A 72,089-nucleotide genomic window follows, 5' to 3' on the forward strand; every position below is an offset into this window, starting at 1 on the left:
GGTAATTCATTAAAATTACAGCAACCAGCAATACCTGGTTTTAATGTCCTCCTTCTCGAAATTATTACATGAACATCTTGTACAGCAGGGGTGTCAAACTCGTTTTCTCTGAGGGCCACATCAGCATTATGGTTGCCCTCAAAGGGCCAGTTGTAAATGTAATGTAATGTAAATAAAATGTAATTACTCCTTAACATGCTGCTAAATAACTGTATTTACTACTACATAGTTAATTAAATTATAAATATTACATATGCAATTGCATAGTTCTAAAATATATATTGATACCTTACTGCTGTAAAAATTTACGGATTATAAATCAGTTACAAATACACATCAACTCTGATTCACTTTTACTTTTCAGCATTTTACAAAAACAAATGTCTGCACAAAGCTCTTGCGGGCCAAAAAAATGACGTGGCGGGCCACATTGGCCCCCGGGCCTTGAGTTTGACACATATGTTGTACAGTGTATTTTTAACTCATTGCACATTGCCACATGGACAACCTAATAACTAAATTATTATTTTTATCTTGTCTTTTTTCTGTGACTGTGGGTTTGGAGTTTGGTTCTGGTATTTACGTTCCTGTTTCCCTTGACTTTCTGTAGGCTGTTATATTATTGGACGTCCAGCCCGTCCCCCCATCCCCCGCTTGTAATCCAATGAATGACGACACTTAAATGCAACAAAGGGAGACATTTGAGATTTTACTTTTGTCTCTGAGAAAATGTCCATTACAGAGCTGCGGTATGAAAACTGAGTGAGGCGATAGAGATGAAACGCTCCCGTCATATAGCACAGCATTTTCTCATGAATATGCAGTTTTATTTAAGTATTTATTCATATAAATTGTTGATAAGGAATGCCAACTAACAAACCAACCAACCAACCAAAGAGAATCAATCATTTTTAAATGCCCATTTGCTTGTAAATAACACACACACACACACCCACCCACACACAAACACATTATCTAGCACTATTTTAATAATTGTTGTGACCTATTGATTGTCTGTATTTTTGTTTGAAATTTCTATCCTGGTTAATGATAGGGAAAAGACTGAAACAATTATTTTTCATACCCTCTAACCATACCTATATAATATAAAATACAGACAAAGAAACCCATAGTCCCCCGTCTTATTTTTTTTTGAGAATACCATGAATTTGACTGACTTGACATCAGTTTCCCCCATTGGGTCGCACTTCTGCATAATTCTTCACAAGCTGGGATATTCTGACGACTTTAATGTCTGCTGGTACAGCGTCATAGTCAGACCAAAGGTATTCTGGAGACAGCACCTTGGTTGGTTTGTTGTACAGCAGGTACCTGCAATACGGAGACACAGTTACTGCATGTGGCTAGAAGACAGACAATACAACTTGGCACTGAAAATATAAAGACTTAAAACTAAACCTGAACTGTAAAGCCCATCCTGTTCACATCAAAACAGTAACAGAGGGTTGAAAATGAAACCCTGACACTGATATGTAAAGTACAAAGACTCTAATTAAAAAAAAAAAAGACAGACATGGAGAATTGGGGAAAAATAAAATGACATTATTTTTAATAGCTGTTTTTATTTTGAAATGAGCTTTTTTTTTTCAAAACCAATTTTTTGTTTCAGTGGCAGCATAACCTTTTCAAATGCAAATAGTTTAATAAAAATGTTTCCTTTATAGTTGACATTTTATTTTCAATATACATTTTATTCATATAATAAAAGAGGGATTGAATTATAGTGAGTGTACTTGTTGAGATGACTTTCCTCCTGCCACACAGCTTCAATTTTATTATTGGCATCTTCCTCCGATTGCATGTAACAGTATCTGATTAAAAAAAAGAAAAAGAAGCAGAAATTTGAGCTATTGTTTGAAGAATAACATTTATTTTAGGATTTAATAATGAAAAAACCTTAGTAAATTAGTGCCATAACCCCTCAAAACCCAATAAGGTGCTTGAATAACAGCATTCTGTAAACCGTATATATATATATATATATATATATATATAAAATTAAAGACTCTAAATTTTTTTTTTTTTTTTAAGCCAAGGGATTTGCTTGTTTTCTAAATTCAAAATTCTACTACATTATTATATTCTACAATATGCTGTCCTTCCCATGCAAATAATGTGAAGATTTGGTTACTTGACTAGCGTGTACATGTCTTCTAGGTATCCACCCCAGACTGCAGCAGTGTAATAGTAGTCTCCTTCATCCAGAGGAATGTAGGCCTTTGACATGGGCCGACGTTCATATGGAAAATCTTCTCGTTTTGTACTCTGTTTAAAATAAAATAGAAAATGAGGCACAAATCTGCATAACACATGACTTACTTGGGCATCAAAAGTAGGAACAGCAAAAAAAAGGAAACAAAAATTGAAAATGCAGGGCATTATGTAAAATAAGGAATAGAGTGTCTTACTGTATCTGAAAATTAAAAAAAAGTGTTAAACCTTATAGTAGCCTCGATGAAGCACGGCAGACAGCTGACTTAGAGACTCTACTCCAAAACGGTTGTAGAAGATGCTGTCGATGTCCATCATGAAAAGATAGTCTGCCTCATCACGGATCTGAAAGCATGTGAGTTGTGAGTCTAAAGGTGTCAGGGCCAGAATATAACAGATATCCTATTTTATTACTATGCCCCTCACTGAGCATTGTTGTTACCTCCGCCGAGACTTCATGGATTTTATGGATTGGTTTGACAGTTTCGGTAACATTGCAGTTAATGTAGCTTCAAAATCTGGTCCTCAGTATCTCGGTTGATTATTGACCAATGTTTATGGAATCTAACACATTCCTGTAGGGTGGGGATCTCCATTTCACCACCAAATATCATCCGGATCGGATCCAGTATGGAGTCAGTAAAAAATATTTAATTTTAACATTGAAAACTCAATTTACGGATTTAAATCCCTCCCTGCAGTCAGACAGAATCTCCAGAAATCTCAGGCTCATGCAAATTGTGAAAAGATTCATAGTTATGGAACTGAAATTTTCATTTTAATGCATTGATATACATTTTCCAGGAGCTGTGACAGTATAACGAAAGGTTAAATGTAGTTTTCACTGGCACACACACTACAAGGAAAAGTATGCCACGACGAACACTCCCAACGTTCACATTTTTACCATTCCAGGATTTTTTTTTTTTGCCAGTGCTGGCTTCATCCTGTATTAAACACAAATACATGGTTTTTCTGAAATCTTCCCTCCCTCACTAGAAAAAGTTAGCAAATTTGTGTCAAATTATTTGAAACTGTCAAAACTTACTTTCAGAGAATATATGTCTATTTTAAAGGAGAAAGCAGCACTTTTGGCCATTATTTAGCCAGTGGTTATGTTTTTGATGGCGTTTGTCTGTCTGACTGTTAGCAGGATTATGGAAAAACTGCTGGATGGATCTTGGAGGGGAAACATTTCTTAAAATGGGTCTTGGTCTAACTTAGATCCCATTAAATTTTGAGAGTGGTCCACCTGGATACAAAATAAATGATTTTCTTATTTACTTAAAATGGAGGCTTCTTCAAAAAAATCCTACCTTGTAATATATGCATTCAATTCACTCACCAAAAATCACAGTCATAAAGGGGTCCGCTATGCACTATCATGCAAAATCTCTTCTGGATCTGATCCAGAATGACATCAGGAAAACATTGAAAACCCGACTCTGATTCACTTTTACTTTTCATGGTTGGTGCATAAAGATAACAAGAACAATTTAGAACCGGATCACCATGTTGATGGTTTAAATCCAATTAGGAGGGAAATGAGCTGCTTGGTGGAGGTCTGCGCTCTGAGTGCTTTTCTAGTTATTTTCTGTGACAACGCTATGTTGACTAAAAACAGAGCTATTCCTTTTGTTAAGCACCGACTATTGCAATCAACTGAATAAACTAATTACATTTTTTGAGCGGCTGATTATGTGTGTTACCTACCTGTTTGTCAATAGCGATGGTAGCCCATTTCATCCTGCCAAGCACTACGTCCTGCCAGCGGACGGCACTGGGGACATTTAACACTAAAACTTTTCGGCCCTTACCTAGTTTAATCTGACCAAAAAGAAAAGTTAAAATTAAACACATAAATTGCATTTTACATCTCCTTCAACATTAATGGGATGCGTTTGGTGTTTAATAGTTCTGTGTGATTCTATGTGCACTAAAAAACAGAAAACTCACATGTGGCACCTCTTGTTCATGGTCCGTGAAGATGTAGTAAGTGACCCTGAAGTCAACGAGAAAATACTTTTCACCAGACTCCAGGAAGCCTTTCAGGAAACGTGTGTATCTGTTATGATAGCATGACATCAGGCGCATAACCAGTTAGCAGACAAGAAAATACTACACTTAAGACAAATTATACAATACTGATGATAAGTAGCATTCAAGTGAAGCCATTGTCCATTTTGAGCTTTATAAGGTTTTAGCAGGAGACCAGGCCAATTGAGTCTGTGCCTACTTTCCAACAGCAAACACCACCACAGCAATTCTTGGGTCCATATTCTTATAGATTGCATCCAGAACCACTGGGTCAAAGGTTCCCTCCCAAACCAGAGGAACATTCCAGTTCGTCACTGCGTTCACATCAGGGCGTCTGTGCGAGATTAAGAAATTGTGGATTCAGACATAAAGTTCTTAAAATATTTAAACATTTATAGCTTTTTTTTGTCCTTTTAATTCTCTTAGTCAATAAGTCAAACTACGAAGAGCAGTTTAGCTTTCAATATTAACTATTTCACATTCATCATCATCGTTACATTAAAGCAATTCATTTTATGATGCAGCAAGCAAGCAAAAAAACTAAAATGTTTACAGTATTAATTCATTTAAAGATGATTTTTGATCTTGAGTATGATTTTCATTATTGTACATTTAGCATCTGCCTGCCAGAAGTAACAGCAATAAAGTTGTACCCTGTCATGATATTGATTTCAATCTTAGATAGGTAACTCTATAAACAACAAGCCTCCTCTGCTTTAGCTCATCTGCTGTTAAAAAGAAAGAAAGAATAGTAATAGTAATAATTAGACAAGTGGTCATCTAGCATCTATTCAGACTGCATTTATTTTGAACCTGCATTTATTTTGCATTTATTTTATTTTTATTTTTTTATTTTGCATTTATTTTGAACCTTGTCCCCCCCCCACACACAAACAAATTAAAAAAAGGTATGAAAACTAAATATGTCTAAGATCAAAGTAACACCAAAAACACTAAATTGTGGTTGGATCCATCTGGAAATAAATATTCTATCCATTTTCTTTTCATTCCAGAGAACATAAATGTGTTGATTGCTTTGCTTGTATAATTTGTTTTCATGAATGGATGAATCAGATTATAAATCAGATGAGACACTGAGACATGGATTATTTTTATTGCTTTGTACCATTTTGCTATTTTTGCTATGTGTGCTGCTATGGTTTCATTGATGGCACAGTGTGCAGGGACACAGTCAACAAAATATACAATATCTGTTTTACTAGCTTACCCATTCTGTGTGCTTGGCTGAGCATACTTCAGTCTGGAATATAAGAGTACATTTCAAGATATTCATCAAAATTCACAAAATAGTAAATGGGGGACTCAAAAATATTCACATATTTAAAAAATAAACAATTAAAGAATTGAATTTCATCATGTCGTTGCCTTATGCTAATATGATGACAATAAAACTTCTTTATTATTGATTCTAAAGCATTATATATAATAAACACAACAATGAAGACCCATTTAACAAAAACAAACCAGAGTGCCAGATGCCACAGGAATTGCAGCATGTGGTCAGTGATGGGATAAACTGCACACGATCTTGTATGTCCTCAGTTTTAGAGACTCTCTGGAACTCCTCCTGACGAGTCTTATTGTCTTGGTGGTTGCAGTTCTTTGTTTTATTGTCTTGGTGGTTTCGGTCCTTTGTTTGTTTTTTGCTCCAACCCAGGAGAATAAGTACCTGGACTCTCTACCAGTCATTTAACAATGGAGAAGCCTCTTTAATGAGAGGTGAAACGTCTTCAACCAAAGTCCATCTGATTTTTTATTTCTTTATTTTTTTATGCTCATCTTGATTTACTGTATTGGCCCGAATATAACACAATGTTTTTTGCATTGAAATTAGGCTGAAAAAGTCGGGTCGTGTTATATTCGGGCCAATACGGTACATGGAACTTGGTGACTGAGAACCTACACAGAAGTCTCCTTTACTTGCTTTACTATTTCTACTTTTATGACTTAATAACAGTTATTCATTAATAACAGGGCAGGGTGTAAACAAGAGTGTCAGGAAGTTCAGATGGAAATTGTGTTCGGGTCAATGTTCATTTATGTGAGTCAAAAATTAGGTGTATTCTCACCCAGGTTGCATTCCATGGAGTCTCACCCTCCAGTTGCCATTTTCTGGGCAATCGGCTGTCAGGACTTCCCTCCCTGTTTCCGACACTTGAGTCGCCTCTGGCTCAGAATTAACATCCAGCAGTTGGCAAAAACTTCAAACAAGCACATGCTGATGTCAGTAATACAACAGGATTGATTTGATGAAATGGACAATGAAAAAACACAAATAATTTGATCGGGAATGAACTAGTGAGCAATTCATCAAATATAATGTAAAGATAATGCCCTATTTGGCGCCTTCTCTGATTGAAGTTAGAGATTACATATACACATTTTTTTCTTCTCTTGCTGACTGTACTTTGTGTGCTGCTACGCTTTAGCGAGTGATGTTGCTGTTCATGTTCTGTTATGGAGTCTTTACCTGGAAATGTCCAATCTTGTGTAGACGACTCTGTGAAGACACACAGCAACAAGTTTAACCCTTGTGTGGTTTTCATATTGTTGTTACTCAGCCAGTGTTCGTGGGTCTGATGGACCCGTTGCATTTTGTGGCTTTTAATGCCTCACAATCACAATTTTATATTAAAATACTGAACATATGTTTACCTTATCCCAATTACAAGCAGTATAAACAATATATATGGTTAGTATTTGCCCTTTACCTTTGTTAGGTCACATTTATAAAAATCTTTTTGTTTAAAACATAATAAAGAAAATCAATTAAAATCAAGATATGAGTGGCAACACATTTACAAGTGAAGCAAGGTTTTTCAAAACTACTGACTTTTATTTCTTTGAACTTGAAATTTAACCCATTCAGGTGCACAACACAAGCTGAACTCAGAGTAAACATATCAGTCAAGACAACACATCAGCCCCATTGAACACATGGCCTTTAGCCGCTAGCCTATACAACACATGAGGGGCAGAGCTTCACTGTGTGTGTTGCAGATATATTTTTTGCACTTGATGCATGTATATTGTGTTTTCCTGTCCATCTTGGGTCGGACACTTCGCACCGCTTCTTGTTGTTGCTGGTGTTCATAACCTAGAATAATGAAAAGATCAGACATTTTACTAACACCTCTCTCTCTCACAAGACATGAGTGCCAGACATGCACTGCAGCAGCATCACACACTTACTTCAGGCTCTGCAGACTGTGGTTCTGTAGGTTGGGTGGACAGGGCACCAGCATTCTCCTCCTGAATCCTCCTCACCATGGCTGCAGAGGCTGGGGTTCTGGGGATATGTTTTCTTCTCTTCATTTGTGGCCTCACCAATGCCTTTCCCAGATCCTCAAGAAAGAGCCGTCTTTTCTGCAGCTTCACTCGTTTCCACTCTGGGTTCGTGCCATCCAAATGACAAAGGCATTGTACGCTGAGAGAATATCACCAGTGGCCAGCGTAGAGTCCTCCGTTTGCAGCTGTAGGCCGTCACCAGCTTTCCCATGTTGTCTACCCCTCCTTTTGTGGCATTATAATCCATGATGATCTTGGTTTGTGATGTTCCTGGTCACAGATTCTTCCATCCCCGTGCATTGTACTCATGAGTACCACATTCTTGCCTTTCTTTGGCACATAGGATACCAGGGATGTGTCAGCCGTTTATACAAACTTGGAAGACTTGACAGGCCTGTTCTTTGAAGTCAGCAGTTGAGGTGGGAGCTCTGAGCATCACAGGCAGCCCAGATCTCGCACATTTGACCCACTGATTTTCTGTGTACCTACATTCTGTCATCCTCCTGTCTAGGCCTGCTGTGTGTGTAGGTGTGTGTAGGTGTGTGTGTGTGTGTAGGTGTGTAGGTGGGTTTGTAGTACACACAACATCAATTTCCACACTTCTATTAGCCCCGGGTCCAGTGGACCCGAACATCTTATATGTAATAGAAATGTGTAGGGGGGGGTGTGTTGTTATTAAATATGTATTCTGATATATGTTCTTCACATAAAATGAGCCAAAGCCAGTGAGTCTCAGTTTGAAAAAATAATTACCGTATTTTCCGGATTATAAGTCGCGGTTTTTTTCATAGTTTGGTCGGGGGTGCGACTTATAAATCGGAGCGACTTATATATGCTTTTTTTTTACAAAATCTGTGAGCGCAGAGACAGTAGCCTACACATTTCTATAACAGGTGTTACAGGGAACTCTGTGACCCGTCAGAATCTGTCGCGGTTTCTGGAGGTTCAGAGTTATCTGTCACACCTGTTATCTAAAAACACAAATTAGAAGGGCTGATTGAAAATGGCGCCGAAAAGAAAGTCATATTCCGCGGCTTACAAGCTTCAGATAGTGAAATATGGAGCCGAAAACGGCAATCGAGAAGCAGAAAGAAAGTTTGGAGTGAGCGAAAAACTTGTAAGGGACTGGCGAAAAGCGGAGGTTACGCTTACTGAAATGAAGAAAACAAAGAAAGCTAATCGCGGGCGACAAGCTAGGTGGCCGCAGTTGGAGGAACGAGTTCACGCATGGGTGCTTGAACAACGTGCTGCTGGGAGAGGTTTGTCAACGGTGCAGTTGCGTCTCCACGCCCAGGTGGTTGCCAGGGCGGTGAATATAAACGGCTTTGCGGGAGGACCTTCTTGGTGTTACCGCTTCATGCAACGCAAACGCCTCTCTATCAGAGCTAGGACGACACTGTCCCAAAAACTGCCAGCGGACTTCCAAGCCAAGGTTGACAGTTTCCGCGCGTTCATTGAAAAGCATGTAAGTGATCACAACGTGACACCGGATCATATTATTAACATGGACGAGGTCCCCCTCACTTTTGACATCCCCATGGGCCGAAGTGTTGCAGAGAAAGGGCAAAAAAGTGTGAATATCGTTACAACTGGTCATGAGAGATCACACTTCACAGTGGTGCTGGCATGTTGTGGAGACGGATCAAAACTGCCACCGATGGTCATTTTCAAACGAAAAACCATGCCAAAAATCCAATCCTCCTCAGTTGAAGTCGCCGTGAACGCGAAAGGGTGGATTGATCAAGAAATGATGAACTTGTGGCTTACAAAGTGCTACAATAAGCGACCGGATGGCTTCTTTAAAGCACGCAAAGCTCTGCTTGTGATGGATAGCATGAGAGCGCACATCACACCACAGTTAAAAAATAAATTAAAAGTTTTCAACTCCATACCTGCCATCATCCCTGGAGGCTTAACCAAAATACTCCAGCCACTTGATATCTCCGTGAATAGGAGCTTTAAGTCAATTTTGCGTAACCTGTGGGAGCAGTGGATGACGGATGGAGAGCACAGCTTCACGGCAACCGGGAGAATGCGCCATGCAACTTTCCTGGAAGTCATTGAATGGATCGACAAAGCATGGGCTTCAGTGACAACCGCAACCATCCTGTCGGGATTCAGAAAGGCTGGAATAATTGGAACTGCAACTGACGACGAGTCTGATGTAAGCGACGTAGAAGAGGAAGCGGCGTCTTGTCTACCTGCCGAGTTGGGGGAGTTGTTCAAAAGTGACACCGAGGATGAAGATTTCCTTGGATTTCGTGATTCGGAGTAAAACCTGATATTTTGGTAAACGTGTTAGCATGTTCTTTGTGCTATATGTTGTTTGGTGTTGGATTTTATCAAATAAATTTTCCCCAAAAATGCGATTATCCTCCAGTGCGACCTATATATGGTTTTTTCTTCTTAATTATGCATTTTTTGGCTGGTGCGACCTACAATCCGGAGCGACGTATAATCCAAAAAATACGGTAATTGTATCCTTTTTCTTTTAATGAAAAATGAAAACGGGTCCCACAGACCCGAACACCACACAAGGGTTAATAAATTGTGAGTGTTCAGTGTGATGAAGTCCGTGTGATCAGTGGAGTGTTTGAGCAGAAAATGAATGCAGGAGGGGGGATATCTATCAGACACCTGAAGATGACTCCATGCATGCAATGAGCAGGGAACAAATGCAACAGCACTAGTGAAGACAAAAGGAACCATAAGGCCTGAAACCATGAAGGCAAACAGTCGGAAAGAGACCCACAGCAACAAGACACCGAGACATGGACAGCTTTTATTGAATGCGATTTGCTTTTCACAATGTACATTTTTTTATAGTTAATGCCTGAAGTGTCAGACCTCAGGGACAAAGTGGTCCAGGCAGGGACATTTGTTTTACTGTTTCACAAGAACCTCTTTTATCGCCACACTAAGTTGTTATCAGATGTCTGCTCCAACAGGCTTTCTTAGCAAGGAGGACTAATGACAGCAACCCCCAATAACTGACATGACATGTGAGTAGTTAGCTGGCCATGGGTGTACGCAAACTAAAACTGATTCAGACATGGAAAAGTAATACCTGAAGATAGATGTGAACTAATTTAACTGTGGCAATATTATACTTGTGTAATATTAATTCATTGTTGCATGAAAACAGTTCTGTTTCTATTCATTTCTATTTAATTGCATTTTGGTTGGATACATGCATATACATGTAAAATCAGAGGGATTTATGCTGCAGGCTGGCTACATAGCCGACAGCTGATTTTCAAGACTGCTTTGCAGACCAAACACAGCCGGAGAAAACATGAACTGACATGATTGGCACTGATAATCCTGTGGTGACTGAGGGTTAAGGAATATATTTTGCCTGTAAATGTCAGTGCACAAACATGTAGGATGATTTCAAGCATGTTTGATTTCATATCTTAAATTATGTTAGCAATTCTGGATGGATGGATGAATGGATAATTAAATAAAGATTGTATTGTAGAAAGGAAAAAATCTTAACAATCGGAAGGGTGAAAATGGAATTCATCATCACTCAACAATCTTATAAATGGACTAAATGCGTCCTCCATTCATCTAAATTAGTCCATTTCCTAATTACCACATTATTTAAAGAAAAAAAAACTATCTTAAATGCTTCTTGCAGAAAAATAATAACGCCTTCATCATATTGCATGATGATAAATTACACAGAGATGTTTTCATTACCAGTCAATTGTAAGATAGAAAATGATTCTGCTTAATGACTATTTATCTGAAAAATTATATTTTAATGTAATAAACAATGCCTCGATAAGGTTTATGATTTTCTTTAGCAGCTGGATATTTACCAGAACAGAAGCTTCAATTGATTTTTCTGGGGCCGGCAAAAGTGAAAACCACTTACTCTTTTCTAAGCTAAGTGTATGAAGAGTCAGCTAAAACAAAAAAGTGAGTCATTATGTGGTCATTATGAATGTAAGGTGTCACTACAGGAGCTAACATAAATACAACAGGCTATGAGCAAACTCCCAGCTCTGATCACACTGACAAATTGCATATAAATGCTATGCAGTTGGTCTAATTTAATTTCCTCTGGCAGTGAGGTGAAACTGCCATAGAGGGAAACAATATTATTTCTTCACCCAGACAGAGGGATGAAAAGATACCAATACTAATGGCACCAAAAAATGTATAAAACTCAATGAGCCTGTTATTCTGCCTGAATAGTTTAAAGCTCAAACTCACAGAATCGTATCAGTGTTCGTATCACTCACTAGAAAAGCACTCGGAGAGCCCAACCCTCTGACAAGCGGCTCATTCCCCTCGTAATTGGCTTTACACCAAAAACGACAGTCTTATTTTTCTGTTATTTAGATTTTTATATTCAACGACCATAAAACCTATTTTTAGCAGTTCATTAAACATTGACATCATTAGTCCAGTAGAATCATGGTAATATGTAAAAATAAATTAAAAAAAATTGGATTTGCAGAACACCAAAAATTGATTTTTGGTGTTTTGTGATTTGGTGTTGTCACAGCCATACTTACAGGAAATTGAGGAAAATCTCAGAACACAGCCATTCTGTTTGGCCTGGTGCCACACCGTTTCCTCAATAAGGCGCAGCCATTTATTTGATTGCACACCGGTGCGGAACCTTCCCACCACCCCCAAAAGCAGGTCAATCAAAAACAAAAGGTTCAACACTTGGACAGGCAGTCCACATCTAGTACTTAGACTTCTAGTTCAGATCAAAGTACCAAGTGGACTGGTGTGTAGAAAACTGTGCAGGTCATAAAGGAAAGTGGTCAAAATACAAACCCTGTAAATATAGAACAATGTTGAAGCTAACAGGATAATCTACGCTAAATTCATGAGCTGTATTTTGGAATTTTAAAATCCCCAAATTATTCTAATTGCAGATCAAAGTTTTTTTTTTTTTTTGCTACCTTTAACTTCTATTTTATTATTCTTGTTTTGGTTGTACGTTTGTTCCATTTATATTGCACTGTGGAGTTGTAGAGAAGAGAGAATGGGTACTTACATAAGGAAGAGAAGAGAGGCACCAATTGACAAGATGAAAGTACTGGAAATGTTGCGCACCATATTAGATCTTTGGCGTTTTCAGGCTATTGTCCAGCCAAACAGTGCCTGTATCGCAAATACTGTGAAATATTATTAAAATTATGTAACAGAGACTGAGCTAAACTAAGTAGATTAGCTTTTCCACTGTATTCTAACAGACTATGTATGAAGAATATCCAGAACCTAAGCAGATGAAAAACATACTGCGCATGAAGTAAAAGGTGTGTGTGTGTGTGTGTGAGAGAGAGAGAGAGAGAGAGAGAGAGCGAGCGAGAGAGAGAGAAAATGGGAAAGTTTTTTGTTGGCCTGACCCATCACAATCAGTAATGAACCAGTTCAACACAGAACATCAGCACCTTTTGTGAGTTTGTTTTTAGGAAACAACTCTGAATGTTTAGCAAAACAGAATACCTTTCAAGCGAAAGGGAGGAATGCAAAGACACCTGTAGACAGTGAGAAGCGAAAGAGAGGAATGCAAAGACACCTATAGACAGTGAGAAGCGAAAGGGAGGAATGCAAAGACACCTATAGACAGTGAGAAGCGAAAGGGAGGAATGCAAAGACACCTGTAGACAGTGAGAAGCGAAAGGGAGGAATGCAAAGACACCTATAGACAGTGAGAAGCGAAAGGGAGGAATGCAAAGACACCTATAGACAGTGAGAAGCAAAAGAGAGGAATGCAAAGACACCTATAGACAGTGAGAAGCGAAAGGGAGGAATGCAAAGACACCTATAGACAGTGAGAAGCGAAAGGGAGGAATGCAAAGACACCTATAGACAGTGAGAAGTGAAAGGGAGGAATGCAACGACACCTGTAGAAAGCTTGGCTTCAAGAGTCAACAAACCGGAAAGCAGCAGCAGCAGCATCATTCACGTCTGCAACAAAGGCCCCTTTGATTGCAGACACCTGGTAACTGGCCCCTATATATGATTGTATATACCGGTACTCTTATCTTATTTTATCTCCTGTGGATGTATGAGTGAATGTTTGCTAGCAGGGATTGTATGCCATTTTAATCTCGTTGTACAACAGACAATGACAATAAAAGATTTATATTTTTTCTATTCTTCTTAAGTGACCCTGGAACATCGAGTAACTTAAACTCAGCATATAATATAAAGCAAAAACAAAACATCTCTCTGCTTATGTCCCCCCCACTACCCCTTCAGCCCCCCTCGGCAAAAAATATCAATATAAAGATACAAGAACAATTTATAATCTTTTGATCACCAGATCACCATGTGGACGGTGTAATGGGGGAATGAGCTGCTTGGCGGAGGTCTGCGCTCTCTGAGTGCTGTTCTCGTTGCAATAGGTAAAGTTAATACCTCGACATATACAAGCACTTTGACATATGAATGTTCTGAAATACGAGCAAGCCTGCGAGCAATATTTTATGATGTTTAAGTTTATGTAAGGTACAATTACGGTATAAAGTGTCTACGTAACGTCCAACTCTCTCTCTGCCTTGCTCCTCATGAGCGCTGCACAACGCCATGAGCGCTATCGTCCGTCTCGAAGGTTAAACTCATAATAACATCACATTCACTAATAAGGTGTATCATTTATTATATCATTTTGTGTGTGTATCTATATAGCAATTAAAAACATTTTCTTCATTGTTATTACCGTTGATTTGAGTGTTTTTAGACGGCTGGAATGGATACATTTTTATTCAATTATTTTATATGGGAAAACTTGATTTGACATACAAGCGATTTGAGTTACAAATTCGGTCCAGGAACGAATTACACTTGTGTATCAAGGTATTACTGTATTGGAAAATTCAAGAAGTATTTACATTTTATTAAATTATTGAAGTCCCACATTGCTAAACTACATTTGTGTCAAACCTTTAAAATGCTAATCTACAGTACTGAACAAAAAGTCCAGAAACCAAATGTACATTCTCTCCACCCTATCTTCTGATAGTAAAACACTGGTGATGGTGTCACGCTATTGGTAGTCACATGGCTGATGTTAAAGTTAATTGTTAGCTCCTTTTCGCTGAAGACATCCGTTAGGTTGTTTGAAAAGAGGTCATAAAATGGCTTCAGACAGTCCTTGCATTCTCTTTAGCAATCCTATTTATTAAGCTTAAACAAACAAACCCTCAAGAGGAATGTTAGATACACTGGGGTGATTAAAAACTCACGAGTGACAGGAAAGGTTTCAATTTACCATTTGTGATTATCCCCTTTGTGGTTTCACAGGTGTTCCTGGAGCCTATCCCAGCTGACTACGGCCCCGGATCTTGCTGTTATTCTCACATTTAAGTTCCGTGTAAATATGACCACATGTAATGACTCAGAGAACGAGCACACCAAATCGGATGAAGAAAAGAGATCCAGATTAAAGCCTCACATCGCATTCACCCACTCGGAAGGTCGGCAAAGATCAAAAATCAGGACAACACAGGCACACTTATTCAGTAGCCTCTGTTGCCAAAGTGCTTGCTCTTATGGGGCGAGCTGAGTTATATCTTTCCCTGCAGCTCGTCTCCTGTTCTACCTGGAAAGTGCCTTGTCCCAACTTTCTGTTTTTAAATAATTTAATTCAATAGGATTATTCATACAAATGTAGGTTCATGTCATTTCGTTGAAAACACTCCAATTATCGGAATACGTTTTGCTTATCACTGTAATTCTTACAATAGTTAATAATAGTTAATAATTCATTACAAATATTATGACGCAAGAATCGCACAGTCTTTATCCCAACAGTTCTGATCGAGAGACGGAGCGCTCTTGCGGGCAGCGCCCGTCTACCCTCCTCTATTTCTATGCGTGGCCCGCGAACACGCGCCGTCGCGCAAATGTGCGCGTTCCTTTTAATCCGCGAGCCCGTTCGGCCTGCGCGTCTACTTTCGAGGGGTTCCATCAGGGGCGCGAAATGCCGTCAAAAATCACATTTGAAACCGACATTCGTGAGATGGAAGACGCCGGAGACGCCGCCGCGGAGGTCAAACCTCTGAAGGTCAGCGGAGTCGGTCGCGTTGCCGGGACTGAGCTCAATAATCCGCGTCGCTCGTTCGACGTCAGGCCCGGCTGCTCCGTGTTTGACAACATGCTAACGTGCTAACCCGGACGCGAGGCTAACTAGCTAGCTAGCTAACTGTTGATTTACCAGCTATAAACACGGTTAATGTAGTCACGGTAATGGCAGTGTATTACTATAATGTGACCAGTAATGATATATTGTCAAGTATGGATACAGTCCGCGAATAAGATGCCGTTAATGGACATTTACGTGTGTAGCCGTTTAGCCTTGCATGCTATGTTTTGAGAACACGTGGATTAGCGGACCGGACACGTGGAGATCGAGAGCGGACTGCGTTGCAGTTACAACGGGAAAAACGAGATGGTTAACACCGTGACAGAAAAATAATTATAGCATGCATTAGTCATTGTCTCTGGTTTTCACAATAACGAACTGTCACATAAGCGTGGCGTTCAAAATGTTTTTTTTTTTTGCCAGTGTTGAATGTAAATCCTTAATTTACTATAATTAACTAAAAGTCAGTGGAACACTTGATTAAGCGATTATCAAACTAGTGTTGCTTAGTCTTGTTGATCAAGAGAAATGCACTTAACAACTACACAAAACACACAAAGCAAGACCAAATGTCCCTCAGGATCAGTGAAAGTACGACTATCCGACTGTGTACCCATCTGTCCTCACAGACACGGGCCATGTGTATCTGAGTTGACTTCCTTTACCGGGAGACGGGCCTCTGTGATGCCAGATGTGCAAAATGAAGCTTTTCAAAAGAAACATTTGTGTAGCATAACTTACATTTCACCCTCCCCTTTTTTATCCTGTTAAAAATGGAATTAAAGAAAAAGATCAAGGAGGGTAAGAAAATGAAGAAGAAAGTGCAGCTGCAGGACCAGGAGGACACAGACTGTGAACCTCCAGCACCAAAGAAGAAAAAGACAAAAAAAGACAAGCTGGCAGCGGACGAGTTGAACGGACACATGGTTGAGGCCGCAGAGATGAACGGCAACTGTGATGGTGTCGAAATACCAAAGCAGAAGACCAAGAAGGGCGCTGAAGTAGACGCAGAGGTAAGAACGTGGTACTTTCAACGTGTATTCTTACTGATATATGCAGTTTACTGGCTCTAAATAGGCAAAATATTACATTGATGAGCCCATGAGACATCCTGCCCCAAACCCATAAACTATTACAGAAGTGTGTGTGAGCGGATGCTGTAAAGTATGGCCTCTGGTAGAAGGAACAATGGCATCATCTTGTGGGCAGTTAAAAGCATTACATCTTGGGAGTAGCGCACCAAGGTGTCTCCGGATTCTCCTGTGAAGATGCAACGGCTTCTGTCGTCACCAAATAATGACTTCACTTTTATCTTGGTGTAGAAAACCAACAAACGAAAGAAGATGATGGCAGATCAAGACATTAACAAGGCGATGAACGGACATTCCACTCCGAACACGCCTCTGCAGACTCCTCTCCAGACACCATCCCCATCGAGTGGAGAATCGGACAGCGAAAAAGAAACGGTGCGACTCGTTTGTTCGGTTTTAGTGATCGTTGCGATGGAGGACTTCACTCACTCGCTTTTTGAGTTGTCGCCCAGATCTTTGAGTTCCGTTGCATAGTTTTTATTTGAGAGAATATTATATTCCAGTTTTTGTTGATTAGTCAAACGCAACGATACTTGGTGAATTACGGGAAAACAAGTCGTTTGCTTTTATTTAACGTGCTGATATTTCTCGTGCTTTGCTTTGACCTTGACTCTTTTGAAGTTGACGCTTCTGGGCTGTGCAGGGACGATAACGTGAAAGATCACAGTGACTGACTGTCGTTACCTGTTTTAGGAGGAGACTCCGGAGCAGAGGGAAGGCGCCTTCTCCAACTTCAGCATCTCTGAAGTCACCATCAGTAAACTAAAAGGTAGGCGTCATGTTTACATTTGTAAACTTGTATGTATCTTAACCTGGAATACGCCATTCTCTGCATAGGGACCTGTGGGTGTGTGTGTTAATATGCCTTTCTCTCCCCCCCCCCCCCCCCCCGTCACATCTGTCTCCATCACTCAGCTCGGGGAGTCTCTTACCTGTTTGACATTCAGGTGCAAACCTTCGATCATGTGTACAATGGGGAGGATGTAATCGCTCAAGCCCGAACAGGAACAGGAAAGACCTTCTCCTTTGCCATCCCTTTGATAGAGAAGCTCCAGAAGGATGCAGAGTTCACCAGAGGCCGGGCTCCAAAGGTGTGCACATTCTCACTTCTTCCCTTTGGTCCTACCCCTCCTTTTGTGCGTTCTTCTATAGAGTAGTGTGTGGATTGATGGCTGGTTGCCTCCAGGCAGCCTTCGTAATACACGGATTTCAGATGCAGACTAAAAATGAAGGGGTGTTAGAAAATCCCAGGAGTGCATAACGGTCAGGCTTGTCACTAGTTGATGATGCTGGCAGTGTGTATATTGCCTTCGTGTTTCTAAGGGGTGCCTGAGCAAACCGGGCACCTCATCTAAGAACTCTGCTGCTCAACTACTGAGAGTGACTGACGCGATTGCTCTCATTGCTTTTTGGTTGATTTTAATAAATAAAGGTTCTGACAGTAATCTCAATCATTCCATCTTTTATCCTCTGACTTAACGATTGGCATCCTATTTGACAGTTGCATATTTCAAACACTCCAACACCTCTGCAAGGGGTTAGGGTTAACGAGAGGAACTAGAATTTAGCCAACGACTTTCATACCACTGGCTGAACTCCCAATATTCCAAGATGAATGTGAGCAGCTCTCAATTTGTGTTATAACGGAGTCTCTGCTCCGGCTTTAGGTCCTGGTTTTGACTCCAACCAGAGAATTGGCTATCCAGGTCGCCAAGGACTTCAAAGACATCATAAAGAGACTTTCGATCTCTTGTTTTTATGGTGGGAGCCCATACAACCCACAGCGTAAGTCACAAACCTCTCTAATTTTAATGTTATCGAGTTACTCTTTGGGTTAACCCACCTGCTCATTGCTGTGTTGAACTTCCTCTTGTCCAGTTGATGCCATCCGGAATGGTATCGATATCTTGGTTGGGACGCCTGGTCGAATCAAAGATCACCTCCAGAACCATAAACTTGACCTCTCCAAACTGAAGCATGTTGTTCTGGATGAAGTGGACCAAATGTTGGACATGGGCTTTACCGAACAGGTCGAAGAAATTCTGTCCACATCGTATAAAAATGGTAAGTTAAAAAATATAACTATGAAAGTGTTCATATTAGGCGTGATGGGATTTAGCTGTGCGTGATGTTTGTATGTGAAACTAGGAACCATTCGTGTATTCTCTCCTTGCCAGGCTCCGACTCCAACCCACAGACTCTTCTGTTTTCTGCCACCTGCCCCCCCTGGGTTTATGACGTGGCCAAGAAATACATGAGACCGGGGTGCAAGCATATCGACTTGATTGGCAAGAAAACCCAGAAAGCGGCAACGACTGTTGAAGTGAGTTTGTGCGTATTAGAGTGTGTGATTTGTTGAGGTTCAGTGTTTCTTGGGTTCCATACAGCAAGCATCACAGCAGGCTTATTTCTAATGCCTGGGTCTCTAAAAGTTGCCTGTAATAGGGGGCTGTTAGTCATCGAGACCGTTAAATACCGTCACCTACCTCTATCAGGAAAGCCAAGTCGATTTGCAGTAAAAGTTATTTATCATCATCAACAACGGTGGAATAATAATGAAGTAAAAGCTGCTGCCAACTGATTTAATGAAAATGTCTGTCCCCCCTCCCTGGTTGTTCTTTCTCTCTCCTCTGTCTGTCCTTGTCCTTCGTAGCATCTGGCCATAGAGTGCCACTGGTCGCAGCGCGTAGCCGTTCTAGGCGACGTGATCCAGGTCTACAGCGGCAGCCACGGCAGAACCATCGTGTTCTGCGAAACAAAGAAAAATGCCAATGAACTCGCGATGAATGCGTCCCTCAAACAGGTATACGTTTGGAATAAGTTCTTGCGTTAAGGTCTACGGCAATAACATGAGAATTAAAAAGAACCACCTGTCGAATGCAATCAACCTAAATGGGGTTTTGTGTGTTTGTTTTCAGAGTACCCAGACCCTCCACGGTGACATTCCTCAGAAACAGCGAGAGATGACGCTGAAGGGCTTCAGGAACGGGACCTTTGAGGTTCTGGTTGCCACAAACGTTGCTTCCCGTGGTTTAGACATCCCCGAGGTCGACCTGGTGATCCAGTGTTCTCCACCTAAGGTGTGCTGTGTTACCAGCAGTCAACAATAATTGAATGACATGAGAATGTCTTTGCATTTTTCTAATGTGCCTTTTATGATGTATGTTTTTGATTGATGCTATTTTAAAGTGTAGAACCTACTATCAAAAGACAATACATTGAAAGGTCAACATTTGCATACTGCGACTTGCCACGGCATTCGTTTGACCTGGTGGAGCAATGATTCATTCATTGTAGTTCATGAAGGCGTGCTCTTGTTCTGAGAGCGTTTCTGTCACCGTTTCCTTCAGGATGTGGAATCGTACATCCACCGATCGGGACGTACCGGCCGAGCAGGCAGGACCGGAGTCTGCATCTGTTTCTACCAGAGGCGAGAGGAGGACCAGCTGCGCTACGTAGAAGACAAAGCAGTACGTCGCTTTAGATTCTGTTGTAGTGAAGAGGAGCAACCAATAAAGTTTAAGTACTTTTGCAAAAACAAAAAAACTCACCTTGCGCATAATAATATTGGCGTTTTATGGTCTGAATGATTCTGCTTCGGATGTTTTTACGGTTGAGAATCAAAGTTTTATTTTGTGCTCTTCCAGTGCATCTCATTCAGACGAGTTGGCGTTCCCACTGCCAGCGAAATCATCAAGTCATCAAGCAAGGATGCTGTCAGGTAGGAAACCTGAGAGTGAGATCCAAATGTATATTTTGTTTTGCTAATGTCGTTGATAGGAGATTTAGAGAGCCAGTCTCCCCCAGAAGCCTCGGCCCTTCCTTTCCTTGATTTGGATGCAGCCCAACGAGAGAAACAAAGTGTCAGATTATGACTTGTTTCTTTTTGTTTAGGTTCCTGGACTCCGTTCCAGTCACAGCGGTCGGCTACTTCAGAGCATCAGCTGAGAAACTGATTGAGGAAAGAGGAGCCGTGGAAGCACTAGCAGCCGCCCTGGCCCATATTTCTGGAGCCACAAGTTTAGAACAGAGGTCGCTGCTCAACTCTGATGCCGTAAGTTGGGTTTCATTCTTACCATAAATGATCCATTGCTTCCTTCTGGTTTTGTTTTTCCTTTGTCAAATGAAAGAAGGAAGCAGCCAGAGTTTATGATGCTTCCGCCTCTAGTTATATTCAACCTAATTCCTATTGTTGCAGGGTTACAACACGATGCAGCTGGCTTGTTCTCAGGAGATGCATAATATGGGTTACGCTTGGAGAACAATCAGAGAACAACTTGGTGAAGATATCGAGAATCACATCCACCGAATGACCTTCCTCAAAGACAAAACCGTACGTGCATACACGACTCCCTGAAGAGACCGCACGTCATTTGCGGGAGCAGAATATTTGACGTGGCGTTGCCGTTAAGAAGTTCAGATTGACTGCAAATTGGTCCTGCTAACTGCTGAATGTTAGATCCCTCATGGACTTAGTAGCGTCTTGGCAACCAGTAGCAAATAAAAGATCAAAGTGAAAGAAGAATGCATATATTTGTCTTGAAATAAACAGTTTTATTACTGTCGAGCTGTCACAGCAATAAGACGTCTGAGGCTCTCCTGAGGGTGCTGATCTCACAGGCAACTGCAGTCAGAAACATTCACCTTCAGTCGTTTTGTGTTTATTACAGGGAGTTTGCTTCGATGTCCCAGCTGACAAAGTCAAGGAGATTCAGGTGAGAACAACTATGATCTCGTAGCACAAGGTGTTTACAGACAGAAGATTCAACATGTGGAAAATGTACAAGTTATGCCTCGGTTAGTGTGCGTGTGCGAAAGCGCAACCAGCAGACAAGATTTATTCAGTCTCAAATGTGCTGTCGATGCTAACGGATTGCTGTATTTCACCCTTTTCACCGTCAACAGGAAAGCTGGACCGATGGTCGCCGTTGGCAGCTGACTATAGCCGCCGAGCTCCCAGAGCTAGAAGAGAAGCAATTCCCTAAACGTTCTGACCGAGGAGGAGGAGGAGGAGGAGGAAGATGGGGAGGAAGAGGAGGAGGCGGAGGAAGAGGAGGCGGAGGCGGAAGGTTCAGGGGTGGAAGGGGGAGAAATTCTGGTGGCTCCCGAAGTGGCGGGGATGGCAACAGAGGACAAAAGCGTAGCTTCAGTAAAGCCTTCTGATCATTGATTTCCAGCCTGTGGACTGATAACTGATCTGGATTGTGATCCGGATTTGGTTTTCCGTTTTTATTGGCAGTAAACGAGAGCAACTTTCTTATTACAGGTGGGCCTCGCCATCATGAGATTCAATTGAAAGCTTTAAATATTAAGTTTAAATGCACAATATGCTAAATATAAGTTAAACCCTGCAATATCTGGTGACTTCGGTCTGTCCATCTCTGGGTTTTAAAATGGGGTATAGTATCCAACGAGGATGAGTGTTACTCCTTTCATTCTGGATGTTTGGGGAACTGGGACGCTGGTCAGACCCGAGCCGCAGTCCGCTGTAAGAAGACTCACTATTCTGACCGTGCAGTGTGAAAACTTGCCAATTGTGATATGGCTCCGAGACATAAGTTGGCAAGGTTGTCATTCCATTAAGGTGCACTTGTAGTGCAACCTCATCGTAATGTGGGGGGGTACTGTGTTTGTGCTCTCGGCACACAGGACAGTGATGATATGGGTGTTAACCTTTACAGTCGTGCTTGATGAGAGATTTCTGCTGAAAACTCTCCCCAAAATATATATCGGATGATTGCTTTGCAATTGGCTTTATTTAATAACTGTCTACTTCTTCCATTCATTTGAATGAAATGACTTTTCCATTAAAAAAAGGTCAACTCTGACTGTTTTCTCTTTTGAATGTGGTGTGCAATAAGAATTAATTGTTTGAGAATCTAATTTTTGGGAACCTGACACTGAAATTGGGCTGGTCTGAAAGAAGCTAAGATTATAAGTACCGGTACGTGATTGTATAACCAACACCTAAATATAATTTGATGTAGTAAAATTGGGATTGCCAGACTGAGGACTGGAGGAGAAACTTGACCCTTAATTTGAATCTCTGAATCTCCTTCAGGGCCTGAATGCAAAATTGTGATGCGCAGGCAAGCATCACCTTCGACTAATATAAACTACCTTTAGCGTTGGCTCGATATCCCTGCGTCACGTAGAAAAGCCAATACACTCGTTAAAGTCTGGCGTAACCGGATCAGATAGTTTGAAGTTATTTTAAAATAAAGTCCAATTAAAAAAGAATCTTAATTGCAGAGCAAGGGTGTGGCATGAATGGCAGTACTTGATCATTTGCAACAATCAGGCAGCAGCTGCTGGCAATGCTCTAACCCTTGGTGCTCTAATGTGGTCCATTATATTTTTCATAGTCTGAATACTATGAATTGTATGTTCTTCAGTAGCCCTGTTCATTTAGTTCCTTTGTTTCCACCATAGTAAAGATCAAACGGTTCGAAGGGCTCCGTGATTCTCCTGCAACATCGTTTCCTCTCATTGTTGCATTACTTCCTGCTTCGATCCTAAAGATGGATCTTCCTTCAGACCGGCTTGTCTCCATCTTCAGATCTTAAATGGAACATCTGCTCCGGAAGGCTGGCTCTGTAGGTCATGAATCAGTCCCAGCTTCGTCGGTGTTCATCAGTGTGTTCAGTTATTTGGTATTATTTCATTGGTGCCATGATAGTTTAAAAGTCTGACAAGAAATGATCTTTGACCCTTTAAAGCTGAGTCTATCGTATTTATTAAACTTGGCCTTTCAGGATTTTGAAACTTCTGCATCATCAGTTTTTATATTTTTTTCTTTTCAAGACATTAATTCTAATAAATAATTCTAAAGTTTTGCTCAATGGTGGTGCTAGAGCACAGGTCAATGTTTTTATTTCTGTATTCAACAAACAAATTCCCTGACACAAAACCTTTGTCAACAATTTTCTGTAGATGATTTTCTGGAGGCAAATAGAATGTTAATATTTAAGGATAACAGGAGGGTTAAAAAAAAAAAGTAATGGGTAGATTAGCATAATATTAGCAACATAAGGTGAATTGTATCGGTAAAGATAATCTCAAATGTAAAATATTTTCCGTTGACATGACAGCTAGTATTGATTAACATTTTAAAACATTCTATTTTCATCCATTTATTCTGGAAACAGGTCGAGTAAAAATAAAAATAAATTCACCAAAATGCATAGATTTATACATGATATTAAAATGCTGCTGCAGACTTAAGGCGTAATGATTATCTACTAAGTACGGTTGACAGGCTACCTTCGGCTCTTTGATCAGTAAAGTGTCTTATTTATGCATTGTAAAAGTTGAAAGAGTAGAAAGTATTTCAATATGAGTCCTAAAATATTAAGAGAAATGCAGGATTGTCGCCACTGGTGACGTGTGCATGCACTTTGCCGGTTCTTTCCAATGGCGGAGTTGTTTTTGCTCGGCTACATGTCATCACTGGTGAAGACAAGTGTTTTGGCATTGGGATTCTCCAGAGTCAAGCCATCGTCGTCGTCGTCCTTGGTGACAAGAAGGCAAAAACACAAACGGAGACGCACAATGTCATGAGATGTTCAAGCTGATGTTGTTTAGACTTCCTTACCCGGAAATTTGACTGAATTTTGCACCGTTTAGGTTGTAATGGAATCTTTGTTACTTTTATTTAAATCTTCACCATTGCACAAGAAAAAATAATTAGATGAAAATCTTTCACCAATATTGAAAAATGAGTGGTAATGTAAGCTAATTGTCTCAAAACTGCTATTTGTGCTATTAAAATAACATGTGTATTTATATTCATCTTGAACATCTTAAAGATCTGTCATTACTTTAATGACTGTTTATTTTTTGTATTTTAAAATGAAAGTCAATCACTTTCTTTTCTGAATGACCATTAATGAAATGACAGAAAATAGAATGTCTTTATTTTCATCGAAAGTTGGAAGTTGCCACATCAATAAATTCGAGAGAGAAAAAAGAATTGTAATCAAGGACCCAAGTAGTTTTGCATATAGATATTGCAATCTTTTTACATTGCAATGATATTACTTTTTTCCCGTTGGTCAATAAATTGACTCCCTTTCCAGCACAAAGCTCTGATCGTGGGCCCAAGTTTCATAGTACGGTACATTATAATTTAGACAGGCAAGAATTCCAGTTAATTCTCTGCAGGTATTACTTACATTCAGTATGTAGTCTTTCTCCGTTGACCGATAAGACACAACATGGATCAGAGTGTAGACCCTGCAACCGGAGAGACGAAAAGATCAATCACAAAAGTAGGAATATCTGTGCAACCACACAAGAAATACAGCAAGTACGATTTCAAATCAATTTCATGTCACAATTTGCCTTGATCATCCTCACTGAAAAGCAAAATTTGCCCCTACAACAAACATTACACATATAAAAAAAACCACACACAATTTCTGAATCATTGAATTAATCTGCCAGCACCAGAAAGTCTGGAGTTTTCTGTATATTTATGTACCTGTGATATAACATGGCCAGAAACTGGATAAGGAGAAGTATAGCAAAAGACAACAGGAACATCAAACTAACAGGCTCCACCTGTCAACACAACAGGATGACAATTATTACTTTCGGCATGAGTTACAGCATTACTCTTATACATATATATATATATATGCATTTAGGACTGTGTGTTGTCCAACCAGGAGGGGTTCTTCAGCTAAAGTCCCATTTGGAAAGTACTTCGGAATCTTAATACTGATGACATCATTCCCAATGGCCTGCAGGAAGAAGGTAGCCACTACCCACAGCACGTTGACGATGAAATATAGGAAGACTGCCTGTCGGGAGGAAGGACACGGTTTTCTTGCATTCCCAGTATATTGAAAAGTTTGATTATTCAAAATAGCCATACTATAAAGATAAAAAAACATTTAAAATGTTACAGAGGCTTTTCTTAGCTGCTACACTTAAACATTAGTTTGTGTTTAAAACACGCGCAGTTTAACACATTATTTTGACATCAACAATAAATTCAGTTTCAGAAAACTTTATTTATCCCAGAAGGGCAATCCAGTTCAAACAATCCACCCAGAGTCTATGTCTTCACAAGCATCATGCAAACATTGCCAGTCAGTGCATTCAAAACCTTGTTGACCTTGTTGCGCAGTGACTTCAGTTCTGCGGTCACTTCATCCAGATGTTCTTTAGTATCGACGATCGGCTGTAAGTAGCGCTGGATTAACTTATCCCAGAAGTCGTACTCGGCCTATAAAAGTGGGGCCATCATCACAGACACAATCACGAAACTCATTTATATATTGTTTTAATGATGTGCCTTTAGTCCTACTAATATTTCAGATAATCTTAATCTATTACACCATTTTACACTATTTTCTGCTTGCAGATCCATTCAGAGGAATCAGCTTCTTACCTCATCTAACCTTTGGACTTGAGGGGCAGCCAGCGTTTTAGCGATGGCTCTCTTTGCTCTCTTCAAGAATTTTAACAGCCCACTGGTCTTAAGGGTATGACGAGCCTGGCAGATAGAGGAAGACATTTACTCACCGATCGGATCGGATCTCAGTTACGCGAGAGTCAAAAGCCTCTGAAGTACACACAACAAAAATGTAAATACATGTTTTCCTGCCCATTTTTCACAAGGCAAAGAAAGGATTTAAGTTGTTTTTTTCCTCCCATACACACAAAACACTTATTTCTCAGATTTTATGATTTAATAATTTTTAAAGATTTGTGTCAGTAACACGTTTGCGAGGATTCATCCACCTTACATGTTACATTTCAAACACTGATAAGCAGGCCTGCTGTTGTATGAACTCGATAAAAGCTCCTTCATGCCACAGATGTCGTGACTTTTAGAAACTGCCTCATGCTTGGTTTCCCTTGACCTGACGGCAAGCAGCATGTTACCAATGGTGGCAATGGACGCAGACACTTTATTAAACCTGTGGCCTATTTATCGGTTGCCATCATCTCAAGTTGAAGCATGACAATGCACGACTTATGCTGCAAGGTTGATTCCCAAGTCAACCTTTGAGCCATTTTGGGATCCTTTGATGGGTAGCTTTTTCCAACTTCTATGCTAATACTGTATCTACCAACTTCACACAGCCAATGAAAAGGTGCAGCCCTGCAATGTGGTGATCACACCAGTTTATGACTGGCTGCTTGATCCTATAACCCTCAGACCAACCAAATCATTTCATCACGGACACGTCACGCATCCTGTACTTTGACCACTTATGTGCACCCATGGTGATAATCATGCATTTTGCTCCACATGCCACACCTTTGAAGGGAAGGGATGGTCTTTGTGAAGGATAAATGCCTATTAACGGGATTTTCTTTTAACAAACTTGTGATTAAAATAAGAGATAAAAACATCTTTAAATCAACAGGTCAGAATATATTCACGTCAGTATTGTAGCAATGTCGTGGCTACTGCTGCCAAACATATTATAAGACGCGTTACAACACACTATTGCTTGACAGATCAAGTGAACGAATAATATTATTCTTTATTATTATCTCTACCTGCTGCTCCAGCGCTGATTGTAACACCTCCAGCTGGCTTTCTGATAGAACATCTTCAGGCCCAACTTCACTCAGTTCTCTGTTTACGGTGTCTGCCAACATTAAGACCAGGTCCTCACACACATCATCCTCATGAGTGTTACGGAAAGCGTATCTAAAGGCAAGAACAGCACGACCGGCACACGTTACCATGCAGAAAAATATTTCAACGGACAAAAGTATACATTTTTTATTCTGAAAAAAATATTTGTATTTTAAATTATAACATTTTGTCTCGTACTACTACGAGACAACAATACACTTCTGGGCCGATCCCTTTTGAAACAGGTTTGGCAATCTATCATAATGAATGAAATCATAATGAATTCCATCTGTAACAGGTTCAACAACTATTTTTGTCGCACATGTCTGTATTCCTGGCCCTCTCTTCCTCTCTCTCTACCTATCCTCCTCATCTTCGGCTCTCCTTTCCCATATCCACCCCCCCCCCCCCCTCTCTCTCTCTGTCCCAATCTGTCTCACGTTTTCTCTCACTCTTTCTCGTCCACTCTTTCAAACCGGTCAAAGCAGAAGGGCGTCTGCTGTGAGTCTTAGCAATCTGCTCGAGGTTCTCCTCTCCACTGTCTCCCTGCTCTTGCTAACAGGGGATTGTCGGGTCTTTGTAAAGTAAGAGTGGGTCCAAACGCTTGTAAAATGCCTTCATATAACCCGTGTCGTCATTTGTGATCTGAGGCTGATTCTCACCGTATCTGTTCTTGCAGATTTCTCTTCATGTTGGCGTAGGTCAGCTTCTTCAAAAACTCTCCTTTCACTGGCAGCACCCAGTCTACACGGAAAATAAACACACACCGCCATTATTCAATGGTCTGCATTCTCGGTTGAACCTCATTGTACAGTGTGAAAAAGCTTCTCACCTTTGACAGGGATCTCCTCTGTTTCTTCAAATCCATCAACACTGAAATCCTTATTGGAGTAATCCTTGTCTATGCTGTCGTCACTGCACACAGAAAAACATATTTTTGTGTATGGAAATCACCAATGGAATTGATGGATGGATATAGATTTAAAAAATCTTGCATACTGTTGTCCTTAAGGTCTGATAACTGGAATCTCAGCCTGCTGTTCTCAGATTGAGGTTCTACAAGTGTCCTTAGTTAAGATTTTGTTTATTTAAGGTCAATTATAATTTCTTCAATGGTCAAAGCCTTTAGTACCATCTTTGTCACATCAGAAAAACTTTAATCTGATCTATCCCAGACAGTCTTTAACGCCAATTTATAAGCATGAAAGGTCACAAAAATGCAAAAATGTATTTTTTAAGTTCAGCCGATCTGTTTTACAAAACAGAATTTGTGGCACATAAACAAGATGTCACCTTGAGCCATTGGACAACGCTAACCACAATAAAGCCTAATGGTTTATTTCTCATGATTTTTAATATTTTTTGAATATACAGTATATATATATCCCCCTTGGCATTATTTTTGACAAAAACCTTTTAAAAGGTTATTTTTATTAAAGACTACATCTTGTGTAATAACATAATATGCAGTATTTAAGGATAAATCGACATTTGATAAGAAGGTGCTTCTATCACCTGCCTCTATTACCTGCAGAAAAACCCTGCAAAGACAGGGTGAAGGGAGAAAAGTACCTGTAAATGGAATCGGTGTCATATTCGTTTGCCACCTTCATATTGGGTGTGTCAGTCAGCAGTTTTGTTTTCTCCACTTCATCCAATTTTCCTTCTGTGGTTGTGTCTACATTGGTTTCAGCCTCCACATTTCCGGATGCCTTTAGATTGGTTTTCTGGGTGGCAGCAGGAATTGGAGGGGCTGGAAGTGCAGTTTGACCTGTGATTTGTTGAATCAGTTGATTCTCTGTTTCCTGAGTTATCTGTAAAGCAACATGATGAAAAGGATTAATCTGTCCATCTACTTAGACAGAGGAAGGTAACTATAGTAACCAGTCACCATACCTGGAGCTTCATGTCCCAGCAGCAGAGTCTGCAGTTTTTGTCACACAGAAGACTGTTGTTCTTCTTTACTTCATCTCCTCCTCTGGAAGGGAGACAGACAATTGGATACTCAGTTTATCTATTACAAATATTCTATTTGGATTTGTCATATTCTTCTTCTTTTTTTTTTTTTTGTTCTGACGGCATTATCATTAATATTTTACTGCACAATAGTCAGGAGTTTTCCAAGCACAACATAGATTAGAACCGGGATATCTTTAGAAGAATGAGCGAAGGAAAGACAAACAGAGAGAGGTGAACGAGCAGGAAATCAAAGCAGAACAAAGAAACAGATTTAATCTGGCTTGTTGTTCTCCGTTACAGCTGTCACATGCACATGCACAAGCACACACACGCACGCACACCAGTCCTCGTGACACTTACCTTTTGTTTCAAGAAACATTACTGTTGAAATTAACTGGGTTAATCAGCTGATAGACATGAGATTAATGAACAATCAGTGGTGTTTGCTGCTACTATTTCCTTACTCTAAATATACGAAAATTAAAGGAAGATTAATTTAAAAAAAGAAAATAATCAATTATGGTGCCAAACAAACTTTAATCAGAATCACTGCATTACTTGTTGGACTCTCTCGTGCCCCAGGTAACAATGTGCATGTTAACCAGAGAGTAGATGGTCAGAAGGAGGTAGCCACTGGGGATACAGATGAAATACATCAGACCATAGACAATCATTCCTGGGGGGAGAAGAGAAATCGGCTTACAAACAAATAGTATACAACGTAAACATAATCATAATGCATTAATATAACCTTACCAAACTCCTCTGGGTGTAGTAGTGCTGTTATCGAGTACATAATTGTCATAGAAACCAAAAACAACCCAGTGGGGGTCAGGAAGGTGCCCTGAACCACCATTTCTCCTGAAGTAGGGAATATGATGTTTGTAAATAGATCCGGAAGTTTTCAATATATTAATAACAATACGCAATATTTGGGTCGAACACAGTCAAAATGCTTTTACTCACCAATGATAGAGAAGAAGGATGCAGTCATCAGGAATGCATAGAGAACACTCATAATAGCGCCAATGGTTAGTTGGGTATTAGGCTTTGCTACAAAGCAGACAATAACGTAGAACACAGGGGGAACGCTTGCAACGATGATGGCGAGCATTCCAGTGAGTTGGAAGACAAATTGGAAAGCTCCTGCATAAGAGGAGATTGAATTAGTGGGGGACATTGAAAAACTGATGCTGGAAGGTAAACTTAAATTATTATAGATGAGCATGGATCATAGAGCTTTTAGCTTTTAGCTACATAATAAAAAAGACCTATGATTTTACATAAAATAGACACACTCGTACAAGCATCACCTCCATGGTCGAGGTGTAAATACAGTACAGAAAATGCTTTGATTCATGTATTCAGTCAACCTTCATAGACAAACTCATGATGAAGGGAAACAGATGTGAAGAAAAAAGGAAAATCAAAACGTTAAAGAAGGAAGGGCTTGTAGAGTAATAAACAGACGTGAACCTACCTGCTATCATGAGAGTCACAGAGGCTGGACCAAGGATAGAGGAACCAACAGCAAACATCTGGTAGAAGATGTAAAGCCAGGAGATGGAAGAGTTTCTCTTCACTGTCTCTGGACCACTGCGATTTAATTCACAACCACAAGAGGTTAATATTTATACACTGCGATGACAAGCAGCACATTGAGGTTAATAATCTGTAAACATGTAATCAGATCAGATCAGAGCAGTCAAATCTGAACTTGGATCTCCTTCTTTAGAGGGGAGATACTTTACTTCAGATGGTATCTTAATTTTGATTCATATTAAACAAGAGTAACCTGACAGGAAGTGAAGAATGGTGTGCAGGCAGGTTGGGACGGGTGGAGGAAAGTATCAGGTGTGCTATGTGATAGCGTGTCAGCGAGGATGAAAGGAAAAGTGTACAAAACAGTGGTGAGGACAGCCATGATGGACGGCTCAGAGACAGAGAGGCCAGACTTTAATGGTTTGGTTTGTCCAGAGGAGAGACAGGGACTATATCGGTAGAAGGATGCTGAGGATGGAACTGCCAGGGATCAGGGCTCGAGGTCGACCCAGGAGAAGATACATGGACGTAGTGAGGGAGGACATGAGAGTGGCTGGTGTTGGGGAGGACAATGCAAAGGACAGGGTGAAGTGGAGAAGGTTGGTTTGCTGCGGCGACCCCGGATGGGACAAGACAAAGAAGAAAGAAGAACCTGTGCAATAGATCCAGTGTATTCGCCAGTGTAGATGGTCCCCATCGTCTTCTCTGGTTATAGAACTCCTTGAACTCTTGTGGTGAGTTGGTATAAGCATCAGATGCTGCATTGTACTCAACACGCCAGCCTTGTTGCAGCAACAGAGTACACAGCCATCGATCCTCCCCTGGAAACACGAGGACGGTTAAAGAAAAAAACAAAGAACTAAATTCGGTGAGGCACAAATGATGAGACGGACTTGTGCAACTGGACCAACCTTGGTCGTATTGCACATATTGAGATGCTTTGTTTGCAGTGGTTGTGTATCTCTTCAAAACGTTGTCATCCATTAGGGCTGACCCTCGAAACAGACTAAAACATCCCGGACTACACAGCACGGAGCCAAACACATGTTCTGCCGTCTTCTGGAGCCAATGTCCTACTGCATATTCAAACTTCTGGTACCAGACCATGGGACCTGGTATGGCAAGAAGACAGGAGTAATGAATAAAGAGTCCTATAAAGTGCCAACTTTGGACAAGAGTCCACAATCCACAGTCTGGACTGATCACCATTTTCAAATCGAGTAAATTCTTTGCAAGTGTTAACGCAAACACTTTAACTTCATGTGCCGAATGCACAGGGCAAGCCACTTGAGGCCAAATTAAATAAAGGTCCAAACCCAACTGTGCTAAGAAATTATACTAAAGGAGAAAAAGCACAAGTAGATAATAGTTTGTGCACTTACCCATACCAGTGGGATGGATTCGACCACAGGCTGCACCAACATTGTCATACATCCTCAATCTGTTATAGAAATAAACATTTCACCACTTTAAGAAATGTTTTGTTTGCACAATTGAAAACCAATGATCCAAACTAGCTGAATTACCAACCAAGTGTCAAAAGTTGCCATTATTGGGATGCATATTAAATATCAAACGGATACATTGATCAATATGAAATAGCTAACATAGGAAATACACAGGAATAAAGTTTTGGTATGAACCTTGAAGAAGACAACAAAGAATAAGATGAACAAAAATGTTTTTTTAAGAAAGAAGGGCGAGACAACAGAACCAAACAATTTGTTGGTCTTCACATGTTCCACTTTGAGGGGAAGACATTATCCAGATAAGAGGTAATTCTACAAATCTGAGCACTATTGAAGATGAGTAATAAATCAAGTCCTGTCTTGATCTTGTCTTAAAGGATAAAACCATGCCGCTGTGTGTTGAGCTTCAGAAGCAGGCGTCCCTCCTTGCTGCTAACCTGTCTACCAGCAGAATCACAGCTTTAGGATGGAAGTCAGTGTCTCCGTCCAGAGCCAGGATGTAAATGTTGTCATCTGAAATGTTCCTCCTCTTGTTGTCATTGTCATACTGCGGCAGCAAGAAAGTCTCGCCATCCAGAGAGATCATACTCTCTCTGCACGGATTATTCTGCCGCTGGACGGGAAAAAATACAATAAAATAATTGATGTTAACACATTTAAATAGTCTATATTCATTCTAAGTTGATAATATGTGCACATTTTATAAAAAAAAAAAACAGGTCTCACTGTGATCTTCTGAGGGTTCTTGACGATGTAGCCTTTCCAGCCGAGTAAATAATACATATACATAATCTGAAAATCATGAGCAATAATGTAGGGTGTGAAAATCCACGACCAAGCATAAAAGACAGGCGGGAAATTCTACAAAATTGTGTTCTGTCATTTACTTATCCTGTCTCTACAGATGTAATAGCACGCTACTATCACATACCTGCGACCATCTTTTCTTATTCCTGATGAGACTTTTGTCTTTTAGGTGAATGTACAGCATGTTGTCTTCTGGCATGACAAACATCAACCTGCCACCGTAAGGCATCTCAATGATGGACAAGTCATCTGGTTCTTTGTTGGTAAACACACTGAAGGGATGGATGGATGGATGATGGAGGATTGTTAGATGCACATAGATGCGCAGCTGGAAAGATGGATAGACAGATAATCTCACCGATAAACTTCGATGACTACGTGAATCAGGTCGTTAACGTAAGAATTAACAATCCTCTTTCCTGTGTGCTTTTCATTCATGAAGGCGTCGTCTACAAAAATGTGGCACTCAAAGCAAAAGCGGTCTTTATGCTCCTGTTTTGGATCCCCTCGATACCGGTCCAACCTGGAACGGCAAAACGGACGAATGTAGCAATGCTGCAAAAGCATCTTTAGGTATTATCTTCTTTAAACATGGTTAAAGAATGAAAGGAAATAAGAGACTGAAGTTCAGGCAATGCTGTATTCTTCATGAAGGAAATCTTGGCCCAAACGTTATTCCTCCTGCCACCTCCAACTCTCATACATGTTGAGTCTAGATTTCCTGCTATTTCCAGATGTGGTTGTTTTTTACAATAGTCGGTCTCTGCAGTGACAGTGTCTTTAACCTGAACATGGAGGTGAGAATCTTCAACATTTCCTCATAGGTCTCATGCCACATGGTAGCACAAAGGTAGATCATACTGCTCTGGATGTCATCGTTGCTGCAAGGAGAAGATATGGGAGAAGGTTTTCTCATAAATATTAATGGCCACCATGTCACAAATTGGTAATATAAGGGTGTTTTCTGTTTGTATACAATATATCTGCATTTTTCAACATTCTATAAGATGTCTGCTACGTACAATGAGTTTTGTGTTAAGTTTCGCTTCAAATATGCAAATGACACAATTATAATCCCTCTATGATTTCCCTGTGTACTTTCTTAGAATATGATCACAAGTAGATAAAACAAAAATTAAAATAATCTGAGCCCCGTGATGCGTTGACGATGCTTCCTGGGTTCACCCCGCCTCTCGTAGGCTGCAGCAACAACCGTGGCCCGCAAATGAATGAATGAATGAATGAAAATAATCTGACAAAGAAGCCTCTCACCTCTCTGGGTTTCCGGCCCTTAGCCCCTTCATCTTGGTGTTGAGCAGTAGAGACAAGTCAATGAAGGCAGATTCATAGAGGCGGCGAACAAAGAGCTGAGAGGTTCTCTCTATTCGTTGGACCTACATGCACAAGACGGTGTGAACTGCTGTCCGATCTTATGAATACGTCAAGTTGTGATTTTAATTAAGCCTTTTTGGCAGTAGATTTCAGTTTTTTAAGGAATGTTTCAAAATAAAATGCAATAAAAAACATGTAAAGGGGTGTTTTGTGTGTGCATAATGGTTTATATTCATACCTTGATCCCCCACACATAGTAGGTACATGCGACAAAGCCCAGCCACATACACACTCCCTCAAGTAGCAGCATCGAAAAAGTCCATGGTACGTAGTAGCTGTCAGATAGTCCATAATCATGTTAGATAAGATATAGATTAAATGTCTGTAAAGCCCTTTATATTTACTCCCAATATTGTTTAACATTTAAAGTGTTGTAGGATATTGCATGTGTAGTTTGCGTCATTTTAAAGCAGCTTATTATATCACTAAAGATGCATGAATTGCAACACACACTCATGCAAGCAGAAACAGTATAAAACGAGGCAGGCACATTTTAAATACTGCTGTTAATATAGAGCTAAATGAAAGCCGTGCACACCAAATCACTAACGTGCACAGATTCACGCTCACAGATTTACCTGCCGAGGGAAGTATGACAAATGCTCTTTGTGATTTCCAGTAATATCACAGATACGTTCTCGTTTTTCACATGGACCAGGCTTTCACAAAATACTGCAACGGAAACAGAACTAAACATATTTGGATCTGGAACATTTGAAATGCATGTCTTGTTCATGCCATTCAGCATCTCATTGACATGCATGGAATATCAAAAATGAATCCCCCACCTGTCATGTTTACGTGTGTTTCCGCATCAAGGTGTTCTGCTTGGGTTAGGAAAAGCATCAGTCCCACCAGCAGGACTGCCGGTCCTGTGCAACACACTGGCAGAGCAAATCCCATCCTGACTGCATGAATCTTACAGGCCACCACACCAAACCAGTGGCAAGCTGCAGAGCAGAAAGCCTGAGAAAAGAATCAGGATGAAAATGTCATAGGACAGTCCAAAATACTGCAGTGTTCATTTTATCCTTAGTTAAATTGAAGATGTATGATCAGCTGAGTCAGCGCTATAAGCACAGATAAAGATATACTGATATAAATATATATAGCCTGTTGATAGAGTTTTAAAATACTGTATCCTCCTTTTTTCTGTCTTCTTTTGTCCTACCTGTAGGAAAAACAAGCCCAGCCCGACTTGCAGTAATTCCCAGTCATCGTCCTCCATGATAAACTCCGACCATTTAATAGATTTCTCAATAAACACCTGGCTCAATAGGTAAACCCCTCCTAAAAGAAAAAAACAAAACAAGGTGTCATCGACACAAAGATAACAATACAATAAAATATAAAGTACAAATTAAAAGGTTAGCATCAAAGAAATAGAATCAATGTTCTGCTAATAAATATACTTCACCACCATTTTGGGTAATACATCTCAAGAGCATGTGGGATTGCTGTTGATCGGGACAATGATGACAGATACTCACCTATCACTACTATCCTCAGAATGCTACTGATGACAAACACAAAGTCCCTGAAACTGTCCAAGTCTGACAAAGCTTTCTGCAGGGACAAAATAAAAGTGATGAGGGGGGACAGCATGAAACTGATCACGACAATTCAATATATGTATGTACTGCAAAAGGTCTCTATTAGAAGACAAGTGGTCATACAATACATCAAAAAATATACATTTTCTAACTATTGAAAAGAAAGAAGAAAAAAAAGTCCACGGAGGATTTCAACAATTTACATATTTTCGTCTGGAGTAATTTTTATTTTGGGTTTTTTAGTTTTTTGCGGTTTGGTGGTTTGGAGACGCGACAACAGGAAAACACAAAGAACTAATGACCTGTTTCCGGTTGGTAGCTTGCAGTGAGTTTTCCCACCAGCAGAGAGAGACAAGGAGGGAAGAGAAAATCCCAATTCCGACATAGATGAAGCAATCGTTGCCATGCCTTTCCACGTATGTCGCTACACGAACATAGTAGTCCGCACAGAGGAGGCAGTAACCTGTCAGCCAGTTTGGGAGTCAGAGTGTTAGTTATTTGTTCCTGTTCTCCACCAATAATTAAGAAATTGGAATTTGAGAAAAATATATGGCATCTACAGATAAACAATGTTGATAAACAATGCACTGCTGCTGTCTGAGGAGGTAGAATTGGTGTTGATTTACTTTTAAATGCACTCTTGTGTTAAACTGACATCAATAATAATAGGAATAGACAGAGAGTAAATATGAAAGGAATTACCAGCGACTGTGAGAATGAGGGAGCAGACAGGGAAAATGATTTTCCACTTGTCATCCTGTAGTCTGTACACTATCTGCAGGAGGGCAGACACAATACAGACTCCTCCACTGATGAAGAGATTAGTGAGCACGTCAAAATGAGGCATTACTACCAGAACCAAAACTGAAGTACCGAGAGACACCAGGCACTCGATGAAGCAGATCTGGAAAAGACAAGCATCACTACAATTACTCTGACATGTCTCAATCAGGAAACGAGCCGGTTGAATGCTGAATGTGTATATTTCTGGTGTTCAGTTACTCAGATTATAATTCTTGATTCGCATTGTTCAGTTTGTTCCAGTTACATGGGGCGCAGACTGAGTGATTAAACGATGCGTGCTTGTGAACGTACAAATGACATGGTCCTCATGTTGGGCAGCACGGAGCTCTTGAAGGCACACCTCCACAGTGATTTGATAAAAACCAGTACGTTAGGGTAGACCAGGCAGAAAACCAGCATCAGCATGTAGAACTGCTTTTCCTTGTGGCTGCGCATTGAATTGGGACTGGACATCAATGACAACACCAGGAGAGAGCCCTGTTTAGACAGAGACAGTGTGTCAAAGTTGTTTGAGGAAGATGAGGGAATTTATATTACCGTTACCCAAATGAAATATTTCTCTTTTATCAAGACACCTTGATAGAGTAAAGATGACTTTGTCACCGTCATTTAAGTTGTGAAACTTATGTATCGGTTACTGTGAAAGAAAGAGAACGCTGACTCATGCTGTAGATTACAGAGAGTTTTTGTTAGGACTTAAAAAAAATAAAATAATTGATGGATGGGTGATATTTACTCTGTATATAGAAGCAGTAAAAACATACTGTAGAGTTAAAGATTGATAGAGTAGAAATGAAAATGATGTGGGCCTGCATGGAGTTGGTACAAAGGGATCACACAGTTTCAGCCCTGCCCTACAATAAACAGCGTTGATATCTCCTCGCCTTACCGGCAGAAAGAATGCAGAAATTATACACACACACACACACACACACCTACACGCACACACACACGCACACACACCACTTTATGTTTCAACTGAATATTCTGGGACAGTTTACTTTGTAATCTATGAAACCTTTATTTATCTTAAAAAGTTGATCTGACTTTAATTCAAGCCCAGCCAAAGGGCACTAATTTTGAAAAAAAACATTAGGACAAGAACACAAAGAGGAAGACGAACATGTAAATGTCCTAGTATATTTAAAGAGGGCATTAAATGAGTAAAACATTCCACACAGGATTAATGGATTTAATAATTTTTGATAGATAGGCAGATTGTCTTACCTTAGAGATAACAGCAGATGTTAAGACCGCTAACGCCACAATAACGGCCACGAGGTACTGACCCAGTCGGAAGCATCGTCTCTTCCCTTCCTTCTCAGCTCCTACTAGGTTGAGCTGGAACGGATCCCACGTATCCCTGAGAACAAACGCAAAACGTTGTGTTACTGGCTTTGTGCTGATTTGTGTCGTGTTTCTGTTGGTCTGCTGCTTTGTTACTAGTCAATTTGAATTGTTGTATAATGAAAGGCATTACAGGTGAAGGTGGATGTTATATAGAGGGGGATATGCCACGCACAGAGGCATAACGAGTACAGCCTCTCGACTGCTGTCTGATTAATTTCAAGTACACAATAATGAACAGGTTGTGTGTCGTGCCCTTTGAATGGATAACACTTTTTGATCTTAGAATTTGCTACAGCAACAATCAATGCTAGCTGGACCTCTTGGTATAGTCGGGTGATACGGTACACATTCCGATCACCATCGTTGAGCATCAGCATCTGGAGAATGACAGATGTCTGAAGGAGAGGTCTTGCGCTATACTCATTTCGAGATAATCCATAATATTATCGATGTTGTTGCCATGTTACCTTTTTCCCAACTGACCCCACAAATTTTGAGGGAAATTCAAATTAATTTTTTGTACTGTAACTTTAAGCATGTCTACATTTATTATAAGCTTTCCTTTTTGTTGTACTTTTAGTTATTGAGCACTGAGGTTTATTTTTTTTATTTTATTTACAGTGTGTTCTGTTTGATTCCCACTGCTTTGGACTCTGGAGCTCTGCCCCACCCTTGTGCAAAAGTCCAATTTTTATTTATTTATTTATTGTTCCAGATATCTATCATTCCACTCTAGCGTCATCTTATACGGTTCATAAACACTTACATGGGTTAAAAAATTTAAATTTAAAAGTACTATTATAAACTATTCCCTACTATCATTATAGCTATTCAAGTTTAACTTTTCTTCTTGTATCAGGTCTGTAAAAGACACTGTAAACAAATTACAACACTTAATGCCATGTGCAAAAGCTTCTTCCTTGTTTCCTTGTATAGATTATATTCCTTATTAAGATTATCTTGTCAATGGGTCTGTTTTTTTTTATGTGTGAGTCCTTTCATATGTCAAAACAAAGATTAGTTCAACTTGCTTGACTTTTAATTATTGGCCCTCTGGTATTCTGACATGAAAAGAATAAGTGGAAAGAAATGAAAACACAGAAATAGCCTTTTTTCTCTTTGCACTGCAGACCTACAAAGATGAAATGTGATTAAACCTGCAGCATGTAATTAAGGTTATAAATGGAGCAGTGTTCCCCAAACAGCAGTCAGCTTCTGATGGGATAATATTAGCCATCGCAATATATACAAGCTGAGCAGCGCACAAGGGAAATTAAAGGTTTCCTCAAATTGTAAATTATACCAAATAAAAATGATAATATCCATTACCAATAATGTACCTCCTAATGATGCCGAATCCAATAAGCACTCATTGTGTGCTGCAGGAAGGCATAAATGTTTCATTGCAAAGTGTGTAAAATTAATAAGGCAATAAAGTCCCTGTGTAATGCGTTGGTTTCCAGTAAGACATGACAGTTGTTGTGAAGTCGTCACCTTTGTCTCTTCTCCAGTATTACTCAACACTAATATAATGCAGTATAAAACAACTTCTGCCAATAACAGGAAGCCATCTGATCGCTCTTACTCACTGTGCCATGATAATTCTCTTGGTAATGTGGAACGTTGTTTTATTGGATTTACGGTAACAGAGAAGGATACAAACACGATGAGCTGATATGGATTCAGAGACGCTGACGGGGATTTCATGAATCCTCGAACAGTACTTTTGTTCATAGAGCATTTTGTTTCAACACAGACAGGAAACTGATTTAATACAGTTCAGTTCTTTAGTGACATTGTTGGAGATATCTAGTTTTATAAATGCTTTCGGTAGCTGCAATTATCCATAGAAAGAGAATAGGAGGCATTTAAAAACAACATTAACACGATAAATATAAAAGCTGCTATACAGACACATATAGGAATAGATAAATTAGATAGATAAAGGAAGCTATTATGCCTCCACAGCAGGGACATTTTGTTCAAATAAATAAGGGCAGCATGCGTCACAAGAACATTTCCTTCTACCTAAAAAGCAATGCAAAGCCTTTCTCTTATTGATATATTTGATCAGTAAGATCAAACTGTAGCTGGGCTCAGCGTGCTGTCACCAAAAAAAAAAACCCCAAAAGAAAAAAACCCATCAATCAAACCTTCACCTGTGCCGTATGTGTCTGTTCTTGGTTCTGGTCTTGTTTTCCTCCATTGTCCACTACACCCCTGGTGGGTATAATCTGCCTGTCAGAGAGGAGAAGTAATCAAACAGAGCCCAAATTAGAATTTTATCCTGATGGATGAACCATTATCACATGAGGAGGAATAGAATTTCATTAAATTATGACTGGGATTGATCTCATTAAGTCATGTTGAAATATAAGAAATCAGCTTACCTTGGTTTCTTTAATTCCTCCGTTGATTAGATCTAGATTTTTACGTCCTCATCGGTCCTCCTCAGGCTGCTTTGAATCTCTTCACTAAAGCGCTACCTTCACTTCACTCCCAAATCACAACTCAGATAATGAGTTTATCAGCAGGCTCGGGCTCACTTTCTGTCAAAGTGAAATTCAATATTTTATATTCCAAGAGTTTTACATTGACACACATAAAGGTTAACTGGAATCAGACTCTCTACCGACCTGTCTGCAAGTTTGCTCTTTGTTTATCTGTTTGTTATCACTACCTTGTAAAAGGGTTACGTGGTCAGGTTCAGCCCTTCCAGGTGTGTGTGTGTGTATGTGTGTGTGTGTGTGTGTGTGTGTGTGTGTGTGTAGGTGTGCGTGTGTAGGTGTGCGTGTGTGTGGTTATGTTTGTGTGTCAGCATTTGTGTAAGCAATTCATATTCAATTCAGGGTAATCTGTCCACTTTTTATGAGGGGGCAATAAAAATAAGGTACAAGGATCATTTAGACACACACACACACACACACACAAACACACATCTTCCCTTTTTGTGCACAAACAAGCACGCACTTCTCTCTCTCTCTTTTATTTTTTTAATTAACTGAGGCCAACCCTGAACGTATTGTTCTGTACTGAAGATAATGACAGATTTCTGTGGAGGCTGCACTGACGTTTCAGGCATTTACACGGCCTTTAATTACATTAATTATTAAACGCGATGTGAAGTCTATAGAAATGAAATGAAGAACTGCCCTTTGACATAATGCTCGTCCTGTGTAAGGTATTGTGTAGAGTACAGCATTTGAAAAACGTAATGAAAGTGTTTTTGTAAAGATTGATCAGCAACAGTCCGACTGCAGCACGGAGTCTCTTTCAGGTTAGCATCTAAATAAAACAGTGCTCAATATTAATGTTGCTTTGACAACATGACAACCTTTCATGTCATACACCATCTTGTTTGTGAGTCAAAAGCTGCCCCACCCCCCCCAAAAAAAACCCATCAGAAAGCTTTTATCAGTTTCTGTCAAGGGTTGACTTTCCTGGACAGAACAAATTTGAGGAGGCTGTTTCCACTGGGTGTCACTACAGGGCTTTCATTGGAACCTATGCTCAAGTTTGTGTGTGTGTGTGTGTGTGTGTGTGTGTGCTCATGCCGGCCATATAGCACGGTGGTGGACTCTCCCTCCACCTTCAGGTGGTTAAGTAAAAGTACAATCAAGCATGAATAACACAAAGGCCAGAGAGGACGCAGGATCAAGAGCAGAATTTGTGAGTTTTAATTCGGAGGCTAAACACCCCCATTGTTTGTCAAAATGTCAGAGAAATTTGGTGTCTGACTTTTCTTTGTAGCACCTGTTCTATGATCTGTGACTCGTTGCTGCCACGCGGGGCATCATCCTGCCAGTCACAGCTGAGATCAACAGTAAGGGCAGAAACAAAGCATCATCCCTGGCTCTTTAGCCACACTGACATGTTCAATGTCAAACTACAATTTGTGGCCTTATGGAGTGTGTTGTTGTGCTGTAGAAACACGTCGACAGCTGGCGGAGGTGTCCAAACCATGCCAAGGAGGGCCGAGACACTCCAGGTTTTCTTCCCAACCAGCTCTCCAGCAGCTGATCTCACTAATGAGCTCCTTCTGTCATATTGAAGGAGGCATTGATAATTAAAATCACTCGCTGTAGTGACCGGTTGGAAGGAAAACCTGTAGCGGCTCGGCCCTCCATGGCACGGTTTGGACACCCCTGTGTTGTTCAGATCAAATCAAAAGGAAGAAGTGATGAAATATCGAATTGAAATGAAAACTCATAAAATGACTCTAAATATAGGGTGCTAAAAATATACATTTCGTAAATAGTTGTATAATTGCATTCCAATGGCAGCGTGTAAGATTACCTAATTTCCAAAAATGTACTTTTTAAATTTAACTCTAAAATGTAAGCCATTTTTAGAAAATAAACTCATGGAATCAAGTCCAAAACTTTGTCCAAGAATCATTTTGAGGACCTTCATGGCATTTAGCCTGACAGCGGAGAGAATTCATCCCTTACTATGGCTTTTCGACACCGGCAGCACATGAATGGAATTGTAATCCACCAGGATTAAAATTTAAATAATATATAATTTAATATTCCGACCATGACATAATGATGTGAATATTCAAAGATTTTTTTTTTTTGAGAACCTAAGAAAAGAGCAGAAATCTGTGGACAGGGAGACAATGAGATTAAATCTTGTGTCTAACGCCCATCAGTCAAAACCCATTTAAATCTGCAGTGTCAAACTGTAGCAGCTTTCTGCCACTACAGTGTCTGTTCCACTTCATGACAGATCCAATGATTGCATTTGGGATTAGTCTTTCTTTTTTAACAAAAGAAACAACTTAAACACCGTTTTTCAGCAAACAAAAACTAAACTTTTCAGTTTCTTCACAGTAAACAAATTCCAATATTATCAGGCTAACACAAACAAACAAACATAGATCTACAGAGAAGACAAGAGTCGGGGCAAAGTTCAGTTGTATAATACATAGAGAGGAATATAGAATACTGTACAAGAGGTGATGGGATAGGATAGGACAAACGTGGTATAAAGAAACTCAATAGGATAGGAGAAAATAAGAGTTGAGATCGGATAGGATAAGATAGAACAGGAGAAGCGAAGATGGGATAGGAAAGGAGCATTTGACAGGACATTATACACTACATATGCAGCTTGATGGGTTAGTGGTCATCCCTTTGGAACAACAGGTTGGTGGCTGGATTCTCTAATATGCAGGCGAGCAAGAGACAGTCTCTAGCATAAGATATAACAGGACGGGATTGGATTAGATAGGAGAAGACGTGATGATAAATAGCAGATGCTAATTGGTGGTGATTTGACTCGGTCTGCATTTTCTGAGGCTGTAAACCTGCTAAAGAGGTTACATCTATTAAAAGGATTTCAGTGAAACTTGGTGTGAGGATGGGTCTCGGGTTGGACCCCATTTAAATATGATGTAAATGTGCATAGTTGAGATTTCCTTCTCTATGTGTTTTTTGCCATTTGGACTGGATCCAGTTGTTTTAAATGATTGGCTGTTTCTCCACTGACATGAAATTATGGTTAGCGTGCCATGAGGACATGGCTTGATTGAAACGACAGAGCCAAATGCACTGTAATTCTCTTTCTCTGATCTCTCTGAAACTGTCTCAATAAAACTGGCCACGCTATACTCATGATGACGATATGAGTGATAGAATGGATGGAGGATTTCCATTTTTCTATGTGGTTTCTCTTTTTTTATCGGAGGTTTTGTCTAGAACTGCAGAACCTGCAGCATAAAGAGCCAGCACCATGGCTTTGTAACTCACCTTGACCAAAGCCCAAAATACATATGATTGAATTTCTCCACACAATGGCCCACCAGACAGTATTTTGTTTCCCCCATCTACGATATGATTCTCCAGCCGGGAGAGAAAAGTGGTGTGTAAATAAATCAGCTGTAAATCAGAAAATAGCCTCTTAACCAGAGCAGCAAACCAAACATTTTACCCCCCCCCCCCCTCCATAGTAGAGGATGACCACAGACTGTAAACACTGTCATCATTCTATTCAAATAGAATTTTAGAAAAAGAAATATCATAACTGTTTAATAGATACGCTTCCATCTTTGTTTGTTTTAACATGAATTTAAAGAAGTCAGTGATGACTTTTATCTTGTATGAAATCCATCTACATTGTAATCCGTGGATTGACATCGGTTTCCTGTACTGGACTGCAGAGAAATCTCGACTGGTTAAGATGAGTATCCTGGTTGACTAGCTCTGATTCCTGATTGCCTTTTGAAGTGTCCTTGAGCGAGATGCTGCACCCCAGCCTGCTGTGAATGAGCAGGTCAATAGAATTACCAATCATGTGAGCTTTTACAAATGCACATAAACTCTGATTCACTTTTAGTTTTAATGGTTGGTGTATAAAGATACCAAGAACAATCTAGAACTTTTGATGATGATCCAGATCAGCGTGTGGAAGTGTAAATCTAATTATGAGGGGAATGGGATGCTTGGCAGAGGTCTGCTCTCTCTGAGTGCTTTTCTAGTTTATTTATTTATTTCCTATTCAAATGAAATGGATGAATGAATATTTATTTCCCATTCAAATTAGGTCACAATTTAGCACTGTGCAAAACTGTATGAGTTGCAGCCTGACTTCTGCTGGATTTGGATAACCTTTTAAATAAATAGGGGAGAAAAAGACATTCTGAAAATATAATCAAATCCATTTATTAAATGAAAATGTGCACCTGAGAGAGATGACAGGTCACTATTTTAGAAGGATTGAGCCAATGCTGAATATTTATGGAATTTTGTATGACTAAAAGCAGAATGCTAAGCTCTATGTAAAAGAGCGAGAGGTCATTTTATTTCATTTGGGAACATCAGAATTGTTTTTATTAAAATCCTTCTCTGAGAGAAAGCAAGAGAGGAGATATCTTGAAATAAGGATGAAATGATAAGAAGAAAGAAAAGAAAAGTACATGTGTCCTGACTCAGAGGATGAATTGTGCAGCATGAATTTTACTTGTCATAATAGATAAAAAAAATATTGCAATATTGTATTAGGAATATACAGTAGCTCTTGATACCTGTACTTTTAAACAACAGGGTGCATCAGACAGTAACCTGTTTCCAATCATTTGATTGGCTGGAATCACATCTTCACATGTCCAAGAGTCCAAGAGTGAAACCATCAAAGGTATGTGCTGATATGTCACTGCACGTGTGTGATCATGTATCTACATCAGCTCAAAGCGCAATGTCAATGAATACAGAGAGCTTAAACAACATATTCTGTAACAAAGCTCAACTGAACAGCTGAACGAGTCATGAACCGGATCTGGATGCGCTGTAGTCTCTTTCAGTCTACTTCAATCATTTCATTTGCAATTCTATCAAATCCCAAAGTGACAAACTCCACATTTGGCTCACCTCAGTACAGAAGAGTATAAAAATTGTGTTGGTGTCCTGCAGAGAGATACGCTGAAGGTGTGTGTGTGTGTGTGTGACAGCTGTACAGAGAACAACAAGCCATATTCAATCAGTTTCTTTGTTCTGCTTTGATTTCTTGCTCTCTCACCTCTCTCACCTCTTTGCCTTTCCTGCTCTCATTCTTTCTTTGATTTTGAAATGCAGGATTTTGTTCCCAGCATACATTTTTGCGGAATTGTTTTTTTTGCAGTGTGCAGTGATGTGAAACAGGTCTTATCTACAAAGAAGTTATCCTGTTGCACATCCTGGTTCGAATCAATGTTGTGCTTGGAAACTCCTGACCCAAGATTTGATTATACTTGGACATCAGCCATAGCTGGAGTCATTTTCACTCAAACAAGCTTTGCCTGTTTTAGATCAGATGGAGATAGATTGTTGTGGTGAATCCTGTCTTTGAGTGAGGGCGGCTTTCACAGCTCGCAGCTAAATTGAGAAAAGCATCAATCTTTTACTTGTTGTTCAGGTTAACGTGAGGGATACTTGTGTCTTTTTTCAATCTGAATGAGATTTTGCATTCATTTAACCTGCCACTCATCTGGCTGAGCCTTGCCTTCGGTCAAATGCAGAGGAGGAGATACTGAAGCTGCTGTGGACTTAAACATTTTTTTGTTTGCATGCTACTGTCGACCCTCGTCACATAAAATTATCTGATTACAGTGACTCCGGGATGCAATACGCTCACTGTCAGAAAGTAAGGTTATAATTCTTCGATTCACTGCTTTGTGCTTTTGCAGCTCCCTCCCTTAATGTTGTTTTTTTCTTTGTCCAACTTGCTGCTTTTCCTCAAGCTGGTGCGGAGAGACAAGCCTGCAAATAAATCCTATTAATTGAAATAGTTTGCGAGTCAGCCAAGTGAATTGGATCCACGCCAACCTTCTAGGGATTCTTCATTCTAACACGCTACACCTGTTCATCAAATTTAATGAAATTCATTATTCTGTGATCCTCATGAAAATCAATATTCTGTCCCACATATGTTTAGATGATGACTGGACTGTAGAGACCGTTGGACATAATCAGTAATTACATATGTGTAGACTAACTTCATGAAAAGGCATGGAATATATATATATATATATATATATATATATATATATATAAGAAAGGTTCCTGTCCCTCTGACTGTGATAACCTTCAAACCATTGTTTTCGCCCAGGAGCAAAATTGGATTCACAAAAAAGGTTGTCTCAATTTAAAAACTGGGTATTTCTTAGTTTTAGAAAATCAAAGTTTCTCAGCACAAATTGAACAGAAGGAAACACAAAGGAAAGTATTGTGAATATTAAATCCAGACTGGGAGGTGGACAGAAGCAGAGAGGAATGAAACACAGCGAGTAAAGGAGGAAGATAGATTGACAGAGAGCTAACGAGACAAACGGACGGAGGCGGGAGAGAGGAGTTGTGCCAGCAAACTGAATAGCACATGGGGAGAATTAAAAGGAAGCAAGAATTGAAAGGGTGAAGGAATTAAGGGGGGTGGGTGGGGGGGGGGGGTGGGGTGATAAGAAATCGACATGATGACTAATTGAAAGCAAGTGAGGAAGGAAAGTAGGAACTTTGGTTGGGCGTTTGAGAGACAAAGAGAAACTGAATAAGAGGGAGATATGGTAGCAAAACTACGAGCAGAGGGCAAAAAGCTGAAAAAGCAACAGATTTGAAGAGTAAAATCAGATGGAAAGGCCTTTCTGGTTCAACCAGAGCCGAGGGTTATAAATTACAGCCATATTGTCATGTCCTTCTCTTGAGTGTATCAAAAACCCCATTTTATAGTCTAAACTTTACGTACAAGTATTTAATATACTGCTTAATGAATGTTGTAAAATAAGCAAATCTGTTGAACAGAATATTTGTAAAGATATCCTCTTACTGTACTGTAGAACACACATTCTGTGCTGCTGCAGTATCCAGATGATGAAATGCACGTGCAAGGACTGAGCGTAATGGAGGTTTGTGCGCTGTTGCTACTGTAATTATTTGAGTCCCTTTGTTGTATTACATTAATTCAGTTCTGACCACTTGCAGTCATCCGATAAGGTGCTTGCATTTTGCAAATGATGCAATCTGTCATAATAGAAAAGCAAAGCAAAGCTCAACGAGGTGTTGGGGAATGATCTATAGGAGAGGATGCTGGCCCGCGGCGCCATGCCTGGCTGTCCTGCCAGACACGAGGGGTTTGTGGCTGATGCTGAGGTAGAGGATGATGCCCAGATGTCCTCCGCTACAATAGTGTTTATTAAGTATAGTCTGTTTGTAAAGTCAGACGATGAGGTTTCAGACTTATGATTGAAAAAACCCCAGATAAATACTTCCCTTCTGTGTCCAAGGTCAAACGTAACCAAGATTAAAAAGAAGAATCGGACTATGTTTTAGCTATGCTAACAAATATCATATTCTCAATGGTTATTTCCAAACATCTAGCATTCAGTCATTCTGATTCTTGTTACATTTTGCTCTCTCCAAGATAAAAAAAAAAGATGGCTGTTGTGCCAAAGATAATACAAAAGATGAAGATGACTGGATGATGATAAAGGTGACAGATTGAAGAAACATGGCCTGAGGGAAAGTTGAGCCAAGGACTTTTGTGGTATTTTTTTGGGATGCAGTGGCACAGGTGGAAAAGGTGGGCAACCGCAGAGCTCCCCTGGGGCCTGGTGTACAGTATGGTATTTGTGAGGCTAGCGGCGGATGATTCACCTGCGATGCAGTTAGAAAGTAAGTGGGCTTTTGAGGAATAACCTTTGTCAGTGGGGATGTAGAGCTGTGGCAATAATCCATCACATTTCACCTGTTTAAAAGCAGTGCACTCCTTGCCATTTTTTTTCTTTTTTTTTTACTTTTCCTGCAAGCCTGATGATCCACCACAAAAAGCACATTTTTTATGGACTAAATAAATTTATGAGGGGCTGATGGTGGGGAGGGCTGTTGCTTCTGCCCTAGAATAAATAGTTTTGCTTGGATTGTAGGAATGAGCAGGCCAGGAGCACTCAGTCCTGGTCGTCTTCAGACCGTGAGCAGGCCAGGAGCACTCAGTCCAGGTCGTCTTCAGACCGAATACAGTGTGTACTTTTCTTTTCACACGCTGCTGTGTTTGTCCTACTTCTTTGACACTGTATGTTCTAGCAAGGCAGCATAGCTTTTGCCCAGTACCAAACCTCGCTGGTCCTTGTGTGCCTTCTCAGATGTAAAACCCCAAAGTACCAAAGCGGTCTCATCTGTGAAGGGTTTCGGATTTGTCTGATTGTTGGTTCATGACTGGTAGCAGAATTTGTATTAGGTGAGGATTATTAGGTCGGTGCAACGCATTGAGGTGAATTTTTCAATGACACTGAACAACAAGAAAATGTCATTCCTTTCCTAAAAGATAGAGTTTTTTGGAGAAATGTCAATGTGTTCTATCTGGCTCTGACACAGCAATATGGCAGGAACATTTAATGCTCTTTGGAATGATGTTTAAAGGCAGACAAAGAAAAACACCATGTAGTGGCTTATAGGAGACATTTCACAGCTCTGTGCGTTTATAATGGGGGCAGATTAGCTTTCGTTGTTAATGTAAACTATGTAATACAGGGTTCTCCAAGGTAATTTTCCCAGAATGTATGACTGCAGGTATTTGATTGGCTGCTACAGGGCTTTGCAAGATGATGGGGGGATTTGCATCGGTGCAAAAGCTTCCCATTTATTTATTTATTTAAACCAGAAAACCTGTTTTTCCCTGGAGCCATCTGTGTTGGCACCCTCGTTGGGTCAAAGCACTGTCATTCAAATGTATGAGGAAGCTGCATTTATTTCAGCCAGTGCTGGAGTCTGTCTGCTTTAACATCCTGGGTGCTCCATCAGGACTGTTTATTGCTGGATGGATGATTTGCTTCAGGTCTCCTCTGGCCTTTCTGTGTAAAATATTGCTGTATTTTGCACTACCATATTTTCCATTTTCGATCGCTGGCTTATTTCCATTCCTGCTATCCAGCTATGTAATGATCTGCTTTACGTCAGTGGTAAAAAAAAAAAACCCACATCAGTCCCCAGCTAACAAACACAGACAGACACACACACGGTGCCTGATAGAGATGCATGATGTGATTATTGTGGTTATGTGATTAACAAACAATGATGTATTATTGTATTGTATTGCATTATTTGTATTCATTTTTCATGTTAATATTATGGCAAATGTTATATCTGTCTTCTTTAATTCAAATTTTATATTTGAGAAACCTACTACCTAGATCACCAAACTATGCTGCTACAATCTCAGGCATATTGTTGTAATGACACTCAAACTTTAATTCATTCCTTACTTGCTTCAAAGTCAGACGACCGTAAATCAGTCAACGGCATCATCAACTGGCATAAAGTTCTGCCAGATAATTTTTTTTAAATCAGGAAATGGTTCACTTGTCCACTTGTTATCCATTTGTTTTAGGATTGATCCTGAGATTTTACTTTCTACCTTTAAGCCCCCCTCACAGCCTGGCTCCTGATGCACTGCCTGCCCTAATGGAACTTAGATCCCTTCCCAACGGGTTCACAGCTGGAGATCCCGAGGCAGGAACCTGCTTACTGCTTCCAGCGCTCATCTTAAGACTAACTGTTACTTTGTCAAATGTGGTCTTCCTCTCTGTCTTGTGAGAGACATAATATAATTAAGCTGTGCTGCGTTTGATACTGTAATTCAGTGTGCCATCCAACCACAATGATGTGAAATTAGATTTGTTTTTGTTGGGCGTATATCATTATAGTAATCCAACACCTTGAACGTGTAGTGTGTGTGTGTGTGTGTGTGGGATGGGGATGGAGTGGGAAGAGAGTTTTGTACTTGTGGTAGAGAACTTGATTAATTTCATTGGACCTAACCCTCAAACGAATGTAATATAACTGTCTGCTTGCTGCTCATACAGTGATCCCAGGGGTGTGTAGATGTGTTTGTGTGTGTGTATTATTTCTGAAGAAATGTCTGTGTGTTTAAGCCTGTCCATGCCTGTATGTTTGTCTTTATTAATGTGTCTGTGTGTGTGTGTGTGCAGTGTGGGTGTGTGTGTGTGTGTGAGAGCATCTGTGCGTGCAGTAAGTCGCCAATAGGTCAACGCTTAGGTCAAGGTGACTTAGCAAATCAAAACAAGCTAATTAGCTGCTAAACCAATTAGCTTGTCTAACAACACAGGTCTAAAAAAATATTACAAGAGAAAAGAACAAAAGCCCCCCCCCCTCCTCCCTCCCGATGTATCTCTCCTCCCTTTCCTTAATGAAAAATGTGTCTGCTCCTCTCTCCATTCTTCTCCTTATCATAATCTCTTCTGGGCATACACTCGGAGTTTAACCTCCTCAAAGTCAATTTACCTTTCTACCTCTCCTTTCCATCTCTGTTTTCTCTGTCTATTCCTGTCCTCAGCCTACCCCACCTTTCTCTGTCTCTCCTCAAGTTCAATGTCCCTTTGTCTCCACTGTAACTTCCATCCCCTCTGATTCAGGGTCCTATAATGTATTTATTTGAAACACCAACACCATCATCATCGTCACCATGTAAAACTGGCAAAACTGCGCTGAAAACTAATATTTAAAAAAGAAAAAGAAATAAAAACACAATATGCAGGAAAATCATTTCTACACCCATATGAAATCAGAACTTCTTTAAAACACAAATTAAAACTGATATAGTGCAATTCTAAATTTTCCCTGCTTTCAGATAGATGTTATTTCAATGTTTGATGGTAAGAGCTTTTCGAATGCACTTATTCCATCTGTGTATCCCCTCCCGATGCTGCTGTTTTGTGATGTGTCTGTACTTGTACGTTTTTTGTATTTTGTCATTACTGTTACATGTAGCACGACTTCACCGAGAAACATTCCTAGTCTGTGAACCCTCATTGACAATGGCAATAAACTACTTCTGATTCTGATTCTGATGAACATTTTAATAGATGCTGCTCATGCTAAGTTGAATAACTTTAAATGATGCACTGTAGTCATCGCTCTAAACCATATTTAACTATCAACCAGTGTGTCGATGATGTTTATTATTCTCCCTATATTTGAATCTGTAAAATATAGCTGACACCCCATCCAAGAGAAGTGTGTATTCGTGCAGTGCCAGTGTCCAATAGGGATTGTTTAAGATAAATAACAGTCACATTTGTAATAATTGGATTTATGCTAAACACAAGACTGTTGGTTTCCTGTTTATTTCAGTTTATTTCAGAACATACAAATAAATCTTGTTACTTGTATGCACAACCAATTTGACTGGAATAATGCCATATAGTCTATATACCGGTACTCATTGTATTTTCCTACTGTAAGTAGTCCTGCTATGGCATAATTGGCATTAGGATTGAACCAATAACAGATGAAGTAAAACATAACAATGATTTAGATAAAGAAGATCTCGGTGTATTGAATGAGAATTGATAACAGAGCAATAAAACCCATAACAGAACTGTGTGAATCCAAATGAAATGATTTTGGTTTTGGAATTTCTTTTTGCTTTGATATTTCATCAGTAAGACCTGCTATTTTGCTATTGAACCCAACTCTGGTATTTAAATGTGGCCTTTTCAAATGAGCTTTTTCCAACACCTCTCTGAATCGCTCACGGTTAATGACTACTATTAGAGGGGAGAGAGAAGGAGCCTCAGCGGGAGGGAGATAAGTGCAGAATGTGAAAGTGGAGTATCTGCAAAGATTAATTTACAACATTTGATTTTGTTGTTTGACCTTCAATCATGGAGCTGTGGCATTCAATCATGACTCAGTAAGAGGCTTTTATGTTTATGTTATGTTTTGTTTTGCTTTTTCTATCATGTACACTCCCTAGAGATTGGGAGATACAGAGAAATTGCATAACATTTACTTAAATTGACTATGATCACATTAAGGTGGCCTGGTGGTGTAAGCGTTGTCGCCTCACAGCAAGGAGGTCATGGGTTCGAATCCAACTTGTGGCCTTTCTGTGAGGCCACAAGTTGGATGAGATTGCTTGCTTGCTTATTGCAAATCATATAAAATTATCAAAATTTTAAAATTATTTCATATGTCAAGGAACAGCGTTAACTTGTGGAAAAAGAGTATAATATGGGATCATTAAATAGTCTTTTACAGGTGTCAGAATCTGGGGTCTTTTAGACCTTAGAAGCAGAGATTCAACACTCATCTTTTAGGCATGTGATTAACTCTGTGGCGACCCGCTTTGGACAAGTGATTAATTCAGAATGCTGATATACTTCATGCACATGAACCATTAGTCCAAGCCAGCACGGACTTTATTAAGCTCTTTCTAAATGCTTGAGGATTAGCTGAGAGCATAGTTAAGAGATAACAGATAACAGAGAAAACTACAATCCTCACCCTTTGAAAACTTCCCACAAATAAAGGACTGCTGTGGATCGCCTCATTAAAATGTCCACTAAAGGAGATTCAATAAGAATGTCACCTCAGTGAATGTCAGCTGCCTTTTGGTAAGTTTGCCCCTTCACTTGCTTCCAAGGTGCTATGAATGAAAGAGCTACGCTAGAAAGGCTGTTTCACATGATGAAAACTTGCCTTCATCTTCCCATTGAAAGTCATTATGCGACCTAGTGCGTCATTACACCAGTGACTTCTTGCCCATTGACTGCCCGTTTCATATGAGGGTGTAAATTGCTTTCTAATAAATAGAAAAAGACCAGATGGGAATATGATTGTGGTCTATTTAGTTTGCTGTGTTTTATATTGATCCTGATGATGGTATATTGACCCGTTTCAGATTATACTTTTGAATCTGCTTAAAGACAGTTTGCAGATCTTTCATATCTGTGGTCTCCCCTTCCAGCATACATCGTATTCTAGCCAGAGCAGCAAGGGAAGGGAAATAAATGGCTAAGACTGGAAAAAGATAACCCTTACTTTGTTAAACTAATTCAGCCAAATATTTTATTACATTAGGGTGTCAGAATACAAAGGAAAAGAGCAATGGAAAATATGCATTTTTGGTATCATGTGTATTGGCTACAGTTGACAATGGGATATTTTCATAAAAAAAAAAAATCTGATTCCCCAAAGTTACAACCCATAGATATGGGAGACTCCTGAATATGAGAGCGTATTTATTGCAAGTTGGGGGACAGTGTAGGTTACAAGGAATAGACCTAAAGAAGGTAGAGGACTTCAAGTACCGAGGGTCAACAGTGCAGATTGATGGAGAATGTGGAAAGGAAGTAGAGAATCGTCCGCAGGCAGGCTGGAACGGGTGGAGGAAAGTATCAGGTGTGCTCTGTGAAACAAAAAACATAGATACATAAGATTTGCTATTTTCAGAATGACATGCAGCTTCATTCCTCTTTCAGTGACTGTGTCACTTTTATATTAAGCTCATTTATAAAACCTGTATTCATTAAAAGAGGCTTAACTCTATTGATTTGAGCCGTTGACAATCGCTTTCTCATTCCTCCTTATCCTCCTCCTAAACATTAGAGTTTCATTTGGAGCTTTTGCCTATGATATCCACAGAAGAATTATTTTGCATGAGTAACCGCAGAACTGCAAACAACCTCAGAAAATACATTACCCTACATTAATAATGCTGACTAAGAGATGATTTAAAAGTTTAGAGGAGCTCCAACATAGCATCAAAGCTTATCATAAGATATTACATTATCACCAAATTTGAAATGACTTTCTCTATCGGCAAATGAATCCCACCTCTATCATCTGGAATAAAGTTTCTTGCTAAAAAAAGAAGAAGCAGAGATGCTGCAGGACAGGTAGACAAATGATCCCAGAGTTGTCGAGTTCAATACTACTCGACAATGTGTTCAACCTCTGCAGGGGGTCAATAGCTTAAAATTACTTCATTTAATGAGATGCGTGCTTGTTGGTGGTTGGGATGGGTGCGCATTCGTGACAGAGGATTGAAAGCAAGCAATACAGAAAGGAGAGGCAGCAAGAGAGAAGTTAAAGAATGTGAATGATCGGCAAAAAAAACAGTCAGGAGAAAGGAGAATGTTGAAAGACGGGATGAAGAAAGAGTGAGAGATGGAGACGGAAGTCAAGACAATGGGAGCGACAGCGATCGATACAAAGATGTGGGCATTGTAGAGGAAGAATGGAAGAGGCTGAAGAGATGAAAGGCTGTCTGCTGATTTGTTCCCTAACTGGAGAATTGAAATTGATCTCAGAGACAAGTGTCTGTGTGTGTGTGTGTGGGTGCATGCGTGCATGCATGTGATGTCAGGAAGTGTGTAAACACACAGGTGACCGGTTGCGTATCCCTGTATGAACTCTGTGCGGCCTGTGCATCTGTTCACACAGGAGAAAAGCAGAAACAAGTCATCGGGCGGATCGACTAAATCAGCCAGACAGAGCAGAACACACATCCGTATTTTGGTCAGAGACTCTTTCTTAAGGGTCAGATAGTTTCCAATTGCAGGGTCACCAACTGTTTGACTGAGTTTCATGTGCTTGAAGTGCGAGGTGAAACAGGTTAAACCCTGGCTACACTTATGGAAGAAAAGAAGGTGATTTGTGTTCCTGTGTAAATGTTGATGTCAAGCCCCGTTTTGAACAGTGGAGGACACACAGGTTTGTTAAAGTTGTGTGTGAGAGAGACAAAGAAAACATTGTACCATGATCATGAATCTCAATCATAGATCACATCAAAATTCTTCATCATCTGCAGTGTTTAAGGTATTTGAATGAGGGATGAAGATAAGACACAGGAAAACAGATCAGGTGCACAAATTGCTTTTCATGACAAAGAGCTAGAAAAGTCTTCTTCTTCTTCTTCCCTATTCGATTCTATTTTATATTTTTGGATAGATAGATAGATGTTGAAGGACCGCAGCCATCTAAGAAAGTACAGATAGCGTTGACAGGTCTGGTCCAGCTTACTGTCCAGCGGGACACACAGGTATCTGTAGATCGACACTTCTAGAATCCACAGCCATCTCCTTAGTCTATGTTCTTCAGATGGTTGTGGTCACACCATTCTGAAAAACCACAAACATTAGTACAGCCTTAATATAGCTTGTACAAAAGAAGAAACATTACTATTATCACCATTACTGTGTTTTGCAGCATCTCCACCCTTCGCCCCAAATGTGACACAATTGTGCTTTCATTAAATTGCCATGTGATTTTTTTTTTTTAATGCAATATCTATTCCAAACGTCACTTTTTTTGTGGCACAAAGTATTTTGGCCTCACCGAGCATATTTTGTGCATTTCCCCTGCACCTCAATCATCCTGACCCCTTTGGCAATGTGTACGCATCACCGAACAGCATTTCATTTTATACGGGACATAGATTATTACAGATTATTACCGGTATTATTATCACAGAATAAAAACAATGGATGATAATTCTGTTCAGCTGTGCCTGCCTTGGCTACAGACCACACATAGGCCAAGAAGACATCTAATTACACAGGGCATATAACATCCTAACAATACGCAGAAATGACCCTGCTGCTACCGCTAAGCTTCAGTTAGCTCTTCTAATTAGAAAATAAACTGGAAATTCATGGCCAGGCTCCCTCACCATACAAGCATGCATTCCTCCATTGTTTTCATTACTTTGTGGCAACAGCAGCACAGTTAAAATATATTGAAGGATATAAGGTAACTTTTTTGTGAAGGTTAAGGAAAGTGCTTTTGTTAAAATATTGTAAAGGTTATTACATCAATCCTTTAAAATCCTGTATTGATTTTTTTTTAACGCCTACACAGTAGGAGGATACACTGTTGGGTTAACCTTGTTCATCTGCCTGGCTTCCCTATCTGAAACAGGCTTAAATGTTATTTGGTCATCTCAAAAAGCACGAGACATAAATAAATTAAACATATTTGGACATTTTTAGGCTTGACAGTTTGCATGTCATGCCCTCTGGAGTGACTTAGGGCCCAATGTCTTTACAGAAAAAGCACTAACCTGATTTTAATGTATCGTGGTTGAGCGGTGCATCATGGGTGTCGGCTCAGTATGAATCCTACAAATGTCTTTTTTTCCACTTGAGTGGCTGAGCGAGCTTTACGGGGTCATTGAAGTCAAATGTCATTGTTGAATTGTTTCATAGTGATTATTTTCTGAAGCACACACACACACACACACAAAGTGGTTACACTGATCTGCATATCATAGAAGAGAACTGCTTTCTTTTACACGCCACTCAGCATCTCTGTTGTAAAGCCCCTTTTAGTTATACCTTTTGTGTCTTTGTCTTTCTGTGTGTTTTCTGTCATGTCTCTCTTTCGCTCATGCCTATCGTTTTCACTATCTCACATCAAAAGTGTGAGAGAGTGTAATTCACATTCAGCTCAGTGCAATATCATAGGGAATATGCAATTATCAGGAAAGCCTTGAGTCAATAGCACGTTGTGTGTACTCACACACCTCATTTACCATCGATTCTTCCTTTGCTTCTACAAATCACGTCCTCCAGTATCCACTTTGATTTGGTTAAGTACCGACTATACTCCCTTCCTCTATACCTAAGCCTAGCTTCATATAAATACCTCATTGGTTTCTCCTTCCCTCATTTTCTGGCAAATACTTTATTTTTTAACCACATCTCATCATCTGTTAGCATCATCATTAGCATGTACTCCACTGCATCCCTTTCCTCTTTTGGTTTTTACAGCATTGCTCTCTCTCTCTCTTTCTCCTTCCTACCAGCCCTCATGCTCACACAGCTTTTATCATTATCATCACCACCTCCTCCCAATCTGTTTACCTTCTCCGCCTCCACTCCTTCTCCACCTCACTCCCTTTCTCTCAGTAACTCTGTGGCATCCTAATTTGCAAGTTCTTCTCTCCTACTTTCCATTTTCTCTGTATAGTGTCGTTGTAAATGGCTCAGACCTAGAAAACGTGTTAATACCCCCCCTCCAAAAACTCTCTGGATGCCTTTACAGCTTCTCTAAAGTTGGTCTCCCATTCTTTAGCAATGGAGAAAATCTCGTCTCCTGTTAATATGCTCTGCTTTGATTTTCAGTGTTTCCCGCTCTACCTTCGCTGAACTACTTCATAATCACTGGATTATTGGAGCCGTGAAAGCTCACTTTTTTCCTCTTCTCTTTTTTCCTTTCTGTCACATTGTAAATGATCGAAGCGTTATTCTTTTGGCTCTTTTGTTTGCCTTTCCTAAAGCCTTCACACCTTCACGTCCCATCAGTCAGATCTGTCACGAGCTGTGACACCGCCTACTTTGAGAAAATAAGTAACCCCCCCCCCCCCCCCCACAATGTCAAAATGTCCATAAATCATCCATACTGCTGCATCTATTTTCACTTGCTAACAGAACAAATTTCAAAAATAGGTTACTTTATGGCATCAGTAAAAGGTTGTCAGTGACATTTCGTTATCATGCTTGAACATTCCAAATTAATAAAAAAATTGACATTTCCCCACTTTCTACTTATAGTGCACGATTACACCTCAACTTATAACAAGTATATTTATTTTTTAATGATGTTACACTACTTTTTTTTTTTGCTGTTCTTGCAAACTAAAGCTTTACTTTCATGTCTACCTATTGTTTCCTCCATTTTCCTTCAAGCCAATAAACCCTGATGGCACACAGCGATTCAACAGGGAGTCCCAAATATGCATCAGGGGTTCAAACCCCGGTATTGTAATTAAGGAGTTTATGTCGTATTTAAAATCAGCAGGTGTCTCCAAGGTTGTTAAGTCGCCGTGGGCTTATTTAATTGCTGGAGAGAAAGAGGGAAAGTAATAGAGTTGAAGAGCTGAAGTTGTAATGAGGAAACCAGATGTTTCAGTTGAGAACTCGCTGAACTTACAAATAACTTTGTTCCCGAGAAGGCCCTTCTGCAGATGTGGAAGTCGTCTCATAGTCCATTTACATGAAGACCATTTTACACAGAAAAGAAAACATACGTTGTGTCTTCATTATCTTTCTACGCGAGAAACTTGGGGAACTTTTGCGCTCCTAAGTAGAAGCCGAAGGATCACTGTCATCTTATTCTGTAATGTTCATTTTGAAAAAGTTACACCACCAACTATTGCCTTTCCTGAGTGATGGACTGGATGTTATGGTCTGGACTGCGATGTGGATCCCAAGATGCAGAGATGAGGCAAAGAAAAACAGTCTGTTGTTCTTTAATAATGATGATAAAAATGATCTAACAAAAATACTACATCTCAAAAAACTAACAAATGATAAGCTGCCGTCACTAATAACAACAACAACAAAAATACACAGCCGAGAGAAAACGGAAGAAGAGAAATCCTGCGGACGGCGGGCTGGCGTCATCGAACAGAGACTGGAACTGGAGGGACACACGGGGAAAAAAGGACACAGGAGAAAAATGCAGGACATGCAGACACAGATGCCAAAGACTAATCTGGCAAAGTGTCGACAGGTGAGCAGGGTCGATGGAGGGAGTGAGTTGATGAGCGGGGAATGAGGAGCAGGTGTGTCTCATTGTGCTCAGAGCCCATGTAGGACCATATGCAGACAGGGAGAACTTCAAAAAGTCAGTGAAGGAAAGAGAAGGACGGGTCCTACTTTCCTACCTGGATTCAAACCTAGAACTGTATTTCTGTCAGGTATACAGTGCTACCTGCTACGCAAGGTAAGTCTTTGAATATATATATATATATATATATATTATATAGTCTAATATTACACCTGCAAACACTCCCTAACGTACACTCCCTACCAGATTGTTCTTTGCTACTTATGAAAGACACTCCAGCGTTGTTCGATTACCTTTTGACCCTGTCTGTTTAGGATTAGCCGTTCTTTCCCCCGCCCTGAAAGACTGGAAATCCGTCCGAACCTCGAGCCTCACCTGTGCCTTATTGGATGCTGTCTGCCCATCTTCTGTCCGGCATCTTTCTTTTGGAGATTTCATGGCCTCCCGTGGTCTGCATTTTTCATTGAACAGACCAAACACTTGACACCTGACAAGTGTCAAGTAATGGAACAGGAGTTCTCCACCTTTGGTGTAACATCTCCTCATTTCATCTCTGACTCCATTCATATCCCTCATTTTCACTTCCTTCAGTCTGTCTATCTTTCAGTCTTGTATCTTCCCCACCTTTGATGGTCTGTCATCTTCTCTTAAACGTGTCTTGTTTGACTTTGAGCTCTCTTAGGAGAACAGATGTGTTTTGTATTAGCTGTCAGCAAATCACTCACTTGTGCGTGCACACACACACAAACAAAGACAGAGGCCAGAACGCAGAAATTCACCTTCAAACTCTTGAAGACCGGTTGAATACAATTGTCCTGCTCCTGTTGTACTGGTACTTCTGTTGAACGCATGTAAACAGGTCCCACAGCTCACCTATAGTACTTTAACCCACAATTCAAAAAATGCTACTCAGGTTTGGCTGTAAAACAGCCACTCTGACGCGTCATGAAACACTGTTGGGTGCCGAGGCCATGATCACCTTTCAGAAAAAGCTGCAACAACACAAACATTTGTACCTCATAAATCTGTATTATCCTTCACTGAATGCTGTTGGCTTTTAATAACCAAACATTCTGTTTCATAGTCTTCATTTTTCTCCAGTGCTCTCATTATCAGTAGATTGCTGTAGATGCAGCCCTGTAAACAGTACAGCATCCCTATACAGCATTACTTATACGGAGCACAGGCATCTACAAATGTTTTCAGCTCGACATGGGTAATCTGCTGCTCATTACAAACGAGTGGCAGGGTGTGTATTGGATGATTTCACAAACGGCAGATAGCAAGTGTGGATAGACCACATACACATAGTGATTTTATGCAATTGGAAAGTGGGTGGTGAGTTTGCAATTTTTTGGAGGAGTGGTCGAGCGATTCAGAGTAAATCGTTGTGTTATGTGGAATGATGTTCTGTTCAGAATAATTATTTTTGCTTGACACACTGCAGAATATTTGTTTTAACGTGCTGTAATTGATCACTCAAGTCTCACAATCAGCGTATGGGTTGTGTTCAGGGCAACAGAGCATGGTACTGAAGAAAAATGATATAGTATTGTTCTGAGCTGTTGCCAAAGGGTCATTGTAATGTAATCGGATAAATCGGTTTCTCTGCCTACGTTCTGCAGTGGGGGGGAGTACTTCAATCAGGAGGCGCAGTTGAGTGAAATAAAATTCAGTGAGAGGAATTGTTTATTGTAGTAGTTTTGTATGGTAATTAAATCTGTGAGAGAGTCTTTGACCTTTATCAGAGGGCTTGTGATTAAAAGGCATCTCCCCTGAAAAGCAGCAAGATTAATCGCACAATAGACCAGAAACCCGTGGCGGTGGTGGCTGATGACTCTGCTAAGACAAATTATCAAAGCAATTTAAGATAACTTTTATGCTGCCTGATATTCTTGAAACACATGGCGTCATAATTGAAGTTGAGGTAATTGTAAATAAAGTAAATTATTACTTTAAGTTTTAGAGAGGATAGTGTGAACTGTCTTGTCTAACTAAAATACTATATATATATATATTAGTCATAATTCTACTTCATTTTCATTGAACTTCACTCTGCAGGCTTTCACTCAAATGGCCTCTGAATTGTTAAAATATTATCCTTTACTGTTTCACTTCTGGAGGAAGACACGCTTCTCAGAAAAAAATCCACCAACAAATATTGACTCATTATTGGTCACCCTGTGAAACCTTCAGTAGCTCAGAATAGATGCTCAGCCAGCGCTTGCTGGTGGCTTTAGCTGTTGCTTAGAGACTATGGGAAACACGTTTGAAGGAAAGTGTTGCAACACCAAAAGTTTAAACATTTTAACCCCTCACCCTCTGTGTTCTGTACTCAAACTTCAAGGCATGAGGTCATAAAAAAGAGGGATGGGAATTATTACTGGAAAAACATTACCTCTGCCTTCGACTGATTATTTTTAGACTGTTAACCTTCAGACTGTACTGAACCGCTTTATGTAACTTCTGTCGGAAGCAGCTTTTCTTTTGTTGCTCCATAGCGTCCTAAACAAACGGCTAATGATCAGTAGATAAATGCAGTTGAAATATACATTGTCCTGTGTGTTTATACACCGCTGACGGCGGTTGAATAAATGTTCTGTTTTTAAGACTTGATGTAATGATTTTTTTCTATTAAAGATGAGTATTCAGTAAAAAAGAAAGAAGGTAGCGTGACAGAACTCCAATATTAAGATGAGAAACATTAAGAAATATATGGTTTCATTATCCACTGACTCAATATTTTCGCCCTACTTTTAAAGCGGTACGATCTAAAGTTAGATCGCCCACTTGTGCTCGCTCCAACTGACACTGCAGACCTATTCTTGGTTGCATCTCATAACTGACCACATTACAGTTATAACCATATAGCTCCAATAAAAAAGAACACGCTAAAGGGAACGAAACTGCTCCTTTACACTTCCTGAGAGGTGTTCTTCGGAGTCGTGCATATACACATGAGCGCTCAGCCCCGAGCTCAACCATAAACCCTGGCTGTGCTTGTGTTCTCTGCCGTGGAAGAGAATGGGGACAAGTCGCTATTTCTGAGCTGCTCTTGATCCACTGAAGACTCAGGAATCACATGCACTCCTCTCTGCCAAAATGTTATCGGTTGAGCTTTGTGTCATATCGGACAATTTCACTACAACAGTTTTAAGATATTCAAAATATGCTGCACTCAAGCAGTGGTGCCTTCGGACAAGAACGGAACGCACATAATCAAGTCCAAAGGGAAATATTTGCTGATTATTCTTAATGACTCTTTTCTGAATTATGATTAATGCACGATTTTAATGCTTAAACCTCGGCTTATGTTATCCTCCTCCTTTCTTCGGTTGTCTTTCCACTGCATCTATTTGGTAACAGTAGGTGGCAGTCTGACCACACCAAGTCTTGGAAGCTGAACGAATGCTCTGCCTACTGGTATGTGACTGGTATACAGAATGTGATTAGATGTTCTGCCTGTCTGTCTATCTCCCATCCCGTCTCCTCCACTCCGTCTGTTGAGTCGGGGTATGCAACGCGTGTTATGTCAAATGGCCCGCTAGGCTAGGTTGAAAATCTTTCTGAGTGTACTTCCACCAACACGTCTGTCTTAAATGTAAAAGAATAAATAAATACAAATATATATATATATAATGACTAAACTAGCCCAGTGCTCTGAGAGCTACCGGCTTGATGGATGACTCACAGTAATGCTGTGAAATGGCTCAACCCACACACACCACAGCCACTCACAAGGATACCAAGTGAAGTAAAATTTCTGTGGAAGATTAGCAGTCTATTATAAAAGACAAATCAAGATGTTGTAGCCTATAAAGTAAATCTCGCAACTTATTTTCCAAGGATGGAAGAGTGCTGTTTCAGGGTCTGTCACAAAAAAAGAAGAAAAAAAACATTGGCTGCTGGAAGCATTCTGACACGTTTCTGCATCAAATGCATGTATATCTGAAAATAAGATTAAGTTATGGATAAACAGGCTGACTTTGACCCAGATGGGCCAAGCTGTCTTAAGATGCAACACCACAACCGACTGCCAGAGGCTAGAGGTAAAGGAAAACAAGAGTCACGTCTCAATCTGTTTATCGTGTTGTACTGTGTTGAATTAAAGGAAAGCTAATAAGCGGTGGCCAAAACAGCAAGAAGCTAATCCAGTCTACTCGGGTGCCCACTGGCTGCTCCACTTCCTTCCATTGTGTGACAGCACTTGGTGACACCTGCCATGAAATACTGTAATGGTCCAAATTGAGAGTGACAAGGTGCACTTGGCTCCACACGTTGCTGTCGCCCGGCGTCTCAGCAGCTCGGTGGGCTAATCTCTACATCGTCTTCTGACCGTTGTAATCCTGTTAGCATGACTCTCCGCCGGTGCACCGGTGATCGATAACTGGCTCGTGGCTCCATCCGGGTTTCACACACACACACACACTCACGATATAGTTTTCACCGTAGAGTTCCAGACTGTGTTTTTAGGAGGTCACATGATAAACACCAATCTGATTATTTTAGTTCTGTGTGTGTGTGTGTGTGTGCTTGGCACTGACTCTCCCCATGTGACTCTTTCATTATCCGTTTTTTTCTTTACCCCCACCTTCTTCTTTCCTTGTCATCCTCTCTTCCTACCCTTTCTATTCGTTTTCTCCTCCTCAAAATATCAGTCATTATTAACTTCTCTTCTTTGCCAACCTTTCATCCCCTGTTAATTTAGTTTTACCTCCAGTTCAGTCCTTTTATCTCAATTTTCTCAGCATCACTACGTCTCTTCCTTTTCTTGCCTCGTGCCCTGTTGTCATCCTTTTCTTTTTCAAACGGCGGCTCTCTCAATCACTTACCTTCTCTAATGTCTTCTCGTCTGTCTTTTAATCTCTTTCCTGTCCCTCTTATCCCTTAAATGTGTCCTTGCTCCTGATTTCTCATTCTATTCATCTTTTTCCCCTCCCTTTTTCTTGCTGAATTTGATGCCTGCATTCTTTTACTTGAGCCCTATTTTCTTACCTTTGTCACCCATCTTTCTTGCATTAAACCATCTTACCTTCTTTTCTCTTACTGTGTCTCTCCCCCCCCTCCATTCCTTCCACGCCATTGCTCCGTCTCTTCCTCTTGCCATGGTTATTCTATCTTCCTATTGCTTTACTGAAATCACTCCATCCATCACTTTCATTCCACCATTTCTGATTTTTTTTCATTGAAATCTCTTCATATTTTCTTGCTTCTTTCCTTTAGTCCGTCACATCTTGCTTCGCTTCTCCCTTTGTCTTTTGTTACATTGTTCTATTCCCTGTTTCCTCTTCACGCTTCAGTCCTCCCTCTCCTACTAATGACATTTCTTTCATCTCTCCATTTCGGTCATATTTATCTTAAATCAGCCCATCTTTCCTGCATCTTCTCCTTATCCCTTTGTTTTCTTTCCATCTTATTCCTTCTCTATTTGTGCCGTTCTCTCCTCTCACTCTTTACTTTCTCCTGCCTCTTTGGTTCTTACTCTCTTCCACTTTTCCTCCCTTAACTTGCCTGACTATCTCTTTGCGCTTGCCCCCCCCCCCCCCTCTCTCTCTCTCCCTCTCTCAGTCCTCGCTCGCTCTCCGTGCTGTGCGGACCTACCAAACACCTCCTCTCTCCTTTCCTCCACTGAATCTCTTCATCTCTCTCCTCCGGTTTCTGCTATGACAGCTCACACCAGCTGCGCGTCAACCTGTCACCGGGTAACCTGTCCGACCGTTAACATGGACGTGCGTGTGTGGGATATTTGTGATTGATCTTTGGGTCTAATTCTTTTTTGGGGGGGTGTTTTTTTTTCTTCTATTTTTGTTAAAACGAAAGAAAAGGGAGGAGGGGGCGACCATCCTCTCTTACCCCCCCTCCGCTCCCTCACCCAAGCAGAGCGGCAAGGTGGGGAAAGGCTTTAAAATTCAACCAGCTTGGATTTATTGAACAGCATCATGACGGAGGTGCTGCTGATGAGGATGAGGAGGAGGCTGAGACGCGACCTCCTGCTTCTCCTCCTTCTGGGGCTCCTCTTCGGGGATTTCTCCTCGTCCAAGGGTGAGTTTTGGAGGTTTTTTGTAACTGTGCCCTTGCCCGCGCACTTTCATGCGTCTGTATCAACGTGCGTGCGCGCGCGTGTTGGAGGGGTGATTGGTTGGAATGGTCGCATGTTGCTATGTTTGCCGGTGACCGCGCACGCGAGAGTTGCTGCGTCCGGCGTTCGTTTCCGTGCATGTGAGTGGATCTGAGAGTTGCGTGCACGTATGGGGGCGCGCTGGCCGCTCCGTAGAACGTGCGTGTCCTTCTGTGCGTGCGCGAGTGTGGAAAAGAGACGATTTGAACTCGTCCATGCACGCGCATTGTCGTTTTTTTGCGAGCGCGTGTGTGTGAACGAGAGTTCTGTGTCCACGTTGGCCACAATCTTGCATCTGGGGGGGGGGGGGGGGGTCGGCATTCTGGGGCTCCGTGCTGTGAGGATGTTTTCATCTAGATAAATAAATCGAGCCCAGAGTGATGGAGACGCAGCGGGACGGAGTCCAGCGCTGTCCTCTCACAGCAGGGGGGCTCTGGCTTCAAGTCCGCAGACCTGTTGGCATGTTGTCGTCTTGGATTCCTTTCCGCCGTGCACGAACATGCACGGTTTGTTAATTTGTTGTTATTAATTTGCCCATAGGTGGAATATGATCCAATACTGGTTGTTTATGCCCCCCCCCACCGTGATGAACTGGCAATCTGTCCTGGGTGGACCTAAAGCCTCTCTCACAATGTCAGCTGGGATAGGTTCCATATCCCACAAAGCTGCCAAAATATAAGAAGGTGAAAGGCAATGGGTGGATTGGAATACAAAATTCACTCCAGCCAGAATTCACGCAGTTTATCCACACGTTGATGATGATGATGAATACATTTATTAGCTGGAATGTTAGAGCAGTACAGGTATAGTCAAACAATAGTATGTATTGCAGTACAAGTACATTCAAACACCCTGTCTAAGAGGAACATTTCAAAAAAGCCCTTGTGGCCTTGTTTCCGTTGAAAGATGTCAAAACTCCAAAATGTATTGAATGAGTTGCCAGAAACAAACAGGTGGGGTGATATTTAATCTGTAGAGCATGAAGGCAGTAATCCCATTCTAATAGTATGATAGCATAGCACTCATCTGGGTGTGAAGAGTCTGATAGTGTGAGAGGGTTTTGATGCTACGGGCCTTGCAGGTCTGTAGCGGTTTCAGATTTGTGACCGAGTAAGTCCCTCACACTTTAAAAAGGTAGAAGGGTTGAGAAGAAAGTGTTAATTCTACTCTGTTTGTGGGAGCATTAGTGTTAGTCCATTTATCAATAGCCTCTCTGTACATCCTCCTCTCTCTCAGTGCTTGTGCCGCTTTATAGCGCTCACTCTCTCCGTACCACATACGTTCACATTTTGCAATGGAGGAGGAAATGGTTTCCATCAGTCTTATACTTTTTAGTAATCACATGTGCGCATCAACACGTCGTTCCTCTCATCTGTGCCCGTGTGTTCTGTTGTTATATTGTCTGCTTGGTGGCGTTGGCTCCGCCTGCATTCCTCTGCCGTTCACGCAGGCTGTCCGCCTGGTTTTGAGTGACTGCGGCAGAATTGTGTATGTTGATGAAATATGATGATGTTGCATTTTAGCTGTTCATGAGTGAAATGACTGCTTCTAATTAAATGTGATTCGTCTTTTGGTCCATTCTGCCTGTACTGTTTTACTTTTTGTTTTTTTCAGCTTTCAAATCTGCATTTTGATTGGGCTGACTTCTTCCACAGTCATGAGTATCTCTTATCATATATTATAATCCCATATATATATTTTCTCATGTTATTCTTTAAATCTCAGTCCAAGAGCATGTAAAACCTACAATTTCCTCTTTCAGTTCATCATCTTATACCTGACCATAGGCGCACATTTCCCCACATGTCGTTATTGCTGTGTGATATGCAGCATACAAGCAGCTATTTTGTTGGAGCTTTAAGCAGAGGAACGCACAGTAAAAGAAATTGAAATGGCAGAAGGACATCTGGAAACACAGACAAAGGTTAGCAGTAATTAATTATATCAAACCCCAGATGGTTGCTAGTCTTTAAATGTGATGTTGCACTTTAAATTACTAGACAGAACTAATTATTGATTGCCTAGAAATGTCATTTAAAAATGTCATAAAAAGTCAGGTGGCTTCAGACATGAACTGACTCTGCAAGTAAATAACCGAGATTGAAATTAAGATTGAAGAAAAAAATAAATGGAACTGAGCAAAGAGTTAGCTGAACCCTTCACCCGTTCATTCCTCAATGAACTTTTTTCCCCTCTTTTTTCATCCAATTATTCTGCCACTGTTTTGGCATTGACATCAAGAGTGTTTTTGATCATCACCCCACGTATTATTTCTGTAAATGCCACTTTCTGTGTAGGTTTCATGTTTTCTCCATGTCTGCGTGGGTTGTTTTCAGGTTCTTTGGTTTCCTCCCACCACTGAACACATGCAACTTAGTTGGATTGGACATGCTAAATTGTCCGTAGGTGTGAGTCTGAGTACAAGTGTTTGTTTGTCTCTGTGTGCTGTGATGGGCTGGCAACTCATCCAGGGTGTAGCCCGCCTCTGGCCCGTAGCTTCTTCAGCGGCTTTCAACCATACACCATAGCCTAACCAGAGAATATGTCTGGCTCAGGTGTTTCCTCCTCATATGCAATTCACTTTTCTCATGTGGCAGAGGTCTGAGTATTGTCAAACTGTGAAGGAACTTTTCAAAACCTGATAAACATTGGAATACAGTTAAAAAGCTTCATGACTAATGAATAAGTGACCTTTGTAATTATACCATTTGTTACGTTGGGCTGGTTGATATGACTTGAAATCAATATCATGAATAGTTTCCTCCATTTCAATCACTGAATGCAAAGCTCTCTCTGTTTATATCCTGTCTTCGGTGACATCTTTGATGCGAGCAAACACTGATTAGAATGGACCAGACAGGCCAGAGATACTGCATATTAGAACATGTGAAACGATAACACACACACTATCGGAAAGACGAAGGCTTGGTTTAATACCTATCATGCAGCCAGCAAAACACCTTTTACAGTATTCAAATGGCAATACTTTGTAGTGAGCCATGGCCTACATACAGTAGAGGAATGCAGCCAGAGAGGCAAGAGTGTGTGTGTGAGAGAGAGAGAGAGCGAGAGAGCTATGCATTGGGATACAAAGAGAAATGAGAAACGTATTCCCCAGCAGATATAATTAATCACAAATGACTTTTCCATCTTGAGCTGCTTGGCTAGTAATATCTGGCATTAAGTAATGACATCATAACCCTGTCCGTCTGAAATTTATACCTCGGAATATGGAGGGAAATCCACTGATCTAACCTAAAGGAACAAGCCAACAGGGCTCTAAAATCTGATGCTATTAATGACAAGACTCAACTATTTCATGCTTGCTTTAAATGCCGCACAACACAGAGCAGAATCATACATCTCTCTCTCTGTAATCTGTCAGAGAGGAAATAGGCTGACAGGGACTGCATTTATGAAGACCGTAAAGGTGCTGTTGCACAAGTGTGTTAGCTCCCATACATATTGATAAGTCAATGCCAAGTCTAGTTTATTTGCTCAGTAAAACTCTGAATATATTCCCGATGAGCTGTGTGCAGGTTATAAAGAAAATTAACTTGGATCATCAGTGTGAAACTTTGATTTGGACTGAGCTTTTAATGCAGCCGCTTTTGGCACAGCATTTTCTTGCTGCTTTTCTGTACCTTGTGGTGAAGACGCCTCGCTGTGGTGGGAGCTGAGAGTCATTTCATAACACGGATTACTCAGCCAACCAGCTCTAAATATAAGCATGAAATGAACCTCTAAACTGGAGTTCATAATAAAGGATCAGTCGGCGTGGCTACAAGACATCCATGAAAACCAATATTCAAATGTAATTTGGCAAATTATTCAGAACATTAAAAGCTGTGTTTTCTATACAGTATATCCCTTCAATAATGCGAACAAACCAATGCGCCTCTGTACAAACCTGTATCAGTGCAGTGTCGCATTCTCCAGCACTGCTTGGTTTGCATTTCGTGGTGCTCAGATTCCAATTGATCACATTGACTGTTGCAATAACCTTTGAATATTTTTGCCTTGATTTTAATTCCAGGGCTGTGGTATTTGTTAGGCCTTGTGAAGACAAAAAAAAAAGCGTTGTTTCAGAAGACATAACCAAAATTGACACTTGAAAGCTTGTCAAAAATAGAAACTGGAATGTTTCATGGAAAGACTTTAAAGAAGGATTTTTACACAAAAAAAAAGTGATTTGCTGATTCAAACAGTTTTGAACTTCAGGTAAAAGGGTCTGTACTTATCATTCGTCTCCTTAAAAAGATGAGGCGATGGTGATTGTCTTGTCTACAGTCGCTCTATCAGCCTTACGGGTCACAGGTGTTGCTGGAGCCCATCCCAGGTGGCTACGGGTGAGAGGTGGGGTACACCCCGGACAGGTCACCAGCTCATTGCAGGACCACACACACACACACACACACTCACACCTACAGGCAATTTATGTGTGATTGTGATCAATCCACCTAAGTTGCATGTTTTTGGATGTCAGGAAGCCAAACAACTAATGCAAACATGGGGGGGGGAAACATACAAACACACAGAAAGGAATTGAACCCAGAGCCTTCTTCCTGTGAGGCAACATCGCCACCATGCTGCCCCTATTTATTTCCATTTTTGTAAGCCAAGTAATCACGTCATGCTCAAATATACAGTATAGTACATTTGTTTGAATCAGCAAATATCTTAGTGGGCTGCCTTCATTTGTATTTATATATTTATTTGGCCTTACTGTCAGCATATTGGTCTCATTGAAATGAATGAGGATGCTTCCCCTTTGATGTCCGGCCATTGTCGGTTTAAATGTAAAAGTAGTCCTAGTGTCCCAGGGCTCGCAAACACGGATAAAAGTACTATGGTAATTGCTGATACAGGTAGGTGGAAATCTGCTTTTGATGAGAGTGCAGGGTCAGCTGTTAGGAGCTCGTCGGGATCCTGCGTTTGATACTGATAGTGTTCATATGGTGTTCTCACCCTGCAGCTTTAAAGCTGAATATCTGTTCTGGTGTTTTGTCCACTGTAAAACAACTAAACTTGATATATCTCTTAATGTAGAACTTTTGCTCTTTTATTATTCCGGCTTTGCCTCCATCTGTTAGCATGACATTTTTTTATAAGCTCTAGGCTAATGGCTGGCTAGCGGGCTAGCATTAAGAATGCTAATGTGTCTGTTAATACTACATTAGCGTTATTTCAGTTTTCTCTCACTTAGTTCCATGGTTTAAGGCCATAGCTTGAGTGTGTGTGTCAGAGAGAGAGAGAATGTAAGCAAACCTACACTGTGTGTGTGTGTGTGTGTGTGTGTGTACTGTATGAATGTGCTCGTATGTGCACTCTACATATGGAGCCAATGAGTTACATTTCCATTTCAAAGCGACGACTCAGCACCAGCAGGAGCTACTTTCATCCATTAATGTGATTTTAAGGCAGAGAGCGAGACGATGAGACGCAAACGGAAAGAAATACGTAGAGCCACAGTAATAATTACTTTTCTGGTTGGCAAAGGGTTCAGACTGTTTATTAGTACCTCTGTATTTGTGTTCTCCTTTTACTGATGCCCCCCACTCTGTCTTTTAGTGTGTTTTCATTCCAGTGACGTGCAGTCCAGTGTTTTAATGCATCTGCCACTCAAATTTCCAGCTCCACTGCTCCTTAAAGTGTGAATGTTGTTGTGCCACAGTAATTGTAGAAAGTTGAAAAGTCTGCAGAGGATGAAATGTTCAAAGAACAAACAGATTGAATGTTGCTGTTTGCTTTGACATTCAAGAGAAAAGAAACTCTTAAGATTAGGTCTGCATGCTCGGGGGGAGTAGTGAGTGGATTATTATGTGCTTGAGTGCCTGTTTGAGTGTAAATGTCCATGCATAAGCTAAAAGGGTGCGTGCCGCTGAATTGGAGGCAGTGTGTGTGTGTGTGTACAGCCTTTTTGAGTGCAACCATGTGAAAGCTGTACAAGCTTATGTGTCACATTAATGTAGGACCACAATTTAAAAGTCAACATGTTGGTTCTAAAATTGTTCATGAATGTGTATTAGTGTTTGCCCGTTTACACATGTCTGCATGAGTGAACGTCTTTGCATGTGTGAGTGTGTCCTCCATGTAAGGGTTTGTAAACAATGGGTTAAGGCCAGACTCGGGAGAAGAATGATGTTCAAGATATTTAATTATATAATTGAAAAAATACAAATAAAAGTCAAGCAAAATGATTCAATACGCAGGCAGGCAGACTGAAGGGACTCTGCAAGACTCGTGATTCAACAGAAACGCGGTTGGGCACAGAACAGAGACATAAAAAAAATACAAATCAGTCAAAAATCACCATCAAGAACAGACTTGCGTCTAACGGCAGCAAAATCAAAGAGTGAAATCATGAATAAGATGCTACATGGAATAATTCAGCGAATTCCTGGTGTAGTTTAGTTTTAGAAAGTGCAGGCAGGTGTGCAGCATTGGGCACTGGTGATCGATCACCACACTTGTCAATCAACCAGGAGAGCGGGCAGAGGAAACACCCGGTGAGAGAAGCGGTGATTGTCGGAACTTCTCTTGTCTTGGTATGCGTGTGTGTATCAGTATTTAAACTACTACATTGCTGTTTATGTAAAATGTCTTGCTGTACGAGATGAATCACAATATCTTCATCATGATGCTATTAGCAATAAAGCTACTATATGGAAACAATACCAGCTGTATGCTCATGACCGAGGGGAGCAACCTTACACTCATGATATTCACAAGTACACATTTGTCAAAGAATGACCACAAAAGCCTAATCTAAACAGATCACCTTGAACAATCTGTAGTAATTATGCACAAAATGTACTCATGATAGAGAGAGGTGGGTGTGTCTTATTACCACAAATATATATTTAT

General features: G+C 40.4%; 3 protein-coding genes across 3 annotated transcripts; 1 reads left to right on the forward strand and 2 right to left on the reverse strand.

Annotated features, from left to right (window-relative positions):
• Positions 1-1,184: 1,184 nt before the first annotated feature.
• LOC137914594 (globoside alpha-1,3-N-acetylgalactosaminyltransferase 1-like) lies at positions 1,185-12,663 on the reverse strand. The gene is made up of 10 exons (XM_068758111.1): positions 12,602-12,663; positions 6,360-6,491; positions 5,498-5,530; positions 4,469-4,603; positions 4,189-4,297; positions 3,946-4,059; positions 2,461-2,577; positions 2,153-2,286; positions 1,755-1,832; positions 1,185-1,332 (listed from the first exon to the last, which is right to left on the reverse strand). Exons 1-10 carry the CDS (start codon positions 12,661-12,663, stop codon positions 1,185-1,187), a joined length of 1,062 nt encoding a protein of 353 aa, XP_068614212.1.
• Positions 12,664-15,489: 2,826 nt separating this feature from the next.
• On the forward strand, positions 15,490-22,616 carry LOC137914596 (nucleolar RNA helicase 2-like). The gene is made up of 16 exons (XM_068758113.1): positions 15,490-15,619; positions 16,483-16,710; positions 17,020-17,163; positions 17,482-17,557; positions 17,704-17,879; positions 18,456-18,573; positions 18,667-18,852; positions 18,966-19,111; positions 19,442-19,591; positions 19,707-19,868; positions 20,139-20,258; positions 20,436-20,509; positions 20,683-20,842; positions 20,987-21,121; positions 21,459-21,503; positions 21,694-22,616. The coding sequence occupies exons 1-16, from the start codon at positions 15,536-15,538 to the stop codon at positions 21,949-21,951; spliced, it is 2,262 nt and encodes a 753-aa protein (XP_068614214.1). The 5' UTR covers positions 15,490-15,535; the 3' UTR covers positions 21,952-22,616.
• Positions 22,617-24,224: 1,608 nt separating this feature from the next.
• Positions 24,225-40,470, reverse strand: LOC137914595 (chitin synthase chs-1-like). The gene is made up of 34 exons (XM_068758112.1): positions 40,424-40,470; positions 38,142-38,277; positions 37,206-37,391; positions 36,813-37,014; positions 36,413-36,573; positions 36,048-36,123; positions 35,729-35,847; positions 35,361-35,523; positions 35,136-35,247; positions 34,736-34,832; positions 34,438-34,559; positions 33,951-34,046; positions 33,524-33,688; positions 33,290-33,437; positions 33,085-33,150; positions 32,796-32,971; positions 32,272-32,330; positions 31,801-32,001; positions 31,542-31,710; positions 30,828-30,943; positions 30,314-30,493; positions 30,104-30,208; positions 29,906-30,023; positions 29,285-29,366; positions 28,961-29,202; positions 28,221-28,303; positions 28,051-28,132; positions 27,307-27,460; positions 26,186-26,290; positions 25,910-26,020; positions 25,455-25,592; positions 25,271-25,350; positions 24,963-25,023; positions 24,225-24,299 (listed from the first exon to the last, which is right to left on the reverse strand). The coding sequence occupies exons 1-34, from the start codon at positions 40,468-40,470 to the stop codon at positions 24,225-24,227; spliced, it is 4,233 nt and encodes a 1,410-aa protein (XP_068614213.1).
• Positions 40,471-72,089: the final 31,619 nt, after the last annotated feature.

Source organism: Brachionichthys hirsutus, unplaced genomic scaffold, assembly GCF_040956055.1.
Source record: "Brachionichthys hirsutus isolate HB-005 unplaced genomic scaffold, CSIRO-AGI_Bhir_v1 contig_177, whole genome shotgun sequence".
In the NCBI taxonomy this organism is placed as follows: domain Eukaryota; kingdom Metazoa; phylum Chordata; class Actinopteri; order Lophiiformes; family Brachionichthyidae; genus Brachionichthys; species Brachionichthys hirsutus.

Bases quoted from the DNA above. Each gene is read 5' to 3' on its own strand.
- LOC137914596 (XM_068758113.1), top strand. From the start codon at position 15,536: ATGCCGTCAAAAATCACATTTGAAACCGACATTCGTGAGATGGAAGAC. The intron at 16,711-17,019 runs GTAAGAACGTGG...ATCTTGGTGTAG, and splicing joins GCGCTGAAGTAGACGCAGAG to AAAACCAACAAACGAAAGAA. The intron at 20,843-20,986 runs GTAAGTTGGGTT...CTATTGTTGCAG, and splicing joins CGCTGCTCAACTCTGATGCC to GGTTACAACACGATGCAGCT.
- LOC137914594 (XM_068758111.1), bottom strand. From the start codon at position 12,663: ATGGTGCGCAACATTTCCAGTACTTTCATCTTGTCAATTGGTGCCTCT. The intron at 6,492-12,601 runs GTAAGTACCCAT...GCTTGTTTGAAG, and splicing joins GCCTCTCTTCTCTTCCTTAT to TTTTTGCCAACTGCTGGATG. The intron at 4,604-5,497 runs GTAAGCTAGTAA...AATCTCGCACAG, and splicing joins CAGCCAAGCACACAGAATGG to ACGCCCTGATGTGAACGCAG.
- LOC137914595 (XM_068758112.1), bottom strand. From the start codon at position 40,470: ATGGAGGAAAACAAGACCAGAACCAAGAACAGACACATACGGCACAG. The intron at 28,133-28,220 runs GTGAGAAGCTTT...TTTTCCGTGTAG, and splicing joins AGAGGAGATCCCTGTCAAAG to ACTGGGTGCTGCCAGTGAAA. The intron at 26,021-26,185 runs GTAAGAAGCTGA...CCACTTTTATAG, and splicing joins AAGTCCAAAGGTTAGATGAG to GCCGAGTACGACTTCTGGGA.